At 42.8% G+C, this 57,452-nt stretch overlaps 1 protein-coding gene and 1 non-coding gene across 3 annotated transcripts; both read left to right on the top strand.

The window, feature by feature from the left end:
- Positions 1-14,219: 14,219 nt before the first annotated feature.
- On the top strand, positions 14,220-14,291 carry trnae-uuc. Its single transcript has one exon. It is a non-coding gene; the product is annotated as a tRNA-Glu (tRNA).
- Positions 14,292-29,860: 15,569 nt separating this feature from the next.
- On the top strand, positions 29,861-57,208 carry LOC118776980 (PHD finger protein 24-like). 2 transcript variants are annotated; one of them, XM_036527659.1, is made up of 8 exons: positions 29,861-30,516; positions 37,805-38,235; positions 42,160-42,345; positions 48,800-48,878; positions 49,446-49,648; positions 50,400-50,566; positions 55,069-55,149; positions 56,955-57,208. In XM_036527659.1, the coding sequence occupies exons 2-8, from the start codon at positions 37,807-37,809 to the stop codon at positions 57,049-57,051; spliced, it is 1,242 nt and encodes a 413-aa protein (XP_036383552.1). In that variant the 5' UTR covers positions 29,861-30,516; positions 37,805-37,806; the 3' UTR covers positions 57,052-57,208. The 2 variants fall into 2 exon arrangements, with proteins under 2 accessions (XP_036383552.1, XP_036383553.1); XM_036527660.1 differs by lacking the exon at positions 29,861-30,516 and adding an exon at positions 35,359-35,427.
- The last annotated feature ends 244 nt before the right edge of the window (positions 57,209-57,452 follow it).

Genomic DNA, 57,452 nt, shown 5'->3' with positions numbered 1-57,452 from the left:
TGACATCTCCTGTTCAATTCTTGAACGCCGAGCTGACACACAGCATGCATAAGACCTGATGATTAGGAGAAGGAAACAAACAAGCGCTGAATACCATTTTGTTAATGTGCCTCAAAGAAAACAAAACAGAAAAAGAGATATATTGACAAGAGGATGACCAAACAAAGCAAGCAGATCAACTCATAGTTGACTTAAGAAGTGCAAAAATGTCCACCTTTTTTAGCTAGGGGGCATTTGTGCTGCTGATGAGGATGAGAATGTATGTATGGCCGAGCTGGTGTCTTGATTTCTGACCGGGTATATTGAAGCCACTTTTTGAATAAGCCTGGGGCACAGCTGCATTTGGTAAACAGATGAAATAAAAGATTGCACAATAACGCCGGCATTGCTGATGCGATGCAGTTTAGTCTTGGTGAGTCATAGCTTTCCTGTGTATGGCCTGCTGTACGATCAGCCCTACAGCACTCAGAGACAGCTGGAGGTTTTGCCCCCATGGGGGTCTGTGTGATCTCAGCCAGCCAGCCTCCCCCTCCCTCATTCCCACCCCCCACCCCCACCAAACACATCAGAGGACCTCAGACGGTGAGGTCTATGCTAATGCGGCCATAGGTTTGCACCACAGCTCGTCTGCCAGGCCCTGCTCCCCTGAATGGCTCCGTTGTGCTCGTCAGTAAACCCTAAACAGTGAAAATGGTGACTGTTAGGGCATCAACAGTGCATGGTGGTGTGCTGACAATGCATGGTGGTGTGCTTTCTCCTGTCTCTCCTGTGGCCAGCTTTTTTTTTTGGGGCGGTAGTGTAGCATAGTGGTAAAGAACAGGGCTTGTAACCAAAAGGTTGCTGGTTCAATTCCCTGCTGGTACACTACTGTTGTACCCTTGGGCAAGGTACTTAAACCCAGAACTACCTCAGCAAATATGTGGCTGTATAAATGGGTAACATGTAAAAAATGTAACCTATGTAAGTTACTTTGGGTAAGAGTATCTGCTAGATGCCAATGTAATGTATTGGATGTGGGAACTGTGGTGGAGGCCAGCAAATAGAAAAACACAACATGAAAGAGTGGCGCATCTCTGTGGGCATCCTGTTTATGTTTCACTTCACAGGAAGTAGTCATTATTATGATGACAGCTGTGATGGCAATGGCAGTAGAGAGGAGGATAATGACAATGGCTAATTAGCACAGAATAATGAAAAAAACAGTGCACTCAGTGATTTGCTCATCATCTACAGGCTGATTATGTCATATCAGTGCTGTGAGAGGAAGACAGTGGCTCGACAGCAGTCTTGCTGTGAACACAGGAAGTAGATTAGAGATTGGTCCCGACAGGGCACACAGGAATGTAGAGCGATGAGACAAAAGCTGCCAGAGCACAAGTGCATGATGGGATTTCAGGCCTATTTTTAGGCAGATGTATTCCTGTGGAGTCACTGTGCTTTTCTGGACATTTTTTTAAAGAGCTTCTTACACTGTGTGGCTATCCGTACATGTTTGCACCAGGAATCATAGTACAAGTGTTCAAGTTTTTATTTATTATTTTCATTTCAGCCAAATACAGTACGGGAGAAATGAAAGAAAATATGTCATTATGGGTGTTATGCCAGTACACCCTTACTATATGAAGAACTCAATGATTACACATGTATAGCATTGTACTTAGATTATTATTGTTTAAATGCACCAGCATTACAGTTCACGTGTAATTACTGTTTTTCTGTACTATGAGTACAGTGTAGCAAGGTGTACCCTGTAATACCATAAGTTCACAGCCAGTGTAATGTAAAATTTTATCCTGAAGATGTTGTGGGTGTTTTACAGGATCTAGACTTGTGATCACTTCCTAACATCATACAAATACCATCAATAGGAAATCTCCACAATAAACATATTTACTTATAACAAGTTCAGTTTCATCTTTCTGTCTTCCCAAACTTCTTCAGACTGCTGCAGAGTCTATCCTGTTTGTTTTCTGTCCTATTTTTTTTTCCATTGAAGGAAACCAAGGTGCCATCCTCAATGGTATTACGGTGGGTCTCCCTGTTGAACCACACTGTGTGAACCACTGAGACAGCCACAAAACAACCTTTATGCAGGCAGCTTTTAACAAACTGGCGAAAGAAACCAAAGAAGAAACAAAGGAGGGGACTAACAGACAAGTGGGCAAGTGAGCAGACTAAACAATGCACAGACAGATGAGGACATGAACAAATAAACAATACAAAGAAGGGATACAAACAAGGGAAGAGCTGCAGTGGTCCGGAGCATTCCTTGTATCCCACAGATCTGCCCCGGCTGATGTCACGCTCCCTGGTGGTAAAGGTGATAAAAGCTCTGCACGCTCGCCTCACTGCAGGTAAAATGAAATCACACCAGCAACAGCCAAGAGCGGACATGCAGCCAAGCATGGGAATCAAACGCCACCCCTCAGAGTGAACGCAGAGCTGTGGCTGGGTACGATGTAACAGCAGCTGGGGGTGGAGTGCTGCACTGCTGAGAAGCAACAGCTGCAGTCAGACATACTGAGAATCTGTCCAACAGACCGCATGTTTGCAGGATCCGCATGCAAGTGTGACATAGTGCTGGGGAAAGGGGCTTGCAACCAAAGGTTGCTGGTTCAATTCCTTATCTGGGCTCTGCTGTTGTACCCTTGGGTAAGGTACTTAACCCTGTTTTCCTCTGAGTGGAAAGTTGGTGTGATGTGACAGGTTGAGTGGGCCTTCCTCTCAATGGCTGAAGAGCAAACTTTCCTTCCAACAACCCCCCCCCCCCCCCCTTCCTCCAAATGGATCTTTGCTGGATCTTCAGCCAGCGTAACCCTTAAGGATCAGAAATAAATTTAAAAAGAAAGAAGTACTATTAAAATGTACAGGGGAGTGTTTCAATAATTTAGGGAAGCTATGAAACATGACATAGGGGATTTGTTTTCATGTGCATACAACCAATCCCTTTCATCATCGGAGCCCCTTATGGCAGGACTAGATGGAGGGAAAACTGAATGGAAAAGCTTTTTTTTTGCCCATAAATGTTCCGGATACTGCCAAAGAGGGGATCGATAACCCCCCTGCGTGTACAGTAAGATTTATAGCTAGGTGCATAGGGTAAAGTGCAACATGAACTCTTCCATTCGCTTACAGGGCTGGAAATGCAGTGCTGTTTGTTCTTGTTAACTTTGCACCATGTTCTTTCCTTTCACACTGCCATCTGAATGCGCTGGTATTTCATGCAGTGTTTGTGGTTTTGGCAGACGGACCCCAAAGCAGCTGGAGTGCTGTATCACATGACAGCATAAACACAGAACGCACTTGAGAAACTCAACTCTGATGAATATTTCTTCACTTTGGAACAATGTGTGGGTGGGAGCAGGACGTTCACCAGGTTTACACTCAGGCTTTGCTCTCAAGCATGAAACCTGAAGAGAGACTCTGTAAACAGTGGGTCTAGCAAGAGAGCCAGCAGGAGATGCTTCCAATCACAATGAAGGGAGAGCTGAAGCTGTCCCAGTGAAACAGACAGCATCCATTTCTAAATCAGAACAGTCGGCAGTGCGTTAAGAGCATTTCACACCTGACGGCTCTCATGGAAAGCGTTCAAAAGGAATCCAGCGATTTATAATGGCTGGACCGCTGGCACTGGGTGAGATCCAACAGGCAGTGCTAATGGACATGGAGTATTTTTGCAATCATGGCCCTGTTTTGAGTAGCAGACATGCTTTCCATTTCTGTAAAACATCTGACAGCTGAACATGTTTACCAGTGCAGTGGGTGCTGTTGTGATGCCTCGTGGCATTTTCTCTAAAGGCAAAGGCCTCTTTTTGATTTGGGATTAATGGCAGAACAGGTGGCGTATTACATGGATTGGAACGGTATAAAATCAGCTCCTCGAGCTTACACACAGAATATGATCAAATCCCTGTTAATCATATAACAGAGTTTAGCATTTTTTTTATTAAACCTGTGACCGTAAACAACACAAGACAGTACCTCTGGTCTCCTTGTGATGAACCGGTCCTGGAATTAATAATTCAGCCAAACCCACTGAACTGCCAATTAAGGTATCACTCTCTTGTGGGTCCCCACTAGGCACACACCCAGGGCTGTCATGAAAAAGCTGTCATTTAAACCTCCATCTGTTATGACTCCTCCCCCACCACCTCAAACCCAGCCTACTCCTGCAGCTGACCAATGGGAGGGTCACCACGGTGTGGGTCGCAGCATGCCCTACATGGGTGTGCACATTTGTACAATGGACAGAGGAAAAACAAAACACTGTTTAAGATTCAGTTTCTTCACAAGTTATTGCTGCTTATCCCATTTTTTCACTCTTTACATGGTGGTAACAGTAAGCAGGAAGGAAGAATCTACGCTTTCTCAATTGTACGCTCAGGCTACATCTGCTACAGGTAGCAAAACATGCTGTCTCTGTCTATAAAGCACACAAAATGATATAGTTGGAATCACACCTGATTTCACCCTGGGCAGGGTTGGATTCAGCTCATCTGCCTTCCTCTGTCTCAAATTCACAGAAAATAAACAAGAGGCAGGGGGACCAGGCTCTTCTGCTCGACAAGCTTACTGCTTTTGAGGGAATGAGCACAATATTAAAAAGCATATAACTTTTTTCTCATGTATAACAGCCATTATACTTGCAAACATACACACACCAAACAAACCATTAATTTATGATCCTGTAGATCCCCTTTAGCCTCACAGTAATAGCAAGTTCACAGCTCCTTGGGCTTCTTTCTGAAGGCATTTTTATGGTAGCACACTCCATGTAGTTCAGAGCATGCTGGAGCTCTCACATGAATCTGCTGAGAGAACATCGCTTGTAATTTTGTAACGGTATTTGGTCCTCAGTTGAACGGTGATGTAAGTTATGCCTACAATGGCTAGCATTTCACACTGACAGAACAGTGACAACTGAAGTTATCCTGTTATCCTAAGCTTCTGAAATTGTCTGCCTACGCTAATCTCAAGGAACCACTGAAATCAGTGGTGCAGCTGAGGTAAAAACACACCACATAAAATATGTAGTAATTAATTTTTAACTGCCAGTGAACTATATTAGCTCCAGGGCAAATGCTGGACAGGCGGGTCATTCACACATTACACAACACCAGGGCATCACACTGTGATATTTTGTTTGACTGACCGAGTCTCCTTTAAACAAAGACAAATATCAGTTAATGTTAAATAAAAGTGACACAACAACAAACATCTACGTCACCAAAAATAAGTATGACATAAACAACGTATGTTGAGTTTTGTATTATGAATTTATTAATGTTTTGTTAAGTATTTATACGCAGAATGTATTACCAAAACCTCAAATAAATTCTCAAATGAAACAGTGTATGTGGGGCATACTGACAGTGTTTTGCTTGGGCAAGCATAAAATATACCTGCTGGCTGTACATCAGAAGATGGGACAGACATTGTTGTATTGGTGAAGTACAGGAAATCCAGCCCAGAAAGTCTTAAACTCTACCTTACGCATTTCTGTAAATATGAAGTCTAGATCAATGCAATGTCACTGTCATTGTCAATTATATTCAAAAATCAAACCATTAAAAATTTATTGAAAATTGTGATGATATGCATATGTGTATGCATGTCATATTGCTGCTGTCAGATTTTCCTTTATGAAGTAATTTGATGTCTATGTGTTCGTGAACGAGTGCCCGTTTCTATGTGTTTGTGTGGGTGTTTTTATGTTTAAGCATATTTATGTGAGTGTGTGTGCATGTGTGTGCGCGAGAGAGAGAGAGTGTGCATATGATCTGTCAGATTTTCTTCTTTCTACAAAGTAATTTCATGTGTATGTATACATATTCACATGAGTATGGATTTGTATGTGTTTTTGAGGTGTTTTTATATTTGAGTATGTTTGTGTGTGTGTGTGTGGGTGGGTGTGTATTTGTGTGTGTGGGAGGGGTGTGAGAGAAAGAGGGAGAGAGAGAGGGGCTTTTGTCATATTTTTTTCTATGGGGTATATTTGATGCATTTGCAGCAAGCCCACCCTGCCCACGAGAGAGCTAAATGTTAGCTTTTCACACCACGCCTTCTCTGTGATGGTTGCGACCTTTTGCTACCAGCCAGACAGCAGAATTAAGTGGCCTGGGAGTCTCTCCAACACACCCCTAATGGACAGTGTACAAAACGTTGTCCATCCTTTTTCACTCCTCAGTATAAAATCTGCCACCAGCCGCCCCATGAAATAATAACAAATGGTTATTATTTCGCAGTGGATGTGTTTTCTTCTGCATCTCTTTTCTCTCTGTGACACATGTCACCCCTCCTCTCGGGGGGCCCGTGTCAGCTCTGATGACCTGATGTGCTGCTACGGGAAGGAAGAGGAGCTCGTTTTGCTGTGTCAATCTCAATATAGAGAGTAACATTACGTTTCCACCCCCACATTTCCATCAGTAAAACTCCATCACCTGAGAGCAGAGGACTGAAATACCATGTTAAGCTCTCAAGACAACTAATGATTATCTTTAAAAAACACAACTGGCAAATTGAAAAGAATGCTGTGCGGGGGCTTTATCCATTATTACTGTTCCAGTCTACCTGGGGGCTCGTTCTGGGTAAAATTATGAGTTATTATTTCTGCTTCACTGCTGCTTAGTTATAGTACCACTAGGAAAATTCAACAATGTGTGGTAATATACACAAACATAATACAAAAATGAAGTTAGCAGTACATACTGTGTTGTGATATATCAAAACACATGCATTTTATTTGGGAATTCATAATTCCTAATGGGTTAATATCTAAAGCAATTACAGGCACAATGGGAAGATATTCAGTGTACGTATGCTTGTATATTGTGTTACCTTGATTGTGTACTAAGGCCTTTTTTCTTTGTTTTATTGTAGTTATGGGGTCACATGTCTCTTTACTTCAAGACCTTATAACATCCCCTTCCAGTCACATGACTGAAATAGTGGACGGTTATCCACTGTCTTCAGTCTAAACTGATGCAATCAAAATAAATGAACAACTCTACCCAGTTTAATAAAATAAATTAGAGAGAATAAACATTTTAAGGAGAGGTGAAACACAATGGCAAAGTCACAGAGGGGGGCATTCTCCTCTGCCCTGACTGGCAACACTTAGCAGTCCCCAACAAAGAGGCCTGAGTGTGAATGCCTTCAAGACGCACACGCTCCTGTCTCTACTCTTGGGCATCGCCCCGTGCAGTGACCCCAGACAGGCTGCCCTGTGAGCTTACAGCTTAATGAGCGCAGTTGCTGCAGCAACAACTCCATCCCAGAGTGGCTGGTATGCCCCCTTTCATGTTAGAATGAGGAGACTTAAAATACTCAAATACCTGATACTCAAAGCGCTGGTCCCGTCAGTCACAGCACCTTATTAATTATTCTTCTCAGCTGGCTTCTTATACAAGTGCACAGATGTCTGCCATGACTGGTCTCCAGGTCACTGTAACTTTCAATGATGCTTATACATGTAATATTTTACACTCTGTTTTTGTTTAGATTTTTCTGCTATGATTGTGGTTACAAAGGCGACCATTCTGTAAGGGTAAAGCATGTTAAAATCCTCAAAACTGCTCCATTTAAGGCCGGAAGTGCTGGTTAGTAAATAACATCTATTTTTCATCTGCCTTTATACTCTGATCAATTATGCAGAACTCCAGTGCCGTTGATCCAATTTGTGCAAATCACAGCATCGTTTAGGGGTTGTTGAGACTCGCACCCCACAGCAGCAAAACTGGGATAATCATGCATATCGGAAACAAAGACAGTGCAACCCCCCAATCCCCCCACTCCGCTGTGATCATCATACACATCAGGAACATCCACGGCCATTCCCTTCCCTGCTGTGGCTCTCTTTAATCCCCCAGAATGCTTTTCACTGCTGTACAAAAAAAAAAAAAAAAAACACGAGCGCCATACTGTTGTCATTAGCGGCTGTTTTTCTTTTCTTTTTTTCATTTAAAGCATCCCGCAGCTGCAGCCTCCCAGTGGCAATTAGTGCATGCCCTCGTTTGCCCTGATAAACAGATACAGGGAAAACCAGCTCCGCACAACTTTACCAGTTCAGTTACAGAACCTGATACCATAGACTCTGGATCCTGTTGTGTGAGGTCAAAAGAAATAATTCATATTGCTGGTATTGTGTAAGAAGGCCACAATGCAAACAAATAAGTACTGGGAAGGTGATTAGGTCGTCATCGTCATTGTCATAATCGTCGTCATCATTGTCATCATCGTCTTCGTCAGCAGCAGTAGTGTACAGTCATGCCACCTGGGTGAAACACGTCTGTTTATTAATGATCCCGCTGTTCTTTGTCAATTTTCAGCCTGATCAATGTATTCATCACTCCACTGGGTCCTGATGATGGGATGATGAGAAAGGGAAATGTTTACCCTCTGCCCCATAGCTTTTTTTCCTAAACCATTTAAATACTGAATCAGTGAGCGATCGCCTACGTGGGCGATTGTCTCACCAGAAACAAAAAAAAGTATAAAACGGCACTGAGGCTAAACCAGACGGTCGTTCTCATAGAATACTGCATTAGTCAGCAGAGACGTGGTGGCATGACAGGACGGCAGCCAGTAAGCAATACATTTTTTGGCCAGATGTTTTGTCAGAATTGACCTGTTTTTCCTTGTCAGCACAGTTTTCAGACTCCCTGCAGCAGGCTGATTCCTCCAATGGCTCACATGTGCAAGCTGTCTTAGCTCACGCAAAAACACCAGCATGGAAATCAAAGCCACTGTCTGCCTTTAGATACGCAAAGCCTATGCTGGGACACACAAATCCAGCTGCTCTACAGCTGCAGACCTCACCTCTCCGATGGACGTACACTGGTATTCATCGTGTTTGTGTTTTTTCCATCTGGAGGAAAAAAAAGGCTAGTGTGATAATTGCTATGGAAACTGCCTCTGTTCCCAGGGTAAATCTATATTTGGTCCTTCAGGAAAGCATCCAAGCACGGCATGTTTTTCCCTTTGTTTTTAAAATCACTTTATTATTCCCAATTATACTTGCTACCTGATTACCACTGGCGTGACTTCATTCTCTCAGTATAGAGCTGTTCAGAGTCAGAGCAGATTTTGTTCAGAGTAGATATAGATGTTGGCTTCTTAAGGCCTTGAAGTCTTTCATTGCTTTCTTCATGCCTACATGAAAGCAAATTCATTTGATTATTTTGTCAAGTCTAAAAAAATTGCTTCTTTAACATGATTCTTTCTGGCTCTTTTTTTAAAATTATTATTATTTCTATTTATATATCATTTTATTTTGAATCATCACATTTTTTTTCTTATTTTATGACTGCCAAATGCTTGGCTTACTTGATTCACCATTGCAGCATTGGCTAACAAGAAACAGTCGTCACATACTCACAAAATATATTCACTGAACGTAATTTACAGATATAAAATTTCCATATTTATGGAAGCTGGTCAGAGCCAGACCTTTGAGGTCCACAAACACACACACACACACACACACACACACACACACACACACACACACGCAAATGCCCATTCTGTTGTCGGATGTTTGTCATCTGAAGTGGGTCATCTGTGAGATGGCACAGGATGAAACAGGCCTGTGATGATGTTCACCTGGTCACATCATGCTTGCCTGTGTCACCTTCATGTGTCCTGCTTGTCTGTCTGCATCACAGAATGGATCATTTCACACACTACATGTTTAATGTTCCTGATGTCCTCCTTCCTGTCTCTGCATTCAGTGTTTTAAAATGTATTAGCTGATTTCATTCCAATGGACTCCATCCATGTACTGTGCTATTAGAGTTTAGTCATTTTTATTGCACAATTTATTAAACCATTCAATAATTCACTATGTTCAGGAAATCTCTCATTTACTATGTGCCTGCTCAGAAACCCCCCATAATGCAATTTGTGCATTTGATTTAGACCAGGAAAAAAGTTTAGAAAGAAAAGATTAAAAAGATAAAAAAGATTAGAAAAGGTGGGAGGTCCAGAGAATGCGTAGTCCACTAGCCCATTCTATTATTTTAATAAAGAACATATCAGGCCCATTTCAAATCTAAAACACAGAGGTCATCCATTAAAATAAAAAGTGTGATGAAATATTAAACTGTGAAAATGGCTTATTGGATTATTGCCATACGAAGGAGTTCTTCCTGTAAACACTATTTAGAGCAGACATGTGAGTGATGAGCCTGAGAGGATGGCCTCTAATGTGCTTCACGTCCATTACCCCTGAAAACTTTTTAAGTACCCACTTTTATTGGAAAGGCTAATCCTAGCTGAAGAGCCATTGTGATAAATTAAAGATACGCCGTTTGGGGATTCCACCTGAAAGGATCTGCCGCCGGGAGAGGGGTGCAGAGGTGTGGAGGGAGATGGGCGAAATTCACTTTACCCTCTTCCTGCTCCATACAATCGGATTAGAGACGGGTTGTCAAACACGTCCGGCGCCAGCCCGTCCGCCGAATGCCACGTGCATTCCAGTGTGAATACAGACTCAGCTTAGCTACGGCCTATGAAAGGGCAGACCAAGGTGTGTTTAGATTCACTGAACCTCCTTGATTGCTTGGAGCTGAGGGGTATCTTGTGGTCCACTTCATTTCATCCTAGAGACCAGCTGGAAGTGAATGAAGAAACCTGAGGGGTGTGGAGTAGGTCAGGGTGCATTTGCAGACCTGATCACGTCCTCTTGAACAGGACCACGGTCGACGAGTTGGAATTACAGCTCTCTGCCGTGGAAAGAGAAGAAGATGGGCGAAAACAGAAACACTGTAAGCTTGAGGTTTTACTCCCTGGCTGCTCCTGCAGGTGGGCTGACAGGGGAAATGAGGAAACAAGAGGCATCCCTTTTTTCACCTGCCAATTCCCACTCCAGCTCTTCACACCTCTCTGGACCACGAGGGGCAAGCTTCTCAGCTTTTAGATGATGCCAGATGGTGTGGGACAGCAGTCCGTGCCCTCTGACCCCTCGTAACCATCTCTGTGCTCCTTTGAAGACGGAAAGCACAAGCTATGTGTGGTTGCCGGCTCTCTCTGATTCCAAAACTCCACTTCTAACACTGAATAAACAGCTCTCCAGTAAAAGCATCTCTAAAATTTGTGAAATCTAAAATAAAAAATCTGACGAAATTTGTTTAGAAAAATGTTTATGTATTGTGTAATGTAATGTAATGCGTTGAGCTCACTGATAAAACTGAGATAATAAGAACAATAACACTTGCCCACACGCTATTATTTATTAAATCTGTATAATGCTCAGTGTTTCAAGCAGGGTATGGTTGGAATGCAGATCAAACATAGGGTTTAAATAAATCAAACATTGCTTGAGGCATAGCAATTAGTGAGTTCATTTTTATTCTCAGTCCTGGTGTATTGAGAACTTGAAATGATCAATACTAAAAGGCCTGATCAATACAATAATTGGCTTCTTGAATTACTTTGCTGGTTTACGACCTCCTTTGGTCAAGCTGTAAACCCTATTCCAGGACATTTATATGTGGCAAAGTGTTGCCATATGTAAAAATTGGTCTGTACAGCTACAGAACCAGTGTCTACCAATGACACTTTGTCCCTCCAGTTACAGAAAAAGGAAATAGTGGTTGGGGCGTTTGGGGGGGTGAGCGGGGGTGTCAAGGTTTTTGAATTTTTTGGACTCTAGAAGCTATTTCAAGATGAGCTCTGTCAACAGGACAAGAAGACAGAGGTATATATTAGTGAAAAGGTAAATTTCCACACACTATCACCATCTGTTTTTTTTGACACTTAGTTCCAGTTCCAGCTCTACTCAGTTATATACTGTATGTATGGGATTGTTAACTATGGTTTTGGTGGAAGCAGAGACTCTGACAGTGTTCAAGACTAGACATGACACAATACTTCAGACTATGGACTGATGAACCCAGTCAGGCGAAATGACCTGCTGTCATTCGTAAAGGCTGTACAGTTTGAAAATGCATTTGAATATGAGTTTGACCGTGAAAGCTGAGGTCGTCCTGTGGATGTTAAACTCCAGTCACCCCTGAAGAGATCTCCCAGTTCCAGGACAGCTGGTGACTGACCGATCCTCTCATGGTTCATCTGAAATCCCTTTCACTGCATTCAGAAATTAATGAGACAGGAGGATGACTAGGGACATATTTTTCTTTGACAGAGCACATGTTTTCAGCTGGACAGGATTTCAAAAGGTGTGGTGTCTTGCAGTCCTCTCCTGAATCATCAGTCTCCACTATAGCAATCAGCTACTGTTTCTCTCAGAAAATTGTTTTTGCTCTGAAAAAGAACGTGTCTTTAAAAACTTAATTCAACCTGTATATCTAATTGGAACTTAAGATGAGCTTTCAGGAAAAAGTGTTTTTGAAAATTGACATATGAAACACATCAAATCAATGACCCATCCAAGACTGATTTTCAATATGCTTGAAATCCATTGTCCATCCAAATGACTTCCATGGAATTTTATTTCATTACTAAACCATCTTTGCTGCCTTTGAAATGTCAGCCTGATAGCTCAGCCAGGGCACCAAAACACATTGGCTCTCCTATTTCATTTTGCGGTTTTATTCATTGACTAAACATAAACTGACCATAGACTAGTGACTTTTACTCTCTTTTTTTTTACTTCCTCTTTTTATGGGGGCCACGGTAGGAGCATCCGAGCATCTGTTCACACAGCTCTGGATAACCAACCAATCCTACCACCACCATGGTTAACAACAGCAACTACAAGAGCATCGTAGACCAACAACGTCATGCCCAGAAACGCAAGCGACATAAGCGCAGACCTTTTCTAAGACCTGCACTCACAGTCATCTCTGCCAACGTTGAAGGGGTTTCTACTGTGAAACGTAGACTCACCAAGAGGAAGAAGAAGTGACTTTTACTCACAGACCCCCTCTGCCAAGAGTACTGCAAACAAAGCTAAATATTGCATGCTGTAGTCATATGCAGTACAGCACTCTTCAGTCTCATTTGGTTTAGCGATTTCAACCAGCTGCTCAAAAAGAGCTGGCAAATCCTTCTCTCACTGGGCATTGCTACAGGGGGGGAAAGATAGGAGAAATGTCTTACCTAAATAAAATCTGCTTTTGAGCAAAAAGAAAAAAAGAGAGCGATAATAATCTTCCTACACATTCAGAATGAGCGTGAGCAAAAATGATTCAGCCTCCTCTCAGACAGCAGAGGGGTTGCGAGCAGCAAGTTGCTGATAACGCGTGACAGCTCCACCTGCGCTGGGGCTGGCGAAACCTCACTCTTCCATCACTGCAGCTAAGCATCACAGTCAGAAGTAAGCACTGTGGGTCGGGCAGCCCAGCTTGTGTGGAGAGGGCAGCAATGTGTTGTAGTGGTAAGGAGCAGGGCTCGTAACTGAGAGGGTAGCTGGTTTGATTCCCCACCGGGATGGTGCTGCTGTTCCCTTGGGCAAAGTACTTAACCCAGAATGGCCTTAACCCAGAATATCTAGCTGTATAAATGGAGGAAATTGTAACCTTTGTAAGTCGCTCTGGATAATACAGTAATGTAATGTAATGAGAGGGCTGAAAAAGAGCTGGACCCTCACGCTAACCCTGAGGCGGGAGGCGTGCGACTCCCGGCAGCACGGATGGCTCCTTTCATGGCAGTGACGGTCCTTCTCCCAGCGCTCTCTGGGCGTGGGATGGGAGCTGGATCTGCTTCACTGTGTCGTCCTTTATGAAGACGCTGTGTAGGAGTCGAAACACCTCCTGTAACCAACTTCCTGCTTGCCAGGATTGCAAAAAAACTTAAAACTACAGACAAAAAAGCATTCATTTGGAGTGCTTTAAATGATTTGTCTGAAATGTGATGATATTAGAGGGCACTGATGGTTATGAGTCTGTGCAAAACTTTTTAAATCAAAGGCCCTGGACGCAAAATCTGAGAATGTGTGACCTTAAAAAAAAGAAAAGTCCTCAACCACTTGTGCAGTCTCTTGGCTTTTCACAGCGGTATGATAATCACACTGGCAAACCACCAGTCTGGCTTATAGTAAATTTAGACGCATGCTGTTTACCAAAGGCCACAAACAGCAAACTCAAACCCACAGCTTTGTTCTGGATCCCTAAGGCATTGGTGTTCAAAGAAACATGCAGGTGAATACAAATAACAATCCCCTGTTGGATCCAAAACACAATATGTACAATATTTACATCCAGAACTCCCAAATGGAACAGAACTGATATAATAAGCTAAAAGTATGATGTGCTGCCACCTCCCATATGGTCTAGCGGTTAGGATTCCTGGTTTTCACCCAGGCGGCCCGGGTTCGACTCCCGGTATGGGAAGAGAGTTTTATGGCGACAACTGGGATGTTTCCCCATGACCTGGTCTGCTTAATTGTTGCTCTTATACGCACATGGGTTGTGGAATCTCAAACAGTTTGTGACAAAAAATTATTGCTGAAAACTTAATTAGTTTTAGTTACTCTCTGCCCTTGACAACAGATCTAAGATCAACTTGTCCATGTCCAAATCCTAACCCCAACAATTAAGTGTAAAATTCTGATCCATGATCAGTTTCTACAGGCAGAAAGTGCCCACATTGCTAGAGGGTGTGACCACAATAACACCAGTGTTAGCCTTCGTATTGCAATTGCCTTAGCTTTAACCTTAATAATGGCATTGCCTCAGTGTTTGCCTTAGTACTGCATTCGCCTCAGTGTTAACTTTAGTATTGGCATTGCCTTAGTGTTTGCCTCAGTGTTAGCTTTGCTATTGACATTGCCTTCGTGTTTGCCTTAATAATGCATTCGCCTCAGTGTTAGCTTTAGTATTGACATTGACTTCGTGTTAACCTTAGTATTGGCATCTCCTCAGTGTTAGCGTTAGCGTTCCTGTGCCAAACTCAGAGGATTTGGTGCATTTGCCATGTTTTGGCGTGCGGATGTTCATGTGCTGCACATTCATGCAGCAGTGCTTCTTTGATCATGGTGAGAGCCCCCACGACTGGTGCTCAAACATGTGTTGTGCGGTTAGCTGTGACACACTCACACAAGCCAGAGCTATGTCATCCCGAGATGCAATGGAGCAGTAAATTCTGGCAGTTTATGTACAGAGGAACATGAGGATCATCAGGCAAGTGTAAGGTTTAATCAAGGTAACGTCTTCAGTGTAAAATGTGTTGACTGTAAACAGTCTTTAAAAGCTGAATGTGAAGAGTTGAAAATAACTGATTATTATTATTATTATTACTACTACTACTAGTAGTAACTGTTTCTCTGTTGGTCTGGACTTCACACCACCAGACTGATCCAAAACAATTCCTTTCATGTGTGTGAAAGCACAGAATGTCCTAATAAGGCCACCGTAGGCAGAAACTCGGATTAAAATGCAGGTGGATTCCTAAGTGTGCACGGCTCAGGTCCTGATATGGCAGGGCATCCCGCTGTGGCTATGTCAGAGCAAATGGCCAGTGTGACATTCCCCTCACCAAAAAAAAAAAAGAAATGGAGACATGTCCAGGCGTGCTTTATCTTTGTATTTGGAGAGGATAAATTTATTGCCTCTGCAATAGGAAGTCATTTCAGTCCACAGCGGTGTCCGGCATATTAGACTGAAGCTGGCAGCTCATTTTTCACCACTACCTGTCGAAGTTTCCTAACACGGCTTGAATCTCAAAACAGGGGGCTGTTTTTATTTGCAGCAGAAATTTGCCCTAATACAAATGTCAGTCCAGAAACATACAATATTTGGTGCAAGTTAGATAAATCCAAAATGCCATAATAACATTGATTGTCTCATAGGCCTCATTAGGCTTAACATGCGTCCGCTCTCTTTACTTCACAATAGCTGACTGCGGCCATCAGGCTGCATGCCGTAAACCGCTACAGGCAACGTAAAGCAAGTGTGACACGTACATTGACACTGTTGTAAAACAGTAGAACAACAGCAGCACTGTCGTCTGTCACAGTGGACGGAACACACAATAATTTTGTGTTGGTATCTGAGCGATGAGCCACGTCCACTTCTATTACTACTACCAGATTGAATCTGAAGGGTAAAAATCATAGGTGGTTTTAGGACATAACAACTTCACTAATGTGTCTTTGATATCTCTGACTCTCAGAAAACTTCCACGGAGGCTGAAGGCTGATTATCTCTTCAAGGGGGTGGTGCAATCCCGCAAATCTGTCAGTTGTACTCAGAAAAAAGATTAATGACATGGTGCTTGAGGTCCTCAGCTTTCATTTTTGGCAGGATTTGCCCCCTGAGAACAACTCTGAGATGCCCCTGAACTGGCAAGGACTTGAGCAGGTGCAGGATCATCACACCCTTTGTCTTCAAATTTGATTGAACCAATTTCTTTAACAAGCAAATAGATTTATTTACATTATTTTGTAGACTTGTAGCAGCTGACCCAGTTTACCACTAGCTGACCTAGCTGACCTAGTATACCACTGATATATTGTGTATCTTACATCTAGGACATTGGATTTTTGAGTTCAGTAATGAGCCTCAATCCATAGGTTTGGAGAGGGAATGGTGTCCCTTTTTCCTTCACCTCTATTGATTTGTAAGTCAAGCTAATGCATGTTTTGAAAGTTTGCCTACCATTAGTATTTTGCACGCTCATTTGTCTGAATGATGCAGTGGTTAAACGTGTGCCAAAAATACATCCTCAATTAATCTTTAGCACAGGGACAGGTGAGTACAAAATGGGTCAGAATCACTCATGATATATTTTCTCCCCAAGTCCTATACTTTGTAGTTTTTTGTTATGAAGTTCTGAATATATTCAGAATCAAATGAGATGCATCTGCGGAACTCTTTTGGGATGTCACTGCCTCTCTGCTGTCCATATAGGGTATATAAGCATCCATACCAGTATCATCAGGCACAGCAAGAAAATGCTGTGGCTAAGCATATAAGATATAATGCAGAATGTATGTGCATCAGCAAGATATGAGCAGAGAGAATTCAAGAAGCTGCAAGAAGAAATGAACGCACCGAGTAAGACACTCTACCCGACCCGCTTTCGCCAGGATTATGACTGCATTTAGATCTGTACCCTCCTTCTCTGGAGGACAATGAGCTTTTCACAGCGAAATCCAAAGTCACATGACGCCTTGGCCATAATCAAAGGTGTTGAGGCTGTTCTCAAAGGCTGGTGGAAACGTTTGTTCTCCCACAGTGTTGGGACTTGAGATCTATATTTAACAGTGTCCATGACAACAATTGCCTCTGTCAGTGGGTTGGTATTGTTGTCCCTATTTTCCTGTAGTTGTCTGTTGTCAAAGATGTCTGCTAAATTGGAAGGGATGGAGGTTTTTCCATCAATAAAAATTCAAAGCTATGCAGTTTAGGTTGTCAGTAACAAGAGATATTGTTTTCTACTGGTGCCATTTCTCCTATTGGGAAGACTCTGGGCTGTAGTAGTTCACGTGATGGCCTGATTTCTTTAATTGGTTGCAGTGATTGTTTGATTGTGATGGCTACTTAATAGGTTCCATGTGTGCCTTGTTATCCTGGTGCATCATGTACTAGCTGGATCACGACTTCAGGCCAGGAAATTCTTCTTCACCTTAATGTTGTTAACTGCTCACTGCTCTGACAAAGAAACATCGAAGTGCATCATCACTATCCATTTGGTTCTTGAAAAAAAAGAAACAAAATACAATGAATCAACCATGATCTAAAACCTAAAAGTAAAGTAGCAGTCTTCTCTGAAATGGCCAAATCCTGCAGCATGTTATTCTGTCTAAAGAGTCACATATCTGTTGGATGGCTGAGAGTGGGCACTGATGCGACTGGAGAATGCCTATCATCCTGATTGCATCCTGTGTTTGGTAGTGAAAGCACTTCATTAACTTAATTTACAACTTCTCATAGTTTGTCTTGGGCAGCAACTGATTTTACATCTCCACAACTTGATTTGTCAGAAAATCTATGGCCCCACTGCTTACTAAAACCAACTACCTGGCAGGGGAATGGATGCTTGCTGTGTCCACAGGGGAAAGCCAGACTGGCATTTGTTTGAAATGCAATATCCAGAATCTAGAGACAAAATTTTGCTTCAGTTTAAGATCATGCTTGTCTACATTGTCTACAGGGGAAATGACTCAGAATTACATCACTCAAAAAAATGTTCAAAGAATGATAAATAGTATGAAATATTTAATGGACAAATGGCATCTGGTTTGGTTTCAAGACACAATCTAGCAGTGTACCATTAATGATTCTCTTTAAGGGTCGCCATGGGCTGTGGTTTTCATAACATTACCATCTCCTCCTTTATCACCTATCAGCACCTATCCATAACAGATACTCTTAGTGTGAATGTTCAGAAGGTTCTAGTTTTTTTTTTGTTGTTTGTTTTTATGGTGAGCACATTTCATAGCAGTTAAAGGCTAGATTATGGCAAGAGGTCATAAGCCTGTTTCCTTTACATAATGGTCATAACTGATGCCTTCTGGTAGGCATAGAGAGGCAAAATTGCATGTTCCTAACTTCCTACTCTTATCTTTGAAGTTTTATAATCACTTGTGAACCAGGATATCTACCCTTCCCAGGTTTGGATTGGTTTCTTGTTTGTTGCAGTGCATGCAGCCCTACCCTGGCTGTATCAATATGGGATAAGTATGCTCCCCATTTGTTTTTTCTTTTATCCACGTCCATATATGAACAAATTCCCCTGACCGTGCATGTTACAGGGTAATTGGAGCTTGAAATGACATTTCCTGTAAAAAAAGAGGAAAAAATCAGCTTCTATTTAAATATGATCCCCAGGGGCAAAAAGTCTTAGGTTGTACATACCATCATTGCTGCTTGATTTTATGATGCGGTTCACAGTTCACATGAACTAAAGTCACCCGTGAAATAAAAGAACTGTTTCTTTCTGTCTCTCTCTCTTTCACTCGCTCTGTCTCTCTCTCTCTTGCTCTCTCTCTTTTTCTCTCTCCCCTTCAATATGTTCAGTTGAAAGTAAGTGCACCGAACCATCACTAAACACCCGTTCCATCTCCTCCTTTGCTCGAGATATGTTTTTCCCTGTCTCTGGTTTGCATAACACTTAGACGGGCTCTGAAGCAGCGTGGCTCACACAAAGTTCTCTGCAGAGCCTGGGCATTTTGAAAAGCCATGGGCACAATTGGGTTTTCACTCTCCGAGTGGGGAAGTCACAGCATCTCAGTGAAAGGAGCGCCATTGTTTCAGGAGACCCTAACTGCCTCAAGCTTTACAGACAAGAATGTTGCTCAGAACTTTTAAAATGTGCCTCATGCTCAATGGGGCCTCATCTTATGTATCCTAGGGGTTTATCCAGAATACCTTCATAATACATGTGCAAAGCTATGAAGGATAACCGCTGAGTCCTTTGTGCAGGGAAGACTTGTTATTCCTTTTGATTTGAAATGCTTTTTGATAAGGAACACAAAACACACTGAACACTTTGATGGGCTTTAATAAAACACACTTGATTTTCATGGGTTGGATGGCGCATAGTGTGGCATAATGGTAAGGAGCAGGGGTTGTAACCAAAAAGTAGCGTCTGTTAAGTAAAAGAAAGGTACATGTTGGTCCAGAGAGAAATGGCTTGCCCAGTGCAAGGCTGAAGTTACTCCTTCAATCATTTCGTACCTTATTTTATTAGTGCTACCATAAAACAAAAAGACATTCCTGTACAAGATATATTTTTGTTATCTTCTGAGATGTGTCTGAGATACACAAAACAACAATAATCAAGACTACTGAGAGTCTTTCGCAACAGCACTCTCCTATCAATCCAAATAATATCAGAGTAAAAGAGGAAATTTAAACTTATAACTTTCTTTCAGCTATTACACTACATTGAGATTAGATCACCAACTAATATGATTGTTTTAGTTTTGTCTTAGTTTTAAATATTTTGTCTCTGTTGTAAAAAAAGCCATTGTAAAAAAAAAAACAGTTATAAAATAATCCATAGATATGCTTATATGATTCAGCAATCCTCTGCATGTTTTCGTGTATGAATTGCTCTCTGCTCCAGTGTTCTGTATGGATCAGATAAGATGACAACACAGGAAGAGTGGTTCCCATTTCCTCTATTGAATTTCAGGCTCACTGCTCTAATATGATTATAGCATTAGTGTAACATTTCAAACCAGTAAAACAACAACAACAAAAATCTAGTGTCAAGCACCAGAGAGTGTGCTTTTTAGAATGCACTGTAAAGAAAACATAAAATTAAATTATGCCATCATTGGTATAAGAGTCTGAAGAGGAATTTGCAGTTCTCCTGATAGTCTTGTCACACCCATTAGCACAGTTACTGTGAAAAGATCCTGTGTGTTTCACTGGTATACAATTTTTTTTTCTCTCATATCATGCAGCTTGTGGGGGAACAAAAAAAAAAAAACGCTATTCATGTTATAATTTGGCAGTGCAGTGTTGGTTTTTGCCAATGACACCCACACAGAAGAGACAACCTTTTTTTCATCAGTGGCACACTAACAAGGAGGTTGAACTGAGGGGGATTTTCAGTGCAAATTGCTGTAGGCAATGGCTGAATGCTGTCTTGTGTGACATTAACAAATCTGGCTTGTGACTTATCAGCGAATGACAGCGAGGTTGTTAGGAGGAGTTTGATGGATTTTATAGATTTCCATTTGGTAGCACAGGAACGACAAGCCGAGGACACATGGAGACAGGGAGACAGTCGGTCGGCCTATCAGAAGACATGAACCTGTTTTGCTGTGTTTACTCCCCCCCCCCCCCCCCCCTGGCCCCAGATCATCTCTGCTTGTATCTGTCTCTCAGCAGGTGGGTTGTGATTGCCAGTTTACTGAGGTGAGGTGAATCCTATTTTCAGGTTCTGGAGTCCACATTGTGTCTCTCGGAAGCAAGTCTCACATCTCCGTCATTGAGCACCACAGAATGGGGCCAATCAGATTTGGAATGTGTCACTGAGGGATCATGGGATGCGAAATGCCTGCCTCCACCCACTGCTCTTTTTTGCCATGGTGCCAGCTTCAGACAGATGAATGCTTTGCTGTGACGCAGGTTCTGTAAAAATATCCACAGTGGAGAGGACGAATTCCCTCCATGCAACCTCATTTAAACTGACATACACTGTGCTGTACGTTGTATTCCTGTGTCTTTGCCCATTAACTGAAAGTGGCATTTGTATTATCATGAGAAAGCTGTAGAACCAATTCAGCTTTAATTCTGGAAGGGCACTTTTTATCCTCTTCACATTCAACTTCTGTTCAAAAACATCACTGAATGGGAGCTTCAGAATGGATCATTTATATGCGACTTGGGTTGCCATACCCATGCCGTGAGCTTTGTTTCTGAATTCTTCAGTGTAGTGGCCATTGTACATTTTGGCTGCTCATTTCATTTCATACAAATTCAGAGCCTTGAAACATCAGTGGCTTTTGCATAAGACGACAGTAAATTTCAAAAAGGAATGATGAAAGTTATGAAAAAGCATGCATTTTGGACAACATAATTGCTTGAATTGCTTGAAGTAACACTATGGACTGCTAATAGCTTGTATCAACTGTCCTGTTTTTCATGAAAAAAACTTTACATTACATTGGGTTAGGAGGAATAAAAGACAATGATTTTTTTTCCCTCCAAAGTTGTTTCTTTGAAGGAAAGTCAGCAATAAAACATCAAACACTTCACTGTCACACAGTTTATGTCATAAAAGAAATAATATAATGCACTTATTTTTGTAATAAAGCTGTCTTTTATTTAGCTCCTTTCCTCTGATTAAATATGATGGATGTATAGAATAAGACACACTGTCTGTGTGTGTGTGTGTGTGTGTGTCTGTGTGTACTTGCATGTGTGTCTGAGATGCTTCTACTATGTTTCCAGAACATAAAAATGATATGCTGGAGGCAGGAATGGGCCTTTTTTGATGTTCAAATGCAGCTTTCTGGCAAGAGTCAAACTCACTGAAGATCTGGGAAGGCCAGTGGATCTATTTTGCTGTAATCCATTCCTAATGCCTGGCGGCAGGAGACCGTTGCAAAAGGAGACTACATTCATGCTCCTGCTGGCATAGATATTCACATCCCACAAAACTGAACTTTCATCTTTCACAACTGTTTCACTACCACAAAACTTTCATGTTTTGACAATAAGGAACTGACATCATTGGTTTTGCACCCCCTTGTAATGAGGCTCAAATTTTGTTTTTCTCTGACTGCACTTGTTTCATCATGTTGATTTGATATGTGTCTGAGAAGACCCAAAACACTTCATTATTGATATACTTTGGCTGGAATTACATCAAAACAGTTGTTCCACTGAGGCTATTCAAAAACCACCAGTCTGGGCTTTTTTGTGAATTTCCTCCTTGTTAGAGAGATCAGAGAGATGATGTTTTTTGCCCAAAATGTAGTGCATTATTTGGGGCACAGGACACAAGTTATGATTGGACGGTGCTCTGGCTTGTTGGTTGTTCAGGTGCTGTCTGGTGGGAGTCATGGATTTCTCATTTGCAGGCAGGTCAAGCATTTGATAATATCCTTCCCCTGGAGTCAAGGGGTGGCTTTAGGTTTTCAGTGAAAAACCCTCTGAAGTTGACCCTGTTAGGACATGCTAATTGGAGGAGAGCCCCAGCTCTGGCTCTTCTGAGAAACCCTACACAATTACTATGTTATTTGCTTAGCAACTTTTATAGCTTTAGCTGTATCTGTCTCAATACATCAAACTGTATCTCCAATATACACAACTTGACATTTACTGAAGCAGTCTAATTTAAGTACCTTTCTCAAGGGTGTGACAGTAGCACCCCACTGATGGATTGAACCAGCAACCTTAAGGTTACAATCCCCACTCATTACTAGTAATCCAGACTGCTGCTGCCAGTAAACTTGAGCTCCCAGCCACTGCAAAAGTGGAGACGTTGCCCTGGGATCAGCCTTCAAACAGCAGCAGTATGCTATCGTCACCCCTCGGCACTCCTGCTGGCTCAGTCCACAGCCTATTTCACACATTTGGATCCCTGATCATGCTATGGCCCACTTGCTCATGGGTAAAACAGGGAAGTAAATACTTGCTGCCACCTTGCAAGACTACAAGTAAATGGGAATATGGAAGAATATTACTGCAAGTAACAAAACAAGACTTCCACACAAATGCGGAAATAACAAGCAGGGATTGAAAAAGTAACTTCATGGAGCTTTTAGAGGAACTTCACCCACCAACGTGAGTCACCCCATCAGTGCAGACAGAAACCCGTCTGACTGCAGTGAACATGGGAAGAAACTGTAGAAGTACCAAACTCCGTGAGTGTGTACGTGTGTGCCTGTGTATGTGTGTGTGTGTGTGGGTGTGTGTGTGTGCCCAGACGTGTGTCGTTAGTCACTGTATGGGATCATTACTGAAGCGTCAGATGAACTCCCACTGTCAGCTGGAGTGAGGCCACGACCCACGCTTTCTTCTGTTAGCAGTACTCTGCTGTAATGGGGGGGGATGGGGGTGTTGGAGGTGGAGGTGCTGCTCTGGAGGTGGGTGTGGGATCTGTGGAGCAGGTGCTGAGAGGGACAAGGGGGGCTGTTTTTGGGGGTTTTGTTTCACATGTTGGAATTCAGTGAAATTAATGTACTTGCAAGTCAACTAATAAAACTGTCAACACAAAGAACTTTAGTCTGGTAGAAGGAGAGAGAAAGACTGCTTATTGATGATCTTCAGTACAGCAAGGCTTCACAGGTGATGGTTGACTCAGCAGAGTTTCAGATGTTACACTCACAAAGTCTTGTGCTTACAGTCTCACACCTTACACACTCCTCAACCTCTCATAGTCCCGTTTCCCTTTGCTCCAGAGGGCAACCCAACAGCAGCCTAAAATAGTAAGAACCACTTATGTAAGCATTGCAGAATATTTGGGTCTGCTCCACCTCACCGTGGCCTGGGCACCGGCGCCTAATTGGAAAAACATTGCCTCTGAAGGTATCCTTGGATTGATAGCGAGCACACACTGACCCGACTCCTCTCTGTCACAAACTTTGAAAGGGGAGGTAGAGTAGGAGAGTAGGCTGTGGGGCACACTAAGTGGTACCACCAAGTGGAATGCACCTATATTACCCACAACAGACCATCTAAAAGCCTAGAAGACGAGGTAGAGGACCAGAGGTCACATGCAAAGAGTGGACCCGAGCCTGAGGTACGAGGTACAGAACTAATATATCAAAATAGCACCCTTAAGTGGTCAAACATAGAGTAATTAAACTGAGAACAACTACATAAGAGTATGAAATCAGGGGCCTCTCAGTTGGTAGGCCTGCACCACATACACATGATCACAGCGTGCACGTGCGTGTGACTAGTTCAATAGCACATTACACTGGAGTGTGTGTCACATAACCTGACTATGTGATCACCCTAAAAACTACATTAACACAATCACCACTATACTGTTTATACTAATTAGGGCAAATGATCACTAAGTAATCACCATTATTCTTCACACAAGAGGGACCTCTTACATAAAGAGAGAGCAATAACTTCCCCTTCCCCATCGTTCCAATGTTTACCCGCTTTGCTATGGACTCTTACAGCTGAGGAGAAAGCAACAGATTTAAATGTTTTTGCAAGTACAGCCCTTTAACAAGTGCTTGTGATTTAACCTGCTGACATTTTATTTCAGTTTGATACAAGTTTGGATCTCTGAGAATGTTTTGGTCAATTATTACACACACACACACACACACACACACACACACACGCACACACACACGTGTATATGTGTGTGTGTGTGTGTGTGTGTAGATAGGACATACTGCCTGTATACTAATGTAGGAGGTAGATAAACCAATTGATATATAATTGAATAAAAATGTCTGCAGTTTAATTGTTTAATCTCAATTTCCTTTTCAGAGTGCATGCAAGCTTTCCATTTTTATAGAAGACAGTGGACATGCTTTGCAGCTGGTTTTCTTTGTCATTAAGAGCATGCCCCTAGCATTTCCTGTTTGTGGAAGAGGTGGTTAGAAAGAGTTATGAGCTGCTCGCTGTTGTATATTATAATCTTTTTTCTCAGGCAACGATATCCACTAATCATCTGCCATTGATCAGCTCAGAATGGGACGTGAATACCGTGTTTTTGGCAGTTTGTTATTGTCAGTTTGTCAATGCCAGACATCAGGACTGGCTGTTTTTAGGTTGGGCCAGTTCCAGGCAGTGCGCCTGCAAGTGCCTGCCTAACAGAGCATTGCAGAAGCTGATATAAAAAACATGCTGTCAAGATGGATTTAACGCATTAAAAAAAAATTGTGTGTGTCTGTGTGTGTGCATGTATGCATGTATGTGCATGTGTGATTATGCGTGTGTGCATGTGTGTGAATATGAATGCGTTGTATATGTGTGTGTGTGTGTTTGTATGTGCATAAATACATCCATGTGTGTGTGCACTTGTGCTTTCAGACTTAATAGTTTCCACTTGGGTACATTGTAGTGATGATACTTCCAAGGGGACTGAGTTGATGTTATGGGATTGTCTCTTGAGTGCTCTGTTTGCACTCCCGGCCCAGGAAGTGCCTTGAATTTGATGGATTGCCTGAAAAGAAGGAACCCGTTAGTGTGATGTGTCAGGCCAGAGGAAGCAATTAGACCTCTGATTGCTCAAAATGATCTCATCATTTTGGATGTACGTTCATTTATGAGAACAACTTATGGACTGATGGGAGTTGAATTCTGCAGCTTAAAGTTGTGGACTGTATTGATCTGTTGAATTGATTCTGTTTTACTTTTAAACTCCTACTCACCACTAGCTGATGATAACATTCAGTTTGGAACTCCCAATGACACCCATTGACAACTGAGAATGCATATGCTATTGTGGGAGTCCTTGCTTTGGTCAACACCTTTATCTGTTAAATAAAGCAGCAAGATGACAATAGCTGGCCTGTGTTCATGAACATCCCACTGATCATTAGAGCACCAATCACCATCACCTGTTCCTACTCTTCTCAAACTCCACCCAAAACGCCCCTCTCCCATGACTTCTACATCTGCTCCAGATACCTCCTCTCGCTATGCGCTGATCTGCTAGACAACAAACATGAGGGGATGTCCATGGCACCAGACTGAGCCCCGGCACGTTTTAACGCTCTTCCTGTGCAGTCGTGGGGACTGAGGCGCGGTGAGTCTGACTCATTTCTCACACCTCCTCCCTCTCTTTGTCACACTGTGACAGGTGAGGGCACACCTCCCCGTGTCATGTGACCTCCCACCTGCAAGGGGTCTGGTAATGAAACGGCTCCAAATCAGGACCCTCACTGCCCCCTTGGCCTTGAGGCCTTTTTAATATCTGCACCTGCTGGTTGGGGCATCTTGAAAGATACATAGCTCTGTGAAAGTACCTTCACCAACAGAAATTCTTGGGAGTTTGAGAATAACTGTTTTGAAGAATGTTTTATTTTATTTATGACTGGCAGCATTATTGGCATTTTCAGCTGCATTTTCTGTACACTCACTCACACTGGTAACAGCTCAGGGGTGTTTTAAAATGATCTAGAATCTTCTTTTCAACAAAAAAAAAACCTTATTCATGAGAACGCCTACAGGCTATATCATGGCTTAATCGCTGCCTTTAGCTTCTCTGACCCAGGCTGTATCTGTTCCGTGCTCTCAGGGTACTCAGGGGTGCCGCAGTGATCACGACGGTAAAAGCTTTGCTTTTCAGACACGTTCTCATGCTTTAAATCAGGAAGCTCCAGATACAGAAATAAATTTGCTTCGTCTCTCTCTCTACGCAGAGCGGCGACAGCAGCCTCATCCTCTCATGCATTATTTACGCCAGACAATATAACTGCACAGCTAAAAACACTTCCAAAATCCTGTGAAACATTACTTTGGCTCAATAATTGGAATGCAGCACTAGGTGCAGGGCTAGGACATCTAGACTCTCAATCAAATGGTTGTACATAAAGATTGATTCCTTGAACAGGGTAGTTTGTCTAAATTACTGCACTTAACTTACGGTCACAAAGTGTCACAATATAAAATAACCTGGACAGGGACATATCAATGTACTGTTAAATCTGCAACTGCAATGTCTTGATCAAACAACGTAATGATGTTATGTAACCACTAAGAAAACATACACATTATTTTCACCCACGGGTAGTGGCATTGCGTAAGATTGATAGGGGAAAGAATGATGGAGGAACCAATGGGATTACTTTCCAGTTAGAGAATTCATGGTCAAAAAACTCACCTCTGGATTAACCTTTCAGTCAAACTGCTACCGTCTCTCAATTCAACAGCACATGATATTAGCCTGATGCCAAAGCTAATAATGTAATTTACTAAGGAGTACTCCTTTTATGCTGTTGTCCTTTACCCTGTGGCCCAGTACAAGGATTAAGAGTGTTTTGTCTGGATGTGACAGGAAGATGATCTGTTTTAATCTTGTTGCACTCAGTACAGTGAGCGGTGCCATTCAACCCGATGGTTGTTGTGATATCTCTTTAGATTCATGCACGTGTCAGCATGGAAGATTATGTCTGTTAACTTATTGCTCATCTGCTTTGGCGCCACCTGTCACTCTGGGAATGCATGGGAGCTCCTGATTGTTCTTTATTAGTAAAATGCTGGGCCACCCCACCCTGCAATTTTGGGCTGATTACAGAACTTCTGCTCTCTCTCTCTCTCTCTCTCTCTCTCTCTCTCTTTCCCTCTTTCTGCTGTTTTAACTCCAGGTGCCTTTGGGCCTTCAGGTGCTTGTTGTTGTTGGATGTTCTGACAGTAATGGTTGGTAAATCTTTCGCAGCTTGGGGGCAGAGAAACATTTGCATTCCGGGCTCTGTGGTAACTGGTGCCTTCTCACTTACTTGCAGGTGTCTGTTTGTGATGGGGTTCATTTCAGATTTATGTCATTATGAAAATAGTGTTTTGATTTTTTGGACACATCTGTGTGCTCTCCAGGGCCAGGCGCAGTCAGGGTGTGACGATGGAGAGACGTTGAAGCTGACCTCCTTTGGTCGTGGTTTATCTCTCCTCCTCCTCCGTGTGTATCTCTCCTCCTCTTTACATTATGTAATGGAGTTTGATGGGATTATGTGAAATATCTGGCTCAGACATCAGCCTTTAGAAGCTGACTGTCATACTTAGGTGTTGCGATTTCTGAAACCAAAAACCACAAAGAGTGAAAAGCTGATCGGCTGTCGGCGTTAGAGCCCAGCACCTTGGCAATAAAGATGCAGTAGCAATGCCTGTTGGATGACTAATACCGCTGCAGAGAGGCAAGTGGCCATTAGGTTAGTAATGCCATCCTTTGCTTGGATCAGCAGATTGGCTGCTATTCCTGATGGGGTGGTTCTGTAGATTGGCTGTGTTTCATTTAGTCAATAATGCAGGAGCCTACATCTGAGGGCATGTGGATTTTGTAATAATAATAATAATAATAATAATAATAATAATATCATGTTATTATTAATAACTGAGGTTGTTTTCTTTATCTGTATGTCAAAAGAGACACCAAATTAACTTGGATATAGCTTATATTTGCATTTTATTAGTTTATATAATTATATATGTATGTTTACATCTTCTCTCCAAGCATTCATTCATGTGCTGACAAAACTCCTCTGCTATTCCTTTGTGTCTTTACACTAGCCTGAAGGAAGCAACTCGGCTAAATGGTAATTAAGAAAATCAATGCAATCTGAAGGTCTGAGCCACTTCTGCCTCATTGGCTTTTATCTTCTTAATAAAACAAGTAATATTAGCAGAAACACACCTGTCTTTGACATTATTGAGATAAAAACAGTAAGAGTCATAATAAATCAGCAAAAAGACAATTATGATACACACAGAACAATATCAATCTTGACATATGGATGTGAGCAAGGAAATTTGTTTCTTATTCATAATCCAAAAAAAAGGAATACATGCACACATAGATGGTTCAGGAGAACCTGAGCATAATAAACAGTTGCAAAGCTTGTCAGACTCCATCCTGGCTGTCATCAGAAGGCAGAAGTGAGCACCTGTTTCTGTGTGTAGAGATTCCGTACACTCCCTGCTGCCTGCAAGGCACCTCTCGATCCATTTCCTGCTTAGATAGAATGATTCACGCTGTGGCCTGTACTCTCTCCTGCCCTGCCAGTGGAGAATACAGTTTTCAGGGTGGCACGGGTCATTTAATTCTGAAGCACTGCCTCCATAGGAACCAAAGGAATCCACTGCCTAACAAGCCCAGGGTGGAGAAAATGCTGGTCACTGTATATTCTGGCCATATGGCACACACAGAGCACACAGAAACAAGTCCAGTTGCTCTGGTTCACGTGATTTAATTAACGTTTTTCCCATAAAGCACTGATTAATTGTAATGCATAGCCAAGTACTCTCTCTCTCGACCCCCCCCCCCCCCCCCCCCCCGAACCAACTATTATATAAACCATGTAAAATATTTATCATCCATTTCTGAAGCATTCCCTGCCTTCGTTTAAGAAAAATACCTTTTGAGAATCATGCGGAATTCAGGTAATGGTCTCAGTTTCACACCAGCAGAAAACTTGCAATGGCTAAAAAGCTGAATGAAAAACTGCTTCATTATATACACTTACCAACAAACAAAATTCTTGGTTTCAGGGTTGATAGGACAGTGTTGAAAACTATCCAGTATGGTGCATTCTGATTCAGAATGTAGAATAATTGTAGAATTGTAGAATAATCTACAATTCCATTTGTTCAAAATTAAAGTTTTTTTGTTTGTTTATTACTGCACCTTAATGTCATTACAATATAAATCTAGGATTACCATTTTGCCTACAAGAGAAAATTTTGACCCCTTACGCTCCTAACATGCGCACTTAGTGCTGAGGCTAATATGTCACTGCACTCAGATACATGTACATGCACGGATATGAACACGTACAATAGGTCTGAGCGAAGTTTTATGTCGCTCTTTTGTTCCACCCTCCTCGTGTGGCCTGTACGCAACGCTGGAACAACGCGCTTCTCAACTACTCTCAATTGTTATTGGTGTTTCCCGTGAGAAACGTGACTTTTTTTTTCTTCTGAGGTACACCAGGGCCAATGAAGATGACTCGCATTCTACATTCAGAACAGTTTGCTAAGAAGATCAGAGCTCTCTGCTGAATTAGGTTAACAACGTGATTATTGATTTGAAAATAGCAAGAACAATAAATTTCATGTGTACTTTTTTCTTACATTTTGTGTGGCGGCTGTAGCTCGCTGAACTGCCCCGCCGAGCAGCAGCACCTACTTGGCAGTCTTGTTCTGCGCGTTAGGGCGCAGAACAAGATTTCAGCACCGGAGCTGTCCAAGCCTTGTGCTCTTCCGCCGCCCTCTCCGCCTGTGCCGTAAAGACCGTGCACACAGAGTGCGCTCATACTTCGCCGACTGCTGCATCGTCGTCGATTCACTTCGGTCAAGTGGAAGGCGCGGGTTTATTTTAATGTCGTTTTAAGTTGGGCTGTGACCAAACAAAGAAATATACGCACATAATTACAAGGCGAGCTGAGTCTTGACATGCTGTACGGACGTCTGTAGGAGAGCGGGGAAAAGACAGCCTTGACTCAAGGAACGTAGTCGGAACCCATCCCAGGTAGGATTGCATCCACTCTGCATCTACGCCGTGGAACCCTGCATACTTTCGCTTTCAGTGGCTTGCATGAGTCCCAAGAGTCCAAGGTGCTGATAATTATCCATATTATATAGCAATTCCTTTCAAAGCTTGAACTTGAAGTCTTTAAGAGCAGTTATTTTATATGTATCGTGCCCCCAGATAGCTAAGTGTTATTGACGTGAAATGAAGGTCTGTGCGTTTTTCAGTGTGTGTGGACTGGGTGTCGTGCATTTTTTTACGTGCGTGAGCTGTGTGTTTCGTACCTATCCAATTTAGGTCAGTGTTCTCAAAGGGTGTAGGTGCTCAGAGATCCACATTAAGAGTTTGCAAGTTGTTGCCTCTAAAACCGACTGAAAATTCTAATCTCATCGCGATATGCGTAAAGAACCTGGAATGCTCGGTTTCATGGTGTACTTGATCAGGGTCATTCGCTATTTTCACATTTTGATTTAGTGGGTACAGACTAACCCAGCAACCCATTCATACGAGTCACTGATAAAATGATGCAAATATTACCATGTAAGGGATGTGTAAATAAGTGCATACAGGGAGGAAACGTCGATGAAATGTTTTCTTTCAATGTATTCTTTAGTAGCAAAACACGAGGTATCTGATGTTATTCTACGTTATCGACATAATTATTGAGGCGAAGAGGTGTACTCGGGTCACAGAAGCTCTGTTGATTCATTTAATTGTAGCCTCACATAATATAATGAACAGGATGATTTTCCACTGATGAAAATATGTTATTCTGGTTCCATTCTGCGAAATGTATATTTCAAATAACAAAACAAATCTGTGCTTACCACGAGCCCGCCTTATTTCGCATTTGGAAAGTCTTTGAACTATTTTTTACACAACTCGCTTTGATTTTAAAGGCGGCCGACTTCGTGACGAAGTTCTCCTCCTGTACTAAGCTGGCCCTCTGTGAATAAACTGAATCCAGACCGCAGAGAGATAGAAGTCTCTTTGAGATGCAAATACCACATGGCCACCTCCGCTCGTATATACCGTCAAGCAAACCGAATCGCAATGAAATACGGATCCGTTGGCAGTAGCGAAATCTTATTAGACAGTCAACCAGTGCTCTTGAAATGTGGTTATTTTCAGCGTGGAAGCAAAACGCCGAGAAGAAAGTAGATATGCAGAACAGCAGAAAACCCACAGTTCAGAACACACCTTCCCGTGGAAGTGAAAATGAAGCCCGTGCTGGGCTCAGCGGGTTACTGTACGTGTTTTCATGGAGCTTGCTGTTGTAACTGCGCTCACAAAAGTCGCAAGTCTTCATTTTTTAACCATTTGCCCAAGTCTTGTCATTTGCTGGACAATAATGCAAGACAGGGACGCTACCTTTCACTCGCTCCCGTTATTCAAAGTGCGTTGACATCGTCTTCTCGGGACCCCCGCAGTCCCTTAACACACCCCTTTCAGTCCCCTCTTCCTCGTCCCCTTATGGACTGAATCCTACCGCAGTAGCTGTGCCAGGACAGTGTGGTACAGCCAGTGCTTCTCAGCCGGCTCCCTCATAAGGTGCTGATTGGCTGGCTACGTGGGTCTCCTCGCCGGAAAATGTATTTACATTCAGATGTCCAGACCCTGTCCTCCTTATGTGCTCTTTGCGAACGTTAATATCGCTTCACAGCTGAGCAAAGACAAGACAGCCTGTCGGCTGTTTCTAAAGATAATCAAAGATATAATAAAACAGGAAGGAATTGCTATGCCTTCTGTAGTATGCTATAGTTTAGAATTCGCCGCTGTCCATGTTGCAGTGTGGAGGGATTGTAAATTCGAGGTTTTGATAGTGATACAGTGATTTACACATAATAACAGTTCCCCAGGTTTTCAGTTCTTGAAAGTAATAAATTTATCATAGGCTTTGGATGCATGCTAATGTCATTGTAATGCATCATTGTAGTTTGTAATTATATTTTTCTCAGCCTTGTCAGGTGAATATTGATATTTGATTTGAATGTATTCTAGCATATTTGGTATATGGTTCCCTACACCATTTACTCCATTAGTTAATTAGTTCCACAGCTTTAACAAGTGAGTCTTTGGACTTAGTCCAGGAAATTCCGAAAGGTTTTCAGTCAAAAGACATCTGCTTTACTGAATTTTTGCTGTTTTGCTGAATCACATGGGTATTCTGGTAGCCCGCCTACAATAGGGGGATGTTTTTTTTTTTTTTTTTTGGCTGTTTGGAGTGCACTATTCAGAATCTCATATATGGCTGATATCTGGTGTTTGTGACAGTGGAGTGTCCAGTGATGGTCCAGTATTGTAATCAGATTGTACATGGAAGCAAGTGCAGCCATGGTGAAGCTGGTCAGTTTACAATGGAGTGATTAATGGATTTGGTGGTGAAGTGGGGAGGGAGTGGTCAGATTGCATTCAGTAGAAATTCTGATTTAGAGAAGCAAAGTAAAACTCTATTAGAAGATCAAGGTACAAGCATGTAAGAGCACACACACACACACACACACAGAAACACACACACACACACACACACACACACATACATACACATTACTATATGAATACAAACCCATAACCATCATTGTCATGAAGAGCAGGGATAGATGTAATATTCAATCCAAGCCCTCCAATGCACCTGTTGACCAATGACTGATGTGCCTACTCCCCACTCAGTGCCAAATGGCCCAGATGGCTTATTCATTGTAAACAGAGCTGTCAGATGAATAGGAAACATCTTCACCAGAACACAGCAGCTTGAACACTGAGCTTTTCACTTTCATTAAAACCAATGAGAAAGCCTGCATAGTCAGAGCACACTGTAAGAACACATGTTAATATTTAAGAAGATTTTATATTCGTTCATCATAATTTCAGTAAGCACACCTAGCTTTCAAGGCACCAAGACTGAAAAACCAGCATCTATATACGGTAGACTTATGAAATGCATTCCCCAAACTTTGCTCCCAGGGAGAGAAGAATTAGGAGATGCATCTTGTCAAAACCAGAAACACACAGACAGATGTCCTGCTTGCTCTGGGGAGGTTGCCTGTTTTACTGCCTAAAGGTGTTGCCCCATTCCATAGTGCTATAGAGACAGATGCTTCTCCCAGAGGTCAATGAACTTTGGGATTTTGTGATGAAAGACTGACCTTCAGATGCTCCTGCCAGAAAAAGAGAGAAATTTCATGAATATGCCCAAGGCTGTTTCAGAGAGAAGTAAACAAGCTAACATTTTTTCTCTCTCCAAGGTAATTTACTCACCTTAATAATAATAACCTCTATTTTGATATTGTCCCCATGCCTGTTATGGTTGCATTACTCTTACTACATACTGTACAGCTGGTAGAATCCCACTTAATATTGACACTGACTTTCCTTTGTCCAACACGTTTTCCTCCAAAGTGCTGTAAGTGTTCCAAAGTGAGCATAGTAGCACTAAGCATCTGCTGACAGCATGTTGCATGGCAACCTTTTTTCTCACAGTGTTAGTTATTCAGCCAGACTAAGAGAACCAGGCTAGAAGTATGGCCAGGCCACAGAAGCTTGCATCCTTAATTATCACCCTGTTACTTTCGATAATTCATTAAAGTGGTCATTATCTTTAATGTCTGTGTAACATGTCATGCAAAAGGCAACAACTCCTACAACACAGTGTCATAATCTGTGCATGCAGGCAGTGAGACAGCACTTCCAGCATGAAATGGAATCTTTCCTCAGAGGTCTCCCATTCAAGTTCGTTCCTGCTCGGCTTTAGCCAGTTGGCAGGATAGGGCTACAGGGGAACCAGGCTGCTGTCCAAGGTTGTCTGAACACTGAGCCTATCTAATGCCATTCTCCGCTCTCTGAAGCCATCATTTCCTCTATGCAAAGAGTGGCGCACCTCATTAAGCCCCGGCAGTACCAGTTTTGTTTTTGATGCATGCTTATTTGTTCATCACTCTCAGTTAGGTCTTAAGCTATGCTCATATTTTGTAACACATTCTAGAGAATCAATTTTCAGTTCCAGCAACGGAAAAAAAAAACAAAAGCAAAAAAAATGGGTTTTCTTTGATGCATTTTAGAGGTCAGCTTACTGCGCTCTGTACAAACAGCCTGGCAGACCCGAGGTGACGCTTAAAAAAGACTCGGCCTTTGAGACACATAATGTCACATTTTTGGTTTAGAAAGAATTAAACCCTTTATTGCGGTGGCAATCAATGCCAGCCATGACTTGCATTTCTGTAAGCATGAAACATTTTGTCCTCCAAAATGGAGAGGGGGTGTGGGATAGGGAAAGTTACAATAAAAAAGGGGGAAAACAGATGCGCTGCAGAAGTTTGGGGTGAAAGATTAATTGCCATGCGAATTACTCAATCGTTTCCAGTCTCTTTGATTAACTTGTGCATGTAGCTATTCCTGTTCTGCGCTGTAATTAAGCCAAGTCTGGTGCACTGGCATATCTCTTCCCTCAGGGAAACTTGACTCTAAGACGAAGCCGGGTGAGAGAGGAAGAAAAAGTGTGTTTGATAGCTCTTTTCAGGGCATGGCTAAGAAGGCCTAGCTGACAGCGCTTATTAATCTGTTGTGAGGCTGGTTGGGAGAATGGTGGCCGTGAGACTTTTTGAATAGAGAATTTTTAAACCTCTCCATGCGGTGAATGTGTGCCTCATTCCAATGCTATGACCCTGTTGCCAGTTGAGTGTGAACCAGGTGAGGAGTGCAAGAATCAATATGTCACTTAACGCTGAACCCAGGCAAAGTGGGACTAAAGCTATACGGGAGCGAGGCCCTTTACCACACTTACACACACACACACACACACACACAGTGCACTGCAGCTGTGGAGGAGGCTGCAGAAGGAGATAACATTTCCATCTTTCCCCTCTCCAGAGAGGAGAAGAGAGACCCGCTGTTTGCCTCTCCACTGATCCTCACGTACGTGTTCTCATAAGCTGTCTCCTCCCCTGCTGTCGGTCTTAAATTGTCTCATGGCACCCACATAGTGTTTGTGAATGTGTGTGTGTGTGTGTGTGTGTGTGTGTGTGTGTGTGTGTGTGTGTGTGCATGTGTGTGTACATTATATACGCGCAAGTATATCTGTACAGCATGTGTGCCTGAAATTGTGCTTGAGTATGTGTGTATGTTTGTGTATTGTGTGAGTATGTGTGTGTGTGTGTGTGTGTGTGTGTGTGTGTGTGTGCATGCCTGCATGTGTATGTGTGTGTGTGTGTGTGTGTGTGTGTGTGTGTGTGTGTGTGTGTGTGTGTGTGTGATTACATGGGTGCAGGCGTGAATGCACTTAGTGTGAATGTGTTATGTGTTCATGTGTGTGGTTTATCCATGTGTGCGCAGGTGTCTGGTCTGCACAGGTGTGGGTAGTGCATTAAAATACGGCCATGTACATTGCCACCTGGCAAGCTGCTTAACATTTATACTATGAATTTGTTGTAAGCTCATTTTGATTAACTTACAAAAGTAAACATCTCAGGGAAGAAATGTATTGTTGATAAATGTTGCTATTTTTGCTCTTGCAGCAGGGATTGAAAAACCTTGTGTGCTTGTGTGGTTAGTGTCACTCCTGAAAGGCTATGCATGATGACCTGTTCATCTTTGGATCTGAGGTGATTGCAGAGCATTGCAATCTTCAGACAGGCACACATCAAGGGCAGATTTAGCGTCACAGATTGCTAATGTTTAAAAATAACAGGCTTATGAGTGATGGAAAACCCCCAAACTCACTCTATTAGCACTGAAAGGTCAAAAATAACAATCACAACAAAAGCCTGTTTGGAGATATCAAGCACGCACGAATCAGCTTTGTTTTGTTGTGCGAATGTTCGGGTGTATTTTTAACGAAAGTTCCGTCACGGGCGTAAACTGAACTGATTTGTTTTCAGCATTTGTGTAATGAGCTTTTCAATATGTCAGCGCCATCTTATAGGCTCAGTTATCTCGCAGTAATATTTGCCATAGATGAATACTTGCTCGGATCCATTATCTGACAGCCCTTCAGAACTCTGGACAGCTCCCAGTTCTAGCGCTCGCCTCCTGCGGTCCTTTAGGAGATGGTGGCTGATCTCATTCACTTGTTTTTAGGTTCAGGCATTGTGGGAGAGCGCAGGCACATTTGTACAAACAGCTTTTGAATTCCTTAAAGAAATCAGCCATCCAAATCGCACAATCGACTTTGCTGCAAGAGCTTAGATCAATCACATGGGAAACTTGACAAGTCGCTCCTTGGCCCGAGACAGTTACTGTTCAAAGGAAAATATTTGCTGAACCCATATTCAGGTCAGCGCCACAATCTGTTCATTAGACTGAAATAGGACTGATGAGATCACATATTCATGAGTTGTGTTTGTAAGCGTCCAAGGTTTCTTTTTTATTGGATCTTGGCAAACCCCTCCCGCACCACATGGATGAAGTTGAAGATTATTCCCATATCTTTTTCTTTTGAATCCAAGGGCACTAGACCCTTTGTGAAGATGATTACTATACAGCAAAGTCAGCTTTGGTAAAATTGTGCACTAAAGTAGAGAATGAAACCTATTTTTCTTGCTTACCACAGTGGATAAAGCTCTGTACCCCCTTTTTTCTTGTTTTGATTGTTTCTGGCAGACGATCCACCAGATTTAATCAGCATTTGTTTTAACCTCTGACAGATAAATGGGACTGCTGCTTTCTCAGTATGAGCAGACTTGCTTAAATTTTGTGGATTTTAAAACTCGTCAGCATTTTTGATATAACAGTTGCATTAGAGTGTGAGTCAGAATTGATTGATTCCAGGGGATATGTCTTCCATCTTTTAATTTACTTAATCTTGTCTTTCATCTTGTCAAGGTCTCATTTGGTGCAATGATACGCCTAGAGAAGCAACTAGGAGCAACAGTAATAACAGTTGTAATAATGTGTCCAAAGCACCTTTTATGGATTCCAAAGCTGGAGTGAGTGGGTGACACATTTGAACCATCAACAATATAAAACATTCACTGGGTGCACATTAACTGGCTGGGTACAAATGTGTTGCCTACAGATGTCTTTGTTTAAAATACTGTGATTGTGTTTGCACTGATGCTGATGAAGCCATGAATGAAGCATGCCTGCAGGGTCTCTGCTGTCTTGACAGCCATATTTGGGTTCATAATAATTACAACCAGTGAGGGACTTTGTTCCTGTGTGCTGCCCTTCTTGAATGTGTCCATGTCAGTTTGCATGTGTGTACATGTGAGTGTGAGTGAGTGTTTGTGTGTGTGTTTTGGCATGTGCGTGCCTGCCTGCGCATGCACGCACTCACCCTCTCACCTCTCTGCAGACATGGGCGTGTTGATGTCCAAGAGGCAGCAAGTGGAGAAGGTGCAGAAGTGCAGTGTGGTCGTCTCGGCTTTCAAGGAGGGGCTGAAGGACCGCCCACCCCCGGCCAACCCCCCAGAGGAGTCCGCAGACCCTGACGGGAAGCCTGCTGAGACAGAGGCTGCAGCCCCCACAAATGAGGAGGAGAAAGAGGTGGGACATAAGGAAGAAGATGGCAAAGCAGGGGCCTCCACTTCCCAGCATGCCTCAGCTCAGCACAAGGAAGACTGCAGGATCAACCAGGAGGCCTGGTCCCGGCTGCGTGATGGCAAGGGGGTGGAGCCTGAAGATCTGGAAAAAGCCAATCAGCTCACGCCTCCAGCGTTCATCCGGCCCAAGAGAGACATCAATGATGACCAGCCTGTGGAGATCGAGCTGGGGCAGAGAGAGCAGGTGGGTGGACAGGAAGTGGTGTAAGTGAGTTAATAGGCAAAATAAAGAGTGGCAGCCAGGTTTTACTTCAGTTACAAAGCCTTATCAGAGAAAAAAAAATCAATGGGGTTATTAGCTAAGTGAGAATTGAGATTAGTGAGCTGTGGTTATTTCAGCCTGAAAGACAGAAAGCCACACACCGTGATCTGTTGGGTTCTGTGGGAGGCAAAGCTGAGTTGGTGCTGAGTGTTTACCGCGACGTCTCTTGATCTGAGAGCAACGAAGGCACATTGATGATCTATTATCAGATGAAAATTTAATCCAGAATACATAACCTGCTTGTTGTGCTTCACTACTATTTTTTTATGAAAAAGAAGTCCCCTGAACAGCTGCAGGACTGATTTGAGAGACTGCCCTCTCTCCTGTCCACACACCAGCAGTCAGTTTGATAGATTGCGGTGAACAGAGCTATCAACAGCCTGCTGTTGTCACTCCGCTCCGACCGCAGTGGCAGACAGCACTGAGCTAACACAGAAAGACGACCCTGGCAGATGACCTTGTGTCTGGAAAGATAGATTCAGGTTCCTTTAAACAAGCATCGCAGGAGACTGAGAGGGAAAACAGCCAGTCGGTACCATCAAAAATTTCAAAATAATTATTGTGTGGCCATATTACATTACATTACATTACATTCATTTAGAGGGCACTCTTATCCAGAGTGATTTCTGTTACAAAAGAACAGATGTGTACCCATTCAGGTTGAATGAGCAAGAGTGTCTTAGCTTCTTAGTAAATCTTAGTATTGTTTTGCTCTTTACTATGAATAGAGAAAATGAGCAATGCAATGTACTAACAAGTTCAGGCTAGGATGTGCTGTGATTGAGAATGTTCTGCTATTCCTAAGACCAAAGCTACATTTATACTGCATACATTCTGTGATGCTGCAGACTCAGTTGTGATAGTCTGGGCATTTTAATGTTTACATTAAAAGCAAAATTCACATTTACACAAGCTGTGCTCTTCAACTGAACTTAAAGAGCTAAAGATCGCACCAGCTGTGTAAATTCTGAATTTCGTGAAGCTTGGTGAAAGTTCATTTCTCTTCACGTCCCTCCTTTTTTGGCAATTTCCTTTAATCCCATTACCCCAGGGAGAACACCAGCATACCTTTCATTTCTGTCAATTTGTAGATCAAACTCAACCTCATTATTAGGTGTAGTGTTGACACAATAGTAAAAAAAAAAATAAATAAAAGGTAAGATAAATGGTATGAAGGTAAACGAAAAGAATGATTTGATGAAGAAAATTTTATATTTGAATTCAGCTTGATACTCTTACTCGCAGTCCTGACTTCCATGGCTGCCTGGTTTAAATAAGTCACCCTCAGTAATTTATTTTTAACAAATGAAGCTTGGAAAAATGGAACAGGCTTATATATTTTCAGATAATTTCCTGGCTTAATCTAATTCAAGTTTCACTTGCAGCAATAACTGTTATGAATAGTTCACAAGGTTATCAACAATAAATCCAGAACAAAAAAAGACCTTTATTACATCTTGAACCAGAGAGTGAGAGACCTGCTCCTGTGTCTGGGAGTATTGAATTCTCAGCAGAATTTATTTGTATTCAGCTGCTGTAGCACGCTGGATGACCACTGTTTGGAAGGACAAGAAAGTTTAAATATGAAGGAATGTGTGCACCATTCTAGATCAAAGATGCACTTTTGATTAAACTTGAAGACATAACTTTGATTTTGTTTGTTGGTTTGTTCTCATGACCCATATAACCAGGGCCAGCTTGGGAGTTGTAATTTGACACCCTGGCGCCACCCCACTCACAGAATTGATTTGACTTCATGTGCAGCATGAAGAGTAGTACTGAAAACTCACAGTATATCCTCTCTCACTCACACACACACACGCTTGCGTGCATGCACATGCACACGCACATGCATGCGTGAATGCATGCACGTATTCCCCCAGACCATTACCCAGAGAGCCTCTACTGTTTCCACATGGCTGTGCTGAGGTGGTCTCATTAATTCTAATTGTCTCTGTTACGTTACTAACAGAGACAGGTAGGCCCATGCTAATCTTTGCCTGATACTTCAATTAGCAGAGCAGATAAATTCATTCAAACTGCCTACCGCAGGGAGAGAGGAGTGAAACTTTTTAATCGCTATGACTCACACATTAGTCATTGCTCTTGCAGAGGGATAGCACAAAGCAGAAGTATACATTTATGCTATAAGTCTATAAACCATGCGGCTTAAAAAAAGACATTTCCAGTCTGTTTGGGAAAAGTTTATTATAGTTGTGTTTCAGTACATTGTAGGTAATGTTGGTATGCAATACAGTTTTGAGGAGGGCTGACATTTCAGTTAGGGTGTAAGCTGTGTCAAACCAGGGATAGCAAGAAAGGTAATACATTAAGTAGTGATGGGATCCGTGCTCATTAACACAAGCAATGACAGTTGCAATCGATTGTGGGTAACTGTTTTTAAGACATAGGCTTTTTAGGTTCTTTCAGCTACCATTCCTCCTCCACAACCACTGGTAAGTGTGATTCAACCAAAGAGATAGAAGGGTATTTTTTTATTCATTTGGCATCAGGAAATTCAACTTGTGTAATGATATTTGAGGGTGCTGTGGAGTTTAACAAGGCACTGTGTAACAGGAAAGCTTAGTCCTGTAATTGCTGCTGATGGTGCTTTCCCTGCCATTTGTTTGTTTTCACCTCCTGACCCCACTCCCTTCAAATGGTGCCTCTCCATGGCTTCCAAAATCCATAGCAACACACCGCTTCTTGCCCACCACTGGTTCAAAATCACCCGCGCCTCTGCACTGCCAAAACTGCGCAGCACCCAACACAAAGCAGAGATGCTACAGTGAACTGGGGCATCTGTGATGTTACAGGTGATATCAACCTGTGCTGCTCTTTTACTGTGGCTCACCTGGAGTAGAAGATAAACGTGTCTCCTTCTTCTTCACTGATACCTACAGTAGTCATACCACATACCACAGGGAAAACTGTGTAACACTTTATTTAAAGTTTCATCTTAAACCAATGTAACAACATTAAAACTGCTTTAGGAATAATAATGTAATAACACATCATTGTAACATAATTGCACTTCTACACTTCTACACTTCTACAAACTGCAAAACTATGTTCCCCATTAGTTGCTGTGTGGTTCTTATGTAAACAATCCTGTAACACCAGTATTGTTACACAGTATCCTGTAACACCAATATTGTTACACTGGTGTAAGGTCAATTTACATGTTACCAAAGCTAACATCATGTAGACCCAAAACGCAAAATACGCAAAATAATTTCTAAAGGAACACCGTGATCAGGAGTCTCTTCATTGAATGCTGTTTGATACGACTGTTTGGTTGAAGTTAATGTAGCAGTATCAGGAACAGTAGCAATAATAGTACTGTAAACAATTGTAATTGTAGTTATAGTAGTAGTAGCAGGAAGAGGAAGGGGATTGGTAGTAGTTGTCATAGGAATTGCATTGGTAAAGATTACACAGTCATACAGTAATAGCTGTAGCAGTCAGTGATTCAGAAAGCTTTTCCTGCACTCAGCTTGTGTGTTTGGAATAGCAGCTCTTATAGATGCTAGGTCAACAGAACAGAAGCGGTCCTTCCTTCCTCCCGGTCTTTACACAGGAAGAACACATCGATCGCTTAGGTTATGCATCATTTTTCCCAACATGTCAATCCAACCTGTCAGTCCGACTTATTTTTTCCTATGCACTGCTCCGTGGTTGCTTTTTTGATGAATAAGATACCCCTACCAGAGCTCTATAACTAGCTGTGTGATGTGTGTGATGCTGCTCCCATGGGTCTGTGGTTATCTCTGTGGTGTGTGTCATACCTCATCTAGCTCCAAGGTGACCTTTGTGTGTGTGTGCCATGTGACACTCTCCCCACAGCCAGTAAATGATGAGATGTGTGAGATCTGCGAGGTGTGGACCGCAGACGACCTGTTCCCGTGCCGGACCTGCACAAGGGTCTTCCACGATGGCTGCCTGCGAGAGATGGGCTACCTGAGCACCGACACCCTGCAGGAGATGAGGGATACCGCCCACACCGCCACCGGGTGGAGCTGCTACTACTGCGTGAGTCCCGCTGGGCAACATCAACTTCTGTCAAATTCTGCAGCCTCATCATACCATATGCCCCGCTGCTACTGTACCGAGTCTGCCTCCTATAGCCTGGGGCTCATGAACCTCGGCTCAAGCCTGTGCTTGGAGCCGCGATTGGCTTTAGGGACCAGGTGAATGCTAGAGGAGATGTCAGCATATGCCATCAATGCTTCACTGATTTGAACCGCTGATTCGAACCAAATGAGTGACTCACCAATTCAAACCTTTTTTTTCAAACCACATCGATGGCTAGCTTATTCGAGCCACTCTGAAGTGTCTCAAAGTGGAAAGGCAAACATTTAGTCAAGTTTCAGAATAAGCCAGCGATGGACAGCACGTCAGCCCCACTCATGCCAGGAGTCATGAGGTCTTCACTCTCAAATCCCTGGTCAGGAATGCATCCTGGCTCTACTTTATTTGTGCCACAAATCACACAGGCCACTATCACTGTCTATTGCAAAGGTTTCAAGAGAATAAGGCTACACCATGAGGCCCATATAATGGCACATTCCACTGAAGAGATGTGCTGGTTTGCTGTGCGGAGTGTTCCACACATCTCACCGAAGGGAAACCTCTGACTCACAGCTGCCGTCTCAATCTACTGGTGAGCTGAGAACACAGTGTGTTTTACGAGAGTCACACGTTTCATCTGACCACTTCTCTGTGCGTGGGAGCAGACAGCTAGGGGCTGTGCGGCAGGCGGAATAACTGAATCTGTGCTGACCAGCGGCTGAACTGCATAACTTGCTGAAAAAATTGAGCAGGTCAACGTTGAGGAGATGTACCCAAACGGTCACAAAGAAAAGACACACATGTTGTGCTTTAGGGCCATATTCCCTGGTGGGTTTCAGTGGAAGCAGAATTTAATAACACGGGATAGAACAGAGCCTTATTCTGGCTCCCTTGGGAATTTACCCTGCACATGCAGATGTGTGGGATATTTAATTAATGTACAGAGAGAGGACACGCTGTGCACGTAATCATGTACATTCTTATTAGGATCAGATAACATTTTCATAACCATCAACTGTACATTAAGTGTACATCATAATGTACACTAGGGATGGGAACAGGGTGCTCCCAATGCAGTAGGGCTGTCTGAATGCAATCTGATAATGCAGAGATCGGAACATTGTGGGTCCATATTGTTCAGGGCCACTGAGCACTGCATTGGTACTCAAAGTGGGTGTCGTGTGCATGGCCATGAGGTTCAATGTGCCTCTTTCTCTAAAATGCTCTCTCCAAATATGAAGCACATCTCAACAAGAGGGGTGCGTTTCTTTGAATCCACTTGTTTTTCTATAGGGCTAAAGTGCCTCTCCAAATTGGATGTGCTTCTCCCGAACCAAAACACGCCCACGACAGTTCATTCATGATAGCCGGGCTCCTGGTATTCTGTTTCCAAACCGCAATCATGCAGTTTGTATGGGCTGGTCTGTGAGGCTGCTGAATGGGTTCCAACCCTAGTAAAGTAGCAATGGCAGAACCACAAGAAAGAATAAGGTTGTGTCGTAACAGTGAAGGCGTTTTTGGAAGACACTATTCACTGCAGAAGAAGGTGATTGTATTTTTTAAAACCCTATAAGAATAGCCAGTGTTTTTCTATAACATTAGTAACATTCAATGTATTTCTCTACAAATAAAAAAGGCTTCCCTCTCTTCAAAATTCTGTCTTAGGAGAAAATTTGGGCTCCTCCAAACCAAAAGTATTTTTGTATATGACATTTACGTCCTGCACAATTTCTGGAAGGTGATTGCAGACTGCAACCTTTGCACTTCTTGAGAAATGCTTTTTACATCTCGGGAATGATGTTAGCCAGAAAGAGACAGAGATAAGAGATAAGAGAAGTGAGCTAGTATGTTGAAGAAGCACTATTTTGTAGAAGCATTTCCCACTGATGAAGAAGAGCTGTCTATTTCAACATTTACATTCAGGTTATAAAGAAGCACTTTCTATTTGAACAGGACGTATTGAATTTGGAGGAGCACTATGCACCTCAGAGCTACCATAGCTTATGTATGTACTGCATTCACCCTTCAGCCTATAGGGAATGTTATGGTATATGTCATATAAAATCATATAAAATTTCCTGGAAATTTCCCTCCTTCCATGTATGTATTGTTTTCCATCTTTGCTTTCATAAGTCATTTTTTGTCTTTTTCTGAGAGGGTGTTGCAATTGCCCCCCTCCACCCCTGTTTCCAGAGAGCTCTGTTTTCTGAAAGAGATTCCTGAAATATCAAGGCCTGCAACATAATGGCAATCTTGCAAAATGATTGATCTGTGTTATGAGTGTCACTAGGGATCTCTTCATTGTATGATTTCTCTTCAATGCTAATTGTGGTCTGCCATGAATTTTTTATCGCTTCGGCAGAATAACAATATGTAAGACTGCAGGGTCAGCGCTTTGTGTGGAAACAATAAAAACCATTTATCAAAAGCAGCTTTTTCATCCAATCCCTGTGGCTTTTTCTCAGAAACCAATTAGTTCCCGTCTGTGCCTGTGGAGTACACTGACTACTTAACACTTCTCTCCCACATTTTGGCCACTGTGTCGGTGGGAAAAAGAAGATGCAACTTTTATACTTATGTGTGTGTGTTATTATTACTTATTCATTTATTTTTTAAGGGAATTACTTTCTGCCAAAATGATTGCATTGGTTTCCAATGGCAACAGTCCAGCTGCAGACTTAAGATGCAGAGCAAAGCTGAATCTGAGGTGAACCTGAGCTGAGGTTTATGAGCAGAAAAGAGCTTGGCTGACACTAAGGGCTCAGCCCCTTCTCCTGAGCCACTGTGCTCTTCCCCATCTGACAACTGCATATCAAGCAGGCTTCTTGTTGAAGCAAATCAAGTGCATTCATTTCAAGGCAAGTGCTACGTGTCTTGTCGGTGCTCCTTGCTTATTCAATTAGATATTTCGAGGGAGGCTGGAGGGAGGGAGAGGTGGACAAGCTTGCCGAATACAGTACACGTGGGGTGAGAGACTGTGCACGGTGGACAATGCACGACGAGGATTCTGAAATTAAAAATGTATCAGCTCAAACCTGCAGAATGACTCATGGTGTTTTGGGAGAGGAAAGGAGAGAAAGATCAAGGTGGAGAAGGAAACAAAGTATCAGGGAGTATCACAGGTGGCTAAGAGGTGCACTTGATCATCTGAAGCATGCTGCCATGCCATGCATAACGGTCTCTGCTGAAAAAAAAGCTTTGTAAAAAGATCTGTGCTGAAAAGATGGGGTCAAATCATTCTTTATTATTGACCAAACACATTCACTCTGGACTCAGAACAAGGCTGATGCGATTAATTTTTATATGCTTAACTGAAGCAATGGTGTGGATTTTCATTTAAAAAATGAATAAACGCCAAACTTGAAAAAGCAAGGACAAAACACTACCCTTCATTTCACTTATTAGAAACTGAAGCAATTAGTGCCCTAACCTGCTCTTCATGCTTGTTTGAGCCACACATGCAGGGCATTAATTAAAATGCCATTCATTTAAAAGTTCTGTCAAAGACCCTTCAGTGTTGAGATGGATATGCTGACCTGCTAAAGTCCTCTGTCTAAAAGTTTGAAAAGTGGCACTTTCCACTGGCTAACAATACAGGAAACCAATTCTGTTGATGAATTGAGGAAGAATTTCAGCATTCTACAGGCTTCAAAACGGTACCCCGCTGCTGGTGTCTTCCTTTTAGCCTTCTTGTCTTACTTCCTGTCCACAGACTCAATGCAGAGTGTACGGTTTTGCCACCTCAATTACTTTATCTGCTCTAGTATACATCATGCCGTAAATCTGTTTCCAATGGCTGCATTTATCTTTCCCGGCTACAGCTAATTGATTGTTTTGCTGAGTGCTTTAAAGGTCAGTGAGAGGACAGGCAAGTAGTTAATCTTAAAGGAAATTTCCAAGTTCTTTCCTGGGCTCTGCATCAACTGCATGTGACATTTTCCTCAACAGGAGAAACCCACCGAGCGGCATAATGCTTAGCAAGCAAACTGATTCTATCTCCAAAGCAAGCTCTCTCCCTTATCCTCGAGCACAGCAATGCAGCTATCTCACTGCATGGGGTTTTGATTCATTCAAATGAACTCAGAGATGCTACTCTTTATCTTTCGTTTGCATCTTCATCCTTTGTAGAAATAAATATGTACATTGTATCCATGTGTATGTGTGTATGAGTGCATGTGTGTGTTACATATATATCATGCATTACATGCATCTCTTCCATTTGTCTCTTCTCTCCTCTCTTTGCTGTGTGCATCAGTAGCCCAAAGCAGCTACAGTGTATGTGCAGCACAGCCCTCCTTCAGGCCCCATGTCCGCACAGATGTTTGAGTTCCCATTCTATCTGTCCAGCGCTTACCACCGCCATCTGTCACAGCCCCAGGGGACTGACAGGCTGGTGGCACATGCTCCGTTGGGGCTTGGTAACAGTACAAAGCAGGGCCTCTCTGATAGGGGCACACTGATTTCGATTCCTGTCAGATAGAGAGAAGTACTGCCTCCGAGCATGACCACTGTTGACAGGGGCACGGTCTTGTGGTCTTATCACAGAGAGCGATAGACTGAACGCAAATAAACACTGACGTAAGCTCTTGTGTGTGCAGAGCTCCTGCGATTGGCATCTTTTATCCACCACACTGAGCACTCTTTGGCTGGATAGGCAGGATGTGAGGCAGGGGACAAATGGGAAAGGCAGTAAGTGACATCACTGGCGTGTTTCACAGGGATTGATGCATTAAAGGGAGGGGGCAGAGTTTGACAGAAGTCTACCAAGGCCTCCGGGGGTAAGGCATCTTTAAAAAAAAAAAAAATTGTCATTGTAATTCAGCGCCCTGCAGTTGTCCAACTCCATTTCAATGCCATTGCAACCCAGAGCACTGGCTCACCCTTTAGGGGACAGAGGAGTGGTACACTGGTGTTATTAAGTTACCTGCTCTGACCTTCATTCTCCACACAGGATGATTTGCTCTATGATCAGAGTCATCTATACTGGAACACAGTTTTCATTAGGGGTCAATCTGAAGGGAAGCAGGAAGCAGCATTGCTGTTGGCCATGTAAACATCATCTCCACCACAGAATGGCCTTCCAGAAATGCTATTACCCAGTGCTTGCTCTCTGTCACATCACTTCTGTTGCAATGCTATAGCTGCCTTAATTTCCAAAATGATGAACTAGTTCAGTTTATCTAATTATATATTCCTGGACATCTTACCAGAGTGCATTTGTTCTCCAATAAAAAAAAATAAAAATAGATCTTCCTTTTTGGACAGACGTCAGAAGTAGAGAGCTTAATCTTATTTTGTGCTTCATCTTAGGCAATTAAGGATGAAGCTCCTTCTTACAATCTCCGGCTCCAAACAGGATGATGGCTGTCTTTTAAGGAGAAAGAAAATCTGAAGTAGATGGAGTGCCAAAAAAGAATAGAAAAAGCTTTTAGATCATTCTAAAAAATGTAAAAATCTGATAGTACTGCGTCCTCAAACAGACCTTGCTCTCAGCTGAGAACTGTCTCATTGTGGAGCTGTACACATCCTGTCCCCATACTGTCGCTATACTTACTGTATGCACTTTTGTAAGTCGCTTTGGATAAAAGCGTCTGCTAAATAAATAAATGTAAATGTAAATGTAAATTCTGGAATATAACTTATAGTAAAAATAATATGTTACTGAATGTGACATATGTGATGAAGTACAATTTAGCCATTTGTTTCACATACTAGCAATCAGTCAATTTAAATTGCTGTCATTAGTTTTCACTGTTTTTAATTGCTACTCACCAATGGCACATATAATTTCTGCAGATTTTATTTTAGAGAGATTTTGCATCGATTGCTTGCTCGATGGATAGCTGTAGCAACTTTATTTAAAGATGGAGGAATAAAACTAAGCAGAGACAGAAGGTTTTTCTCCTGAAAAGTAAATCTCATTTTGTACTGATCGGAGAACAGCTTCAACCTTGCCTTCAGCTAAGATTTCTGGGGCATAATTGGGTGGGAACATTGATAGTGTGTGGATTATTGATTTGCTTACATTTAGCCGCAGTGTGTCATGCTACTGTTATATGCCATGCTTTTATTAGAGACCTGATTACTCTGTGTAACTGATAGCAAGGTGGGGTTTGTAATCCATCATATGTTGGATGCATGTAACACAACAGACATTTCTTTGTGACCACTGAATTATAGATACACAAAACGACAAACTGTGTGGTACTATCTGCAATCATGTAGGGGATGTATGTGTGAATCTGATGTAAAGTTATGCTGATTAAGCCTAAAAAATAATGCATTAATGGTCGGGCACACAGCAAGAGCTAAAATGCTGGAGAGATGTTCGTCCATCCTTCACATTTACTCTTATCTCCTGGCCTCAGCTGTATGGAAAGGTCACTGTCTTCTTCATTGATTCACTCTCATGCAGGACAACATCAACCTGCTTCTCACAGAGGAGGAGATGTACAGCCTCATGGAGACCTTCAAACAATGCAAGATCATCCCAGGTCAGGGAGTGCAGCCTGGCACACACACACACACACACACACACACACACACGCACACACACACACACACACACACGCATACACATACACACACACACACACACACACACGCACACACACACACACACGCACACACACACACAAGACAAGAATGATGACACAGCAGTACCACAGTGTTGCAGTGTTCCACAGTATGTCTCTTTTCACTTCAGCACATTTATGTTGCTGTCGACAGCAAATAAATTGCCCCATGATAATGTTCATCCAGGCATAATTTATCATGCAGCGATGTCTGCACCACATTTAGCATTTTACTACTCACCAGCCACTCAGTCAATAACCTGTAGCCCGGGAAAATCACTGATATCACAGCATAAGTCATTTGAAGCAATGAGCCTGTTTCTTGCACAGCTAGTTACACTTGTATATGATTTTGTTTAAGGAGGGAATATAGATTTTTGTGGGCTCTTTCCTTGCCTTTGTCTACTGTGGTCTTTAATGAAATCTGCTGATGATAATGAGAAATTGTGTAGCTTATTAATCGTGAGAGCTGGTCACCCCCCACAGAGTCCTGCCTGGTAGCGGATGAGGTCCTGCAGTACAAGCACTTCCTGTCCAAGCGGCTGTTTGAGAAGGACCTGTCAGATGAGCAGGAAGAAGAAGTGTTGGCCCAGTTCTCTGCCCTCGACCCAGAGAAGAGGGGTCAGATCGAGTGGTCTGACTTCCTGTACCACGAGTCTTTGGGGGTGCTCAGCAAGTTCCGCTCTGAGGTACCGAGGCTCACAACATTACATCACATTCACGCTCACTGGATACTATCATCATATACATTGACTCTCACTGGATACTATCACCATATACACTGACTCTCATTGGATGCTATCATCATGTACACTGACTCTCATAGGATACTATCACCATATACACTGACTCTCATTGGATACTATCACCATATACACTGACTCTCATTGGATGCTATCATCATGTACACTGACTCTCATAGGATACTATCACCATATACACTGACTCTCATTAGATACTATCACCATATACACTGTCTCCCATTCAACACTGTCACGGTCATACAGGCACACAGACTCTCACTGGACACTGTCACTATATGCACTGACTGTCTTGGCCACTATCAGATACTCAGGTTCAGCATGACTCTGAAGGAGTTGAGCCCCAGGTCAGGTGCAACTATTGAGCATCGGGAAAGTATTTTGCCTGAATGTCATATGCCAGTAGAATCTCAGGTTTAGAACAAGGCAACATAGAATGACACGGATGGTAGTGAAGCTTTCCATGATGTCAGCTTGCTTGAGAATGTATTGGTTTGCAAGTTCAGTTCTCAGGTCAGACACAGCCGTTGTACCCTGAATAAAAAAATAAAACATAAAATGGCAGCATCCCTGTCCCCTACCCCTTTAAGAAGCACTAACATTGCCCACTTTGAGTCGGTCCTTTTTTACGAGACGGTGATCACACATTCTATTTTCCCTTTTTCTTTTTTTTCCCCAGAATTCTCTGGTGCGGCTGCTGACTGCGAAAGAGAGGGACAGGGCGCGGTCGGTGTTCCTGAGTCTGGATCAGGACAACGACGGGCTCATTACGGGCGGGGACGTTCGAAGAGCCCAACAGTCCTGGTTCCGGAAGCACAGCAAGGAGTCACAGTCTTGTAATGTGAGGTAATTTGCCCTGTGTCTATCTATGTGCTTTTTTATGCCAGCCTGTCTGCCAGCTCTCTTTTCCCTCTGTCTTTGTTCACTGCCATTGGTGTATAGCCACAACAATGCAAGATGTGAGCTGGATTTTAAAAAGACACTCAAAAGAGATACCTGGTCACACCTGATGCAATGACTATCCATGCAAGTATATTGATTGACAGATGTGGTAGATTAACTGCTTGATCAATTAGCATGGGCTTTCAACAATACTGACATAAACTTTGAGTTTTTGTCATAGTGAATGTGGCCGAGAATAGTGGATCTTTCATGAAATAACTAAATTACAATATGACATATGAGAGGGGATATTTAAAGAAAGTGAAGTTTTGATCAGTTGCTGTGGCAGGTAATCTATACCTATCTCTAAAATGTGTGACAGCGTGACACTCATACAATAAATGTGCTCCTGAACTCTTCTCCCGATAACCATCTGAAACTGTTATTTTGTCATTATTCCATTTTTGCTGAGAGAGTCTCTGATGTTTTGTGAGCGCAGAAAGGTCTGGATTCATTAAAGCATAAAAGCACTCTTCCTTTTTGTTTCGGCCACTTTCGGTGCTGTCCCTCTGCCCACCTCTACGCTTTTGTTCACAGTCAAGTTGTGATCGGACCAACGGCTGGTTTCCTAATCGGACTGGTACATGACCAGCGCTGAACTCTGCATCTCTCTGCAGCCCTGCTTCTCTGCTCTCTAATGAGCCACAGCAGTGCGGGCAGCAACAGGCCACAGAAAAATTCACAATGCAAAGGAGATCATTTTGGTCTGTTTATTGCGTCCTATTTTTGGATGGTGGGTGTTCAGTTTGATCGAATGTCTGTGTAAGGACTCAGGCAGGGACTCAGTCGCAGACCAAGAGAGCTTCAGGTTGCAGGCGGGTTTATAATGACGACAGGAAAGTAGCGAAACCAAAAGCAGGCAGGGTCGAAAACCGGAAGGCAGTCCGTGGACAAAAACAGGGTCAATAACAGAAGCAGGCAGGATCAGGAACCGGGCAGGCAAACGATCAGGCAAAGGGACAAAACGGCAGGCAGAAAAACGAAGACGAAGGGCAGGCAGACTCAGGCATGGAGAATACAGAAATCCAAAAAACTGCGGGAACGAAACAGGTACGAAAACGCTGAGACGAACTGGCAAACAAGACAGGAACAAGCAGGGTAGAAATAGGGCTGGGCTGATGAGGAGATGGGATGCAGGTGGGCAGGCAGGCAGGTGAAGGTAATGGGGCAATCAGGAGGGCGGGGACCAGGCGGGGAGCGGGGCGGGGCTGGAACACAAGGAAAAACAAAAAGCACATGGACAGGGAAAAAACAAAAACACCACAGCTAGGGGGGCGGAGCCCTGACAGTCTGATATTCATATGCACTGTGCATTTATGCTCCAAAAAGAATAAAGCAAATCCCTTAAAAAAATATGGATGAACATCCAGGTTAAAATGTGCAAGAATGTTTGCATATGAAGTTACCAACACTGCAAATGTATTCCTCAGTCTGAAACATCAACGGGCAGAGCTTTTTTTCTTTCTTGATCTGGATAGTAATAGGAATCATTGGTGAATTCATCCTGCCCTGCACATGCAGGTGCAATGTTGAAAAAAAAAGAAAAAATGAACATAAATGAATGAATTTGCAATGTTTGTTGATTACTACTCAGGGGATTTCCATAACTGATGGCTGTGTGTGTCTGTTTGAATCTATGCATGAGTTTCAAGTTGAGAATGAAGAAGGCTGCAATTAGCAGGGCAAAGAGGCTCATAATTGAGTGTTTTGAAAGTTGAGGGAGACTGAATTAAAGAGAAGTCTCTGAAATGCTCATTTGAATTCTAAAAGGTTACAGAGAGAGAGAGAGAGAGAGAGAGAGAGAGAGAGAATGTGATTCTAAGTGAGCAGGAGTGGAGGAGATTGATGGGTGAATGAGAGAGAGTGAAAATGTGGGGCGGGGGGTGGGGGGGGGGGGTGATAAAAGATGATATTTACAGTAGAAATGAAGGGATATTCTGTTCCCAGTACCAAAGTTGTCTTTGAGTGAAGGAAAAATGGTAAGACTCTGATGGTGCGTGTGATGCAGAAGATGGTGCTGTTTATCCAGCCATCCCACTGCAGAATCCAATAGAAAGATAAAGCCCAGCAAATCGACTGCAAAAGCACACGTACGGCACCCAGGCTAGCAGCTCCTGCCGAAAAAATCAAATTAGCATCTGAGAGGGAACGGGCTGCAAGAGAATAAGATGATATGACAAATAAGACGCAACTCAACAGAGCTTAATATCACCCTAATATGGTGTGATGAGTGTACCAATGCTTGCCAAAGCAAGCATACAGTGATGCCTGGAAAGACCTTCTCATTAACGGGGTGCACATTTCTTACAGTAGTCTTTCAGATACCCCCAGCAGGCTGCTTTCTTGTGAGTTACTGAGGCAAAATCATAACACAATAGTTTAGCTTTCTCTTTTTGAACTGTCAGTTCTGTTATTCTATAATAAGTTCAGTAATGATAGATTTGCAATTTTCAAGGGTTTTGTCAATAAGTAGCGATTGTACAATGACACCCAGAGAGGGGTACATGAGATCTGGGAAAACAGGTCAACTTCAAGCATGTATGAATGTATGAAAGGACTCGATGTGAACTTGTTTAAGTGACAAAGACTGCGTGGCACTGAGGTTTACTTCATTATTTTCAATAACCTTTCCCCCGTGTGATGAAAGAGTGGCGTTCCTTCCATGTGGAACGTTTGATTGCCGATATTTTCCTTGAGAATAGAGTAGCAGGTAGCCACCCACACAGCACCTCACATCACATTCAGCTCCTGCATGCAGATGATATTGAGGAGGTATAGATCTGAGCATGAATCACAGCGAAATTTGAATGTTCAGCTCAGAAATGAGAACGGCGCAGGTAAAGTGATCTCACTGTGTCAGCACTGGTTTCAAGGAAAGCTCTGTTCGACGGCTGAGTGAGGGAGGACTCATGAGTGGGTTTTGTAGGATTCACGAGTATCTCCCCTTTCTGCCATCTGACTCCCAGAGGGCCTCGATAGAATGCGGTGCCATCCGTCAGGGATGTTTTCATGGGGTATTATCAAACACTGCTGAATATTCTGAAAATATTGAGACCGGATCGAGTGTCCTTTGACCAACCTGGCTCAGGGAATGAAATGAAGGGTGTGTCAGTTACCTCCACTGCCACCTTGCAAAGTCACATCAAGGTTTTTCAGTCACAAATTAAAAAAAAGGGTTTTATGTGACAGTCATTTGTAAAAGGGTAAACTGCTGGGATCAGCTGCTTATTTACAGAGTACGCAGCATCTTTTCCTTTGATGGGCTGTATGTGACTTAAGAGGAGGAAAGTGACTGGTTCACAGAAGGAATGCATCATGACCAACTTGGTGAGCTCACATTCTGCCCAAGCTCAAAACAAACCTTTTTCACACAGACATCTAGTCATACTAGCCCTCTGAGACTCTCTGTCTCCTACCGGAATCATCGTAACACAGAAGCCATGTCTTTGCTGCTAATATTCACCACCTAAATTTTTTTTTTCACCACCTAATTTTTTTTTTTTTTACCGTGGCTCTCAGTATTTCTTTATTACCATCTTGAAAAGTTGAAGCCACCATAACCATATCCTCCTCTGCCCTCTGCTGGGCATTATCTATTTGGTTTAGTTTGTATGATGTTTCATCTTGTGTAATAAGTTAACAATTTAGTTATTTGCTCTGAACCACAAGTCAGCTAGGCTGTTCAGGAACCTCCTTATACTCAACCTTGGAAATTGGGGTGTTACAACTTTGGGCTAATCCATGAGCTGTACACATCCTGCACACGCTCGCTTCCCCTGTAAGACCCAGATTGCACAGGAGGAGTCCCGCAGAGAGCCCACTCTCACCTCGGTTGTCTCTTTACCCATGCATGGGGTTTTACTCTTGTGTCAGCTGTCTCGTTACCTATGCATGGGCTTTTCTTTCTGTCAATTGGATATGAATGTTTCATGCATGGTCACATGACTGACTCACCCAGTGGGTCTGACCTGTTATACACCTGTAATCAGAGCTCTGAGGAAAGAAACATGCAGGACGAGGGGAGAACAAACGTTCTTCCTTGTTTTCAGTTAGCCTTTCCTCCAAGTCCAATGGGTGAAGAGTAACTTTGTACTTAGTGAAGTTCATGTCCTTGTTTGTTTTTCATGGGCCTTCCGAGGGTGCGTGGGTGGTGTGTTCGAATTGGAAACCATTTTGAACCTGCTAATGAACCTCTGTGAGCTGGTGTCTGCGGCTGGCAGTCCTCTGTAACGCTCACTCCATAGAGTCGCCTTGACAACACCGTGATTCTTTGCTCCTGCAAAGTGCATGGGGAGGTGGGCCACCCTTCCACTGAGACAGAGAGAGGTTTGCCAGTGCTGTTGGTGTGGTGTGGTACATAGCCACTGCTGTGCTGAGAGTGACGCGGGTCTGTGTTCATTTCTCAGCATCAGCCATGTGGGTCCCATTTCCGAGAACAGCCCATCCAGCTCCAGCAGTGAGAAGAGCAGGGAAAGGGACGACAACAGGTCAGTGCCTCTCCTACAATGCACTGCTTATGTATATACAGTGGCCAGAGAAAGTATCCCCCTTTCTGGACATTTACTAGATTTGGTTGTGTTACAGCTGGAAACCTTGATAAATTTAGATCTACACAACCTGTGCTACACTTTTAATGTGCTAAAAAATGAAGGCAAAAAAATTAAGTGATTAAAAAAACAAACTCCTAAAAACCTTCCTTGAAAAGCATTCACCCTCTTAGCAATAATGCCCCTAAATAAGCCCTGGTTCATCCAGTTGCCTGTGTGTAACAGAAGTGGCTAACACTTTGATTGAACACACCTGTCTTGTTAGGTTAAATACACCTGTCTGTGTGAGGTCCCACCATCGGGCATTCCATACAAAGAAATACAAAGTCAAAGGAGCTTTTCCAGCAACTGAGGGAAAGAGTGTGGACAGACACAAGTCAGGGCAGTGATACAGAAAGATTTCAGAAGCTTTGAGTATCCCACAAAACACTGTGAAATCATTTGTCAAGACATGAAAAGAACACAACTTCATCAGCCAGGTTGTCCTCTAAAACTGAGCAGCCCAGGAAGGAGGGCATTGGTCAGAGAAGCACCCAAGAGGCCAGGAATAACACTGAAAGACCGACAGTGTTTCCTGACTGAAATGGGAGAAACTGAATGGGTCAAAAATTGCACAGATACTCCACAGATCTGGGCTGTATGGTTCCTTTTTCAGTGTGCAAAAAGGCACGTGGAAGTCACTCAGATTATGTGGAAGAAAGTTTTGTGGTGTGTGACAGCTCTATCCCCACTGTGAAGTATGGCAGTGGCAGCATTATGTTGTGGGGTTGCTTTATATTGGCAGAGACTGGTAGGATTATCAGAATCAAAGGAAGAATTGATGGAGAAAATTTAAGGTAGATCCTTCAGAAGAACCTAAACAATTTGCAAAAGACCTGACTGGGACAGATATTCATCTGTCAACAACAATCTGACCCCAAAAACAGAACCAAAGCAACTCTACAGTGGCTTAAAAAAGTGAATGTCCTAGTGTGTCCAAGATTTGAACAGCTTGTGTAATCTTACCATAAAAGACTCGAGGCTGTAATTGCTGCAAAAGGGGGATCAATTAACAACTAAATGCAGAATAACTCAGGGGGTGAATAATTATCCAAGCTGGCTTTTTGTTCCATTGTTTTCAATAAAAATTACTTTCCTCTATTGAAATGTTGAGCAGCTGAGTTTTTGTCTATTGCAGGAAAAAAAGCCATTCAAATGCATTAAACTTTCAGGTTGCAACACAACAAAATGTGGTAGAACTCCAAGGGGGTGAATACTTTCTCACTGCACAGTGCTCCCAAAAGAAAAGTGATGTGCTTGTTATTTTGGAAGTTGTACTGCTGTATCTGTGACTGTGAGTGTGAATTAATGCAGCATGTCGACTCTCTAACCTCTCCCCACCAGTGGAGTTTTGGTAGCTGATACCTTCAGAGTTATTTGTTGTCTACACTGTTTCCTAAGAGCATGTTGCATTGCTTTTTCACATTGACTCTCCAAAGTAAATCCCTATGCCTCTAATGGAAACACAGCCAATATCATGCATCTCTAAAATAAAATCTCCCTGACTGTTAAAAAACCCACACAAATTGATCCTGGGATATTAAACACCTAAAAGGATTGTGGCATGGATTATATTAGTTGTTTTTTTTTTTTTCAGATGTGTGACTATGCCTCAGTTTATCATTGAATGCAACTGAAATCACCAGCAGGGTGCCGTTCGGATGAGTGGCACTGATTGCAGCTGGCTGTGTGGTTTATTCCTGCAGGCAGGTGACCTGGCCGCAGTTCCTGAAGGAGAGCGCTCTCTACATCCTGGCTGCTCGCCCAAACAGCGCTGCCATGCACCTCCGGCCCCTGTTGTAACCTGCCAGGGACTGCCCGAGTCCTTGGGAAGGGGAGAGAGAGAGAAAGAGGAGGAGAGAGAGGAGATAAGTAAGAGATGAGCAGACGTGCAAAGAGTGTACAAAAGAGAGAGGGAGAGAGGAAGGGATTGATAGACAAAAGAGAGCAAGAAAGAAAGAGACAGGGAAAGAATTGGGGCAGAGAGGGACAGTGTGAAAGTGAGAGAGAGAGGGGGAGAGAAAAGGGAATGGTGAGAGTGTTACATTGGGAGAGAGACACACCGCTCAGCGGAAAGGACAGATGGTGAGCTACATTTCAGGCTTTCTTTCCAACAAAAATCTACAGTGACGGCTGAGACACTGGAGTTCACATGGAAACAGTCAAATCAACCAGGTGCCACTGGTCATTGCACCAGAGCGGGA

Source organism: Megalops cyprinoides, chromosome 4, assembly GCF_013368585.1.
Source record: "Megalops cyprinoides isolate fMegCyp1 chromosome 4, fMegCyp1.pri, whole genome shotgun sequence".
In the NCBI taxonomy this organism is placed as follows: domain Eukaryota; kingdom Metazoa; phylum Chordata; class Actinopteri; order Elopiformes; family Megalopidae; genus Megalops; species Megalops cyprinoides.
Note: the sequence above shows the minus strand (reverse complement) of the source record. Positions and strands in the feature narration are given on the sequence as shown.

Bases quoted from the DNA above. Each gene is read 5' to 3' on its own strand.
- LOC118776980 (XM_036527659.1), top strand. From the start codon at position 37,807: ATGGGCGTGTTGATGTCCAAGAGGCAGCAAGTGGAGAAGGTGCAGAAG. The intron at 42,346-48,799 runs GTGAGTCCCGCT...ACTCTCATGCAG, and splicing joins GGTGGAGCTGCTACTACTGC to GACAACATCAACCTGCTTCT. The intron at 48,879-49,445 runs GTCAGGGAGTGC...CACCCCCCACAG, and splicing joins ACAATGCAAGATCATCCCAG to AGTCCTGCCTGGTAGCGGAT.